Source organism: Emydura macquarii, unplaced genomic scaffold, assembly GCF_026122565.2.
Source record: "Emydura macquarii macquarii isolate MOO-44397 ecotype Brisbane River unplaced genomic scaffold, CSIRO-AGI_Emac_v2 contig_1483, whole genome shotgun sequence".
NCBI classification, from domain to species: domain Eukaryota; kingdom Metazoa; phylum Chordata; order Testudines; family Chelidae; genus Emydura; species Emydura macquarii.
In genome coordinates, this window is record NW_027131620.1 from 25,546,851 (window position 1) to 25,618,939 (window position 72,089).

Sequence of the window (72,089 nt, forward strand, 5' to 3'; positions counted from 1 at the left end):
TTCCAACCATTTATACACCCACCTTATAGTAGCTCTATCTAAGTTGTATTTCCCTAGTTTGTTTATGAGAAGGTCATACAAAACAGTATCAAAAGCCTTACTAAAGTCAAAATATACTACATCTACCGCTTCCTTCCATCCACAAGGCTTCTTACCCTGTCAAAAACAGCTATTAGGTTGGTTTGACATGATTTGTTCTTGGCAAATTCTTGTTGACTGTTACTTATCAACTTATTATCCTCTAAGTGTTTGAAAATTGATTGCTTGATTTTGCTCCATTATCTTTCCAGGTACTGAAGTTCAGATGTCTGGTCTGTAATTCCTCAGAGTGGCTTTATTCCCCTTTTTATAGATTGGCACTATATTTGCATCTTCCAGTCCTCTGAAATCTCTCCTCTCTTCCATGAGTTTTTGAAGATAATCCCTAATGACTCAGATATCTCCTCAATCAGCTCCTTGCATATTCTAGCATGCATTTCACAGGCCCTGGCAACTTGAAGACATCTAACTTGTCTAAGTAATTTTTAACTTGTTCTTTTCCTGTTTTAGTCTCAGATCCTACTTCATTTACATTGGCATTCACTATGTTATACGTCCAATCACTGTTAATCTTTCTGGTGAAAACTGAAAGAAAAAAAATCATTTAGCACTTTTGACACTTCCATATTTTCTGTTATTGTCTTTCCTCTTTCATTGAGTAATGGGCCTACCCTGTCCATGGTCTTCCACTATCTTCTAATGTATTTGTAGAATGTTTTCTTGTTACCTTTTATGTCTCTGGTTAGTTTAATCTTGTTTTGTGCCTTGGCCTTTCTCGTTTTGTCCCTACATGCTTGTGTTGTTTGTTTATATTCATCCTTTGTAATTTGATCTAGTCTCCACTTTTTGGAGGACTCTTTTTTGAGTTTCAGATCATTGAAGATCTCTCGATTAAGCCAGGGTGGTCTATTGCCATATTTCCTATCTTTCCTACACAGTGGGATAGTTTGCTCTTGTGCCCTTAATAATATCTCTCTGAAAAACTGCCAACTCTCTTGTTTTTCCCCTTAGACTTGTTTCCCATGGGATCTTACCTACCAGTTCCCTGAAACTGCTGAACTCTTCCTTCTTGAAATCCATTTTCTTTATTCTTCTGCCTTCCCTTCTATCATTCCTTAGAATCATAAACTCTATCATTTCCTGATCACTTTCACCCAAGCCGCCTTCCACTTTCAAATTTTCAACCAGTTCTTCCCTGTTTGTCAAAATCAAATCTAGAACAGCCTCTCCCCTAGTTGCTTTTTCCACCTTTTGAAATAAAAAAATTGTCTCCAGTGCATTCCAAGAATTTGCTGGATAATCTGTGCCTTGCTGTGTTATTTTCCCAACAGGAGTCTGAGTATGCATTGCATGCATTTTTAGGTTTCATTGTGACTATATGTGACCAGCTCTGCCCTAGGCTTCCCTCCTTTGCTTCTCTAGGGCCATAAACGAATGAGGATTCATGGGATTAATGGATTCATGAATTCATGGGATAGGTGTTTATCCACCTAGTCTCCAGAGATATTCATCTCCTGGGAGAGATTTGAAACACATTCTTTCATTCAACAGGTAAGTTACAATGGTAGGCGCAGTTCCAAACTGGGGAGTTGTCAATGGGCTCCCCTCTGGCCGACCAGCAGCACTGCTGTGAGGGATTGAGGGTAGGGGCTAGTGTGGGCTGGACCCTTCAATGGGCTTGGGGGACTTCTCCTCTTTACGAGGTGACCCATTGGGCAGGGAGGGGGATGTGGGCAGAGCCGTGGGCAGAGAGGGGAGCCCAGCAGCACAGGAGGCCCCAATAGGAGTCACTGCAAGTGACGGTTCCCAGCTCAGTGCAGCGAAATGTCATGTGCCATCCCGCTGCGTGGCATCCCTGAGATGGGTGGAGGGCGCTGGGCGGAACACGTGCCTGGAGCAAGCGCTGCGGGCGTTCCAAGCACAAGGCTTTACAGGCTCTAGCCCTCGGCGGGTTCCCGTACGCACTGCCAGAGTCTGAGGAAGTAACACAGATGCTGTAGCAGGGCTGCCAGGAATACACAGTGCGCTTCCCCTTGGCACAATGGCTTTCAACAAAGATCTGTGGGTCCCAGCTTGGCTTCTAGGGGTAATATGCACAGGATGTCAGACACTTCCACACAGCCCCCTGGTCTGCAGGCTGCTCCATCGCTCCGTCCCAAATCCCAGGCTGCCCGGGCTTCTCTCCATTGCCAGATCCCAGGCTGTAGTCTATAGCTCCTGCTTCCACACAGCCTCTGCTCCTGCCCAAGCCTGCCCCTCTGGCAGCACTTCCCTTTCCTGGGCTGGAGGTGTTGTGGAGCTGTCTCCCGGCTGGATGTTGCGCTGGGGGTAGCATAGCGGCAGTGCCCAGCAATGAGCTAGCTGGGTGGTCATTTCAGTTCTGTCCAGCTTCCCCAGTGAATGTCTCAGGGCCTGGCTATTACCTGCCCCCTCCCTTCCGTTCAGAGTGCAGCACTTCCTGCACTGGCTCCGTCCGGGACCTTAGGCTCCAGGCGTCACATCTGGGTGGGGAAGCAGCAGGAGGGAGGGGCACTGATGGCTTTATAAGGAATACACCAGAACACACTCTGTTTCCATCTCTGCATGGCGAAAGGAATTGTCCCTGCAGTAGCAGCACAAACACTGGCAACATGGGCAGTTTAGTGATTCTCAGCCGGTCGCTTGGTCTTGGTGGTGGTACTACAGGCGGTGGCATTTTATGTTGGTGCTATGCAGCGTGGTAGAGTTTGGGAACCGCTGGTCTAGATAATACTTGGTCCAGCCTCAGTGCAGGGGGCTGGCCTAAATGACCTCTTGAGGTCCCTTCCAGTCCTGCATTTCTGTTATGATTAAAAGCCCATTGTTTTATCCTTTCTGTCGCTCTCACCCTTTCGCTGCACCCCTCTGTCAGTCTGTCTGTCAGACAGGAGGGTCTTTGCGGTGGACACTGTGCCTTCTCTTGTGTCTGAAAGATGCATTTTGGGCACTGTCAGAGACATGTAATCATATTAAAAAGAAAGCAATCCTGCTGGCCATCCCTGCTGCTCCTCCCAAGCCCCCCAGGGAGTGAGAATCCGCTGCCTGCAGCAACACACTCTGCTGCCATGGCAAGAAGCATGTTGGGAATTGAGTATGATGGGCTGGGCTGTGCAGGGGGTTAAGACACAGTCTCTGATAATCTGTCAAAGCAGCAAGGAGATTAGGAGTCAGGGCCAGATCCTCAGCTGGTGGGAACTGGCAGAGCTTCCTTGATTCCTAAAGTGATTTACACCTTAGGAGGATCTGCCCAAGGTGTAAGTAAGTTCCAGGCTGGTCGGAATTTCGCCAGCATGTGAAGTCTGAGGGTGAAGGCGTGGGGAGTCTGGCTGTGCAACAGGGACATTCTGGTTGCTGCTATGAAGTTATTTTGAAACTGCAGCATCATGAGTAATACCACCCTCTAAATGTGGACTCCGGCATTGCTGGCACAGGCTAAGTCAGGGGTTCCCAACCTTTGTGGCTCGAGGGTCACAGATATCATTTTTACAAGCCTGAAGGGCCACCAGTCTCCACCAGCAGTCCCCTCTGCCCCCCACTGCAGCCAGACGGAAGGAGTTCAGCGAGGACCTCCTTGCTGATCTCCTGTCCCCCTGGCTGCAGCAGGGAAACTGCACACGTCCTGTAGTCTCCCTGTGCTCCATCTGGGTCCCTAGGCAGTGGCTCCCTTCTGCAACCAGGGGGACGGGAGATCAGTGCTCTCCTCTCTCTGGCTCCAACAGGGACACAGGCAGAGTGCTTTGCTCTCTGCTGGAGCCAGGAGAGGGGAGCGCTGATCTCCCTTCCCTCTGGCTCCAGCAGGGACCCCACCACTTATGGACCCAGGCGCAGCGCTTTGCTGTGCTCCCTGCTACGGCCGGGGGAGGGGAGCGCTGATCTCCTGTCCCCTTGGCTGCAGCAAAGAGCCTGCACCAGTCTTGTAGCCATATGGCAACGCGCTCTGCCTGGGTCCTTAGGCAGCGGCTCCCATCTGCAGCCAGCCAGAGGGGAGTGGCGGGCCACTTTGAAAGCCCTCGTGGGCAACGGGTTGGGAACCACTGGGCTAAGTCATATTCTCCTAGACCAGGGACAATGGAGGGCCGTTAGAACTCAACAACCAGCCACTAAAATAAAAATAGTTGGGAGCAATGAGTCCTAGAAAACAATGGTTTTCCCCTATGTTCTTGGGGGAGGGGGATGTGGAGAGTAGAAATTTACCAGGAGCAGAACAAAGGAAGCTGGGTGACCAGTTCAGGATTTAAAGAAGGATTCACAGGGGGAAAGGGAAGTTTTCAGCACTAGGAAAGGCCTGGACCAGCCCAGGTGGGAGTAACTGAGTGGGGGAAGAACACTATCAGTTTTAAGACAGGCTATGCACTGAAGCAGGACACAGGACAACCGCAGGGACTCTGACCCCAGCCCAAATACTGCTTGGGAGTGGGGAGGAAACGGAGGCAGGGTTTATTACTTTTGTGTAGAGCTGTGTATTTCTTGTGTGATTAAGTAAACATCATCAGTGTGGGAGAACACTGTGCAAAGTGTCTGTGTGTGTTATGTGCTACCACTGCCGCAAGCCACCCTGAGAGAGCTAAACTGAGTCAGGAAGCTCACACCTTTGGTGGGAATCTGGGAGAGGGTGTGTTTAGGCTACAAATGGACTCTGAGAGGTCAGCACTGGCTCTAGGGACTAAGCCGCTATGGGGTCACAGCTAGTCCTCAAGAGGGGTGCTAGATAGAAGGTCATCAGCTCCAAGTGTGTTTAGGGACCCCCAAGAGTGGGGCCGTGCCTGGAGGCTGTTCAGACTCACTGTTTAAAACACCTGGGGATCCAGAGACCAGATCCCCTCACAACAGTCTGGTGGGCTGCTGGCAGGGGGAAGCCAAGCAGGTCCCATCCGTGAATGGTGATAACGCACATGAAAATGGCTCAGAACAGGTGAAGATGAGCCAAACCGGAGATTGCTCAGACATGGGTGAAGGCGATGGGGAAATCCTGGGAGTTCCCAGGTAATGGGGGAGAATCCAGATCTCAGTAATACTCTGGGGGTGCCCAGAGAAGGGGCAAAGATGGGGACAGCTCTGTGAGACAGGCCAAGAGGAAGTGACTAGGGAGAAAGCCCAGAGAGGGGATGTACCAGAGAATGAGAGAAAATAGGTGGCTCCTTCATTAGCAGCATTGGGCAAGAGATCTACAGTGGGAAGAAATCCGACAGGAAGTAGAAACTCATGAGTTGGTAGGATAATTACTTTTTTAATCAAGTCTTTTTAAAACATCTAATTTTATTACTTTATTCTTCATTTCAGTAGCGGAACAATTAAGATGGAATCTTAAAAGAATTCTTCACAACCATAATAACGTCTCTTATCGCAAGAGGCAGTCTCTGTCTGCTCCGTTCTGCAAATTCCCAGCATTTAAATATTCACCATATAAAAAAGCTCCATTTCATGCCACAAGAATAAAAAAGCCACATCACACAAATGTCTCCTCCCCCACCACAAAAAAAGCCACCCAACTCTTTTCCCTTTGAAATCACTGCAAAACTATTTCCAGAACAAAACGCAGCGCGAGTGGCTAACTCCGCAACCTCTCTGTGACATTCTGGAGATTTCATCGCTATAAGAATCCATTGAGAATCATGGACCTGTAGGTAACACTGAGGAAAATCTCCCCCAGCTGGAAGGTTGAAGGTCAGTTTGGATCAAGACCAGAGATGAGACAAACCAGAGCATTTCTGGTTCTGCCCCAGCCTTTTCATAGACTCATAGATTTCAAGGCCAGAGGGACCACCATGATCATCTAGTCTGACCTGCTGTAGAACACAGGCCAGAGACCCTCCCCACAATGAGCCCTAGAACAGATCCTGATTGTGTTTGGGGAATGGAGCTGGATTTATGGCTCCTAGGAGTAGCCATGGGGGAATCCATCCCTGTCAGGATGCTGAAGCTAGCATAGGGCTTGTGCCCCCTTGATTCAGGGGCTGCTGGTAGGTGGTTTGGACCCCAGCTGCCATTATAACAGGGCATTTCCATGGCTGCTGCCACCCTGATGCACACCTCTCCTGGCCTGGAATGCCTCTGCCCTGGGGCCTCCTGCAGGATGGGATGGGGCTGTGTAGAACTGGCTCTGTGGTCAAAGGCCTTTTGCTCCAAGAGCATTCCTGACAGGCCCCATGGAGCAGAGCTGGCACAAAGAGGCCAGGGGCAGCCATGAATCCAGCCCAAGCACTTTTCCTTCATGGGTTTGTTACATTCATGCTAAAATCATCCCTGGCCTCCCCCTAGACTAGAGCCAAACAGGGCATGTTAGGAAATGCAGGATTTGTGATTGCCCATGCAGCCTTAATCCTGCTCCTTTGCGAATCCATCTTGCGCACCAAATGAGGCAAGATCCTGTGGAAAGAATAGTATATGCCCACTTAATTAAAGTCTGTCCTATAATTCATAGGCACTAGGGGGCCAAACTGAAGTTGTATTTCCTACTTTTGATTGCTTGACTTCGCAACCAAAATAACATTCTTTTAGCCAAGTTTTTTGTATGTAATTTCCTAGGCTGTTTTTTCTAAAGGCAAAAGGTACAGATAAATTCTATAGATAATTGTAACCCCCACATCATGCATTGGTCTTCAACACTGACTTGTCAGCACGGTAGCACAGCTTGAGCTCCAGGGCTAATTATAATCACATTAGCTGGTAGATGGCCCACGTGCTGGGAGGCTGGTGAGCGGGGAAGCCCTGGCTGACCCAGCTTACCTCTTTCTCTCCCCATAGGAGGTGGCGCACTCCTACCCCATGTGGTATTCCCAGAAGGGGTCATGGGTTGTTGGAGCCATATTCAGTGTCTGGGGGATTTGCAGTGGGAGGATGGCAGCGCAGGCCGTACAGGCTTGACCAAGACCATGGGCATATGCACGAGTGGCTAGCCCGTGCTTCTGCGGCTTCCCTGCTAGCGTGAGTTGAGCTGGCTAGATCAGAGCTAGCTCGGTGCTTCTGCACGTGCTGCAGTCTCATCTCTGGTTGTGAGGCAGATGTACCCTGGAAGGGCTGAGCCTCTTTCCCATGTAGGGCTCTGAAAGGGACCATTTCCTAGTCAACAGGACACTTAGGGGACATCTCCCCTTGGAGCTTTGGGTGAGTTCCAGCTCCCACAGACATACTTGCCCTAGCTCTCCTCAGAGCTAGCATGGTAAAAATAGAAGGGTAGCCAGGGTAAGGTGGGCAGTGGCAGCACGGGCTAGCTGAGCTGAGTACGAAGCTGCCAGGGTACTTAATCGGAGCGAGCAGCCTTGCCGCCACTGCCTGTGCTACCGTGGCTGCACTCCTATATTTAGCATGCTAGCTCAGAGAAGGGTGAGTGCGTGTACATCTTTGAGAGCTGGGACTCACCCCCTAGCTCAGAGTGTAGACGTAGCTTTACAAAGGTGGCGACTGCAGCGTAACTCAGCTGGGAACGGCACAGTAAAGCCAAGCTAACTCCTGTTAGCGATGCTGAATACTCTCTTGGTACTTGTGCCTGAACTCCCTTCATCAGAGAGGTCCGGCAAGCGGTAGAATATAAAGGGAGACCCGGCATGCCCACGGAGGAGACACGCACCCATCACCAGCTTTGGGTACCTGATTCTAGGGGAGACTTTGAGACTCATGGGGTAGTTCGGCACCAACTCCCAATGACTGCCAATGAGAACTGGGACCTCACTGCACCGTGTGCCTTAGAAAATCTCTTCCTCCATTTCTAGACTTTACTGAATTATCCATTGCCCCTGGAAACTGCAGACGCAGCCGTAGTGGCCTCGGTGTAGGGGACACAAGGCCAAACAAACACCGTTAGCCACCCACCAACAGCTCAACATGGCCCCTCTACTCACAATGAACAAAGATGGCCTAGTGTTTAGCTCCCTAGCCTTGGTGACTGGCTTCCTGGGTTTAATTCCCTCCTCTGCCCTTTAATTCTCTCCTCTGTGTGACCTTAGGTAAATCACTTAGCCTCTTTGTTCCTTGTCTGTAGCACATCCCCACCTCACAGGCGTGTTATAAAGCTAAATTCCATCAAAGGTTACAAGGTGCTCAGATGCTATGGCAACAGGTGCCAGAGAAGTATGTAAGATAGATGTGTCTGTGCATCAGTCTTCTCTGGTCCCCTCTCCTAGGGTCTCCAGTGCCTGGATTGTTTGTGGGCCATCAAAGCATCCTATAACCATAACCAGCAATCATACTACAACCTGGTAAATTTCCCCACTCATCCTGAAGGCAGTAATTTGACAGTGATCTCCTAAAAAACTCACTGCACACAATGATGCAAACGTTCTAGCACATAATTCTCCCATAAAGACTAAACCCCTTTCAGCAGTTAGTGGAATGAGGTGTATACAACATCATTTATTTTTTTTAAGGTGAGCCCTGAATTTGGATCAGTTATCTAATGATCTAATTCTCTATTCTGTAATGGCTTCCCCTGCATCGCTACACTCTCTTAAAATGAGTAATTTTAAATTGTTGTCTATCTCTAACAGACTTTCCTTGGACTCCCCATCCTCTCACTACTTGTAGGGGCTGGCTAGAGATTAAAATCTACTGGAGCTTGCCCAGCATTAGTCCATCACTGACAGTTCTTTCATTAGTTGATGAAAACCTGCTTAAAATAAATTCTAATTAAACTGGAACCTGAAATAATACATTTTGGAATATAGATTGTTCACATTTCAGTAGCACTCTATTCCCTGCACTGTGCTGCCAGCCTGGTTATTATTTAGTCTCACAGCTTGACATTGTGGATGTATTACCAGACGACGCTAAATAAATAGCACTTTCATTAAAGCCTTTGGAAATCCGGCAGTAGATTGAATTATTTGTTTCTCAAGGTAGATAGTTCATTCTGTGTGTATGTGAGAAAGAGAGAAACATCCTTCACAGGCCTTCTCATTCCAACGGGCTGATCTGTTTCTCAGCTTGTTCGCAGCCCTGGCACTGTCATCATTATGATGTCACGGATGGTGATGTGACTCTTCTCTGCAGTCACTTGGTCTGGAAGAGGCATGAGGAGCTGTCACAATGCACTACAGAGAGGCTGGGGCTTGCATAGGCAGTGATGTCTGTTAGGAGTGTGCTCGATAAAGCAATGAGGAGGTTAGGATGAAGAGTAAACCCAATGCATTAGTGGAAGAGGAACTAGGCAAATGGAATTTGCTTCCATTTTTGGTCCACGCCTAAGCCTGTTGACTTTCAGGGCACATTGAAAGGCCCATTGCTCTTTTGGGGTTCTGCCTGACTGGTTGTGATTTGGAGGAGCTCTGTGGTTTCAAAGCAGTAACAGACTTTACTGCTGATCTCACTGTTTCAGTGTATATTGGACAGCGCGCAGGGACTCTGCCGACAGGCACTGGGATGCATAGAAAATAAAAATCAACCCTTACCACAAATGCCCTTTCTAATTTATTCTCTTGGATTTTATAATTTAGGTAGCATACAAAATAAACCAGTCACGGACTGCACAACATATCCAAAGATATGGAGACACACACAGACGCACACACAGTGTCCATGCCCCCAAGAGCAAGCCACACTGTGCAACAGATGATCTAATACCCAGGCCGGTTTTCCGGGGAGAGGAAAGTCCTGCTACCCACCAGCCCTGACTCTTCTCTGACACTGGATTTAAACAGTGCAGCTCCCCTTGCAAGTTCTGGGGTCCCCTTGAGTGGATCTGGCCTATGTGTAGTGTTGCCAGCAATCCCTTCCAAGAGTGCTTAGGTCAGGCAGACTGGCAGCTAGAGAGCCAAAGAGAACAGTTGGGTCTCTCTTCATCCAGCTGCCTCAATAAAGCCTCCCTTTTATATTGATTCCAGCCAAATCCTGCCTCTTCTCTCCCATTCCAACACTAGCCCATGAACATCAGGCAGGCCCTTGCATGTGCATTGTGGATCTGGTGTGGCACACGTGAGTTCCGAGGCAGTTTTGCCACTCCCTTTAGTGAAACTGGACTGGGCCCCCAGATATTTTCCAACCACTGAAAAATATGGTTCCCATTTTGCAGATGGCGTGCTGGAGAGAAGGAAGCTCTGACCATATCCAAAACCAGTTTGATGCCCCAGTTATAGTGGAACTTATTTGCTCGCTCTCAGAAACACAATTCTATTTAAAGCACAGGATCATGTTGTAGCTGCTTCCTATTTATCCGTCTGGAAAGTTACATTAAGAAGTTATCACTTATCTTGCCGAAGAACAGATTAAGAGTGAAGGACCATTCCACAGTGTGCATGCAGCTGCACTTCCTAGTTTACTAAAAAGACAATTGATGTAGCAGTTCAGGAAGAAATATGATTTTCATTATGATATGCAGGCACCAGGGATTGTGTTCTAATGGTCCCCTGTCACCAGCGAAGAGCAAAATGGCCTGTGACCACTGCAATGGAAAAATGATTTCCTTGCTATTTTGCATAGCATGTCAATTTTCTTATTTTCTTGTCACATTTTGACTGAAGCATTAAAGGGAACTGCACCTAGTTTGCCCAGTATGTATCTTAACCAGCTTGGGAATCTTGGGCTCCACAACGAGCAACTTTTCTCACCACGTGTAGATGAGGAATCATGTTTGCCAACAAATTCTTTAATTAGCATTGTTATAATAAAACGGTGGGCCAGATTTTCAAAGATTTCAGTGTGTGCTTGTGGATTTCTTTGGCAGGCACAATTACCATGAGCCTGGGGCAAATAGGGTGAATGTGTGTATAGACTTGATTTGCACGGCATGAATGTGGAGACCTAAACTTTTTCTGTATGTGGCACTATGCAACCCTGGCCTGTGTGTTACGGACAGGGCTAGATTCGGTCCCCCGTCTCACACTGAGAAGTGGCTGTGTGAGCCATCCCCAGAAGCTGTGCACACAAATCAGATGTAGACTCCTTGTTTTATTGTATAAGTGAGATAGAGGGAGAGGGAGATTTTTCCTTTACTGTTATGTTAATGATATAGTAGTGTTTAGTGTGGCATAAGTGACTCCATCTTGTTAGTTTCTTGAAGTAAGCTCTTTCCTGAAACTTATATTATTGAACCTAAAAATATCTTGATAAATTCTCTTTGTGTGAGTGAGGAATGTATGTGCAGGGCATAAAAAGACACCAACCTAAACTGCTCTAACAACAGAAAGGGGAGTAAAGACCCCAACTGCCACCCTAACCCTGAAGGCTGAAGAATACCTAGCAAGGACCCTAAAGTGCAAATAAACGACCCTAAAGTACACAAGGATCCACCCTGGGAACAAATAAAGTACAGAAATAAGAGAATAGTCATGCTTTCAATTAGCTGGTGATTAACAACTATACTGAACCTAGAGGCAGCATGACACAGCAAGGCCCAGAGACTTACATGAGAGCCAGCAAGTATAAAAGATGGGGTAAAAACATGGAAACTTTGGGTCTCATTCTGCAATTGTCATCTTGGAGCATCGGATTCGCGACTGACAGAGGCCTAGCTCCCTCCTTGTGCCCAGCCTAGTTGGCCACTAGGCTGGCTTGAGCAACGCAAAAAAGGACTGTTAATTATATCACACCAGCTTGCAGAACTTCTTGGGTATGAGTGTGTCTGTGAATGTAACTGCTTTTTAATATTCTTACATTTACAATAAATGTAGCGTGTTGCCTTGTCCCCCTGAATAAGATCCTGTTAGTTTTTTCTTTTACAAGCATAACAGCTGCGTATAGTCCTATTGGGACTTTCCTCCACCAATGGCCCCATCGACTTCATCAGGGCTCCTCGCAGAGTAAGGTGCTACTCGTTGAGAGTAGGATGGCAACATTTGGCCCTTAGAGCTTTCCACAACTGAACGAACAGGAGAAAATGTGCTACAGAGCTGAACAGCCAAGCCCTTCCTGGACTTCACTGGGGCCCCCTGCAGAAGCACTCAGGATGTCACTGGGCTACCATGTGAGGAAGTGCTCACTGCGCTGAGTAGGGGCTTCTCAGTCCAGCCATTATTTGCACTTCCTTCAGCTTGGTCAGGGCAGCTAGACTGGCCAGTCCTTCTTTCTGTTTAAAGTCTTGTTCATTTCCGCTCATCATGCACTAGCACCAAGCTGTTGGGTTTAGGTTTCTAAAAACGGTTGGGGGGATATTTATACCCAAACTTCCCTGCTGTCAACGGGTTTTTACACCATTCAGGAAGACAACTCCGTTCATGTTACTGAGTGTTTCATAAACTCCTTCCCCGCCCCATCCTCCTTTTTTGTATAGCAGAATCTATATTTAGGACTTTAACAGTTGGCAATGTCCCTTAAGAATTGGTGTTTCCCTGCTCTGTGCTGTTAGAGGTCACCATAGCTCATTCACAGGGATTATTTCTAAAGATGAGAGAATAGTGGAAAGGATTCTTCACAAATATTCACTCAAATGTGTAAGTAAATTTTGATTTGACTGTATAGCTGACCCAGTCCTCTTTGCTTTCTGCAAACGATCACTTGAGCTCTGGAGGGATGGATACTTATGAAAAGGGAATTTTAATACATAATATACCTGATAAATTTGGAGACCGGGTTTGCTGGAAACGGGTGATCTGAAGTGTGCACGCTAAGCTCCATGAGCAGGAGAATGAAGGATAAATTTGAAAATTTCACATTTAGTTTCTGAACCACAAAAGATGTGAAAATTTGACAGAGAAATTATGTGTTGCAAATGTTTTGCTAGTCTTTAATTACCTGATTGGTACAAGAACTACAATGAGTTTGAAATGTAACTCAAATTCCCCCATCACTACACTGTATGAGGCTCTTTCCATCTTGTGAACTTCCAGACAGGTGGGCTAAGCAGCTTTCCTTTAAGCCAACGTACGTTAAAGACAAACAAATTAGGGCCATTGATCTGTAGCTGTGGAGCCTCTTGTTTAAACTCAGAGAGAGGGAGGACGCATAAAGCGAATGCACAGGATTTTCCTTGCATTGCTTAGATTAAAGGACTTCAGGATGAGTGGTTTATGTGATGATCAAAAGATGTAGCATACTCTCCACCTGTCACGGGTACAAGTTCAATTCTGTGCAGATAAAACAGAGTGGAGTTGGCATAGCATGAGAGACTTACTCTAAAGTACGTGTGGGGAGTGTATTTAAATCAGGCTACATAAATATAGGAGTAAATGCTAATATTGTGTGATAAAATGCTAATTTTCCTCAATTAGGCCATTCCTAGCATGTAGTTCCTGTTGATCAGAGCATTCTCTGTTAGATAAAGAGGGCAATAAGAGATTGTTTTCACAAAAACATGACCAATATTTCATGGTTTGATCATTAAAATTCAGATGGGACTCACTCGCATTTTCACAAGGCTCCTTTGCACTGTCTCACCTAAATGAGAATCTGACTCAGCCTGTAAAGTCCTGACTCCTTCCATTTTATAGTTCTTACTGTAACTCTGCAATATAGGTGGGAATCTGGAGGTCACTGACTACCTGGGAATTGCCCTGCAACAAGGAAGAAAGACCCAGAGGGCCGGCATGATGGTTCTCAAGTTAGATGAGGTGGAGAAGTTCCAGGTGCTCTGCAGGACGGACATCTCAGGTATCCAGCCGGGATGGGTTCTGCTAGCTGAGCCCAGCCTAAAATTCGTTTAGGACTGCCAGATGCTTTTGTGTTTGTCACAGACTAAACTCAGACCAACCCCCTGCCCTGACTACGCACCTCGGCACTGCCACAGTACAAACAATAATGATTATAATTCATATTAACCAAGAGCAATGGGGTGAAACTGAGCCAAGGCAATTCTGAGACAGCCCCTCAGGAGGCCTGGGATAGTGTCCCCTGCAGGAATGAGAGGGAGGTGCTTGGTTTGTTTAGAATTAAACTAGGCAGCACCCTGGAGCAGGCAGGGTGGGGGCAATCCTGTATGAGCTGGGGTGGTGTGTGTGGCTGGGAGGTCAGGTGTGCTCTGCCTTTAACATCTCTCAGTCTGTGAGTATTGGATCGAGCTAGGCATTCTCCCAGGAATGTCACTGTCTGTGTGTCCCTCGGAAGCGCCTGTGGAGTCAGCGTGAAGCGATGCTACCAGCTACAAGCATGGCTGTGAGCGCTTTCTGTTTGGATTGTCACCAGGGTCAGTCAGCACTAGGAATCGGGGTCTGTTACCGTCTGGGTTCTCAGCCATTCTCAGCCATTTTTGCCTTTGTTAGACATGAGACTTTGTGAATTACAGCCATGCGAGTGCGCAGGCCCGCAGCTCCCCCTTTGGAAATAATTGAACTCTTTTGTGTTCCGTTTACCATCACAGGCCTCCAGTAGGTCAGGAGCTACCCAGCCAGGGCTGCTCTGCCTAACAGCTCCCTATAGTCTCTGTATGGCAGCTCCCCGTATCTCTCCGCCCAGGCGGTCTCACAGGAAAAACACAACATTCCCACTTAAGGGGGCAGACAATGATGTTCTGCAGTTGTTAACAAGCATGATGGGTATCTTTAGGGAAAGAGGGGTCCTGGAACCCAGATGTCTGCCCCCCAACACCAGGTCTGCAAGGATGTGGAGCCAGTAGGAGAGCTACATACACACTGTGAATCACACTTATTCCAGCCACCCCCAACTTGACTCTTCCATTTCAGCAGAAACTTAAGGCTAGACCTGAAAAAAATCCTCCCTAACAAGAACAGAGACAATCTCTTCCAGCACCCCACAGCCTTCTCTGTGGAGGAGCTATGAACTTCTCCCACATTTAATAGATTTAGCAAGTACAAAGAAAACCCATTTTCCTCCACAAAAGAGTTTGGATCACACAGAAAAAACCCAACCCAACACTCTGCACTCATCTGTCTTGGATGGTTTAGACACAACAAATTCTGCATCTTCGCAGGTGGTTAGACTAGACGACCCTTGTGGTCCTTTCTGACCCTATGATTCTATAATCAACGCCTTCTATTGTGGAAGCTTCCTCTATTACCTTCCTCCACACCCCCCCTCCAAAAGAACTAAGACTACATGATGTGGCTACACTAGATCCAGATCTGCCTGAGATTTTGGTCTGAGGCTGCTGTGTAAAGTTGTTTCCAGGGTCCTTTATTCCAACATCAGTGTCCTCCACTGCTGTGTTGTGGCACATGTCCAGGACTTTGCAAGGCAGCTTCATGAGGAGAAATCAGCAACGTGGAGACTGAGTATATTCAAAGTGCAACTTGTTTTATTTACACAGAGACACCAGGCCTGGAGCAGACATGGTCAGACCGGATGCAGGGCAGTCCCTTTGTCAAGCAATTCAGCCCACTACCAGAGCTGAGCTCCCAAAGAACAATTGGGCTTCAAGAACTGACGCTGATCCGAGCAAGGCAGAGAGCAAATTCTCCTCTCCAGGGATCAGCACCTCCACACACAAGCTTGCATAACTGAAACGAACAACAGCATGTCTTTCCATAACTGAAAAATAACAGGAAAGATCAACAGCACCAGGCGGTGATGCCTGCCATGGCTGTTCATTGCCATCTTCTTTCTTCCCAAATGGCGCATTTCCTGCTCTGTGTGTTCAATGTTGTTTTTAAAATGAATCTAGAGCGGGTGACAGGTGCTGAACTTGCACCCCTGGAGCCTTACTCCAGAGGTATAAAGGAGCAGGAAGAATCGGAGAAAGAGGAAGACCTGGGAGTCAGGAGACTGGAGGAGGTCTCTGGGGAAAGCTGCAGAGAGCAGAAAGCTGTGCAGGTCATCCCTAGACAGAGGGAGGAATTATCGGGCTGGCCTTTGGGAAAATGGCACCCTGGCAAACCTGTATTTTGGTGTCCCAGGTCCCTGCTGCCTCCTCGGGCTCCCTCCTCATCCATCCCACTATTGCCCCTGGCCCCCGCTGCCTCCCCATCCATCCCCCCATTGCCCCTGGCCTCTGCTGCCTCCCTGGGCGTCCCATGCCCCCATCATCCCTAGGCCCTGCTGCCTCCCCTGTCATTGCCCCGAGCTCCCTTCCTCAGCCTCACATCCCAGACCCGCCGCACTCCTTGCTTCTTGACCACGGCGCCCCCCCTCAGCTATCTCCCACCCATAAGGCCGGCCCTGTCAGGAAGCCAGTGGAGGGGCTAGCTGGCTGACCTACCTGAGGCAGCCGGAGAAGGCAGGAGAGAACTGAAGGCTGCAAGCAGCAGAGGTAGGTGCCTGCTGGCTCTCAGAACTGAAGAGCTGAAGCGAGAGGGTCAGAGAGGGCTGAAGACGGGGACTGGACATGGCAGGGGATGCAGGGGCTGTGCTGGTGAGACGGGAGGGGAAGGGGATGCTGGAGCTGTTCTGGAGAGTTGGTGAGGATGATCTCCCAGAAGAGAAGCTGTCAGGGTTCCTGCTGGGAAGAGTGGTGTTGCATTCCAGCTGGAAAGGCTAGGGCCAGAAGACGACTGATGAGGAGACTGGGTGGAGGCGAAGATGCCAATGTACGGTATGCGAAACACCATGCCAGGGGATTTTAAGGCCTATATAGACTGAGATTATAGAGGGACTGTGTTGGGGACTTTTGTTATGGACTGATTGCACTATGGGTTTTGATAATGAACGGGCCCCAGGGACAGGTACTGCTGAAGCAAAAGAGCCTGAAGTAGAGTCCTTAGGTTATCCTGAGTGGGGAAACTGAGACAGGCACACGTGTCATGCTGCAGCCTGCCACATGAAGGCGCTCCAGGCAGAGCGGTGCTTTGACAAGCCCCACGTAAGATTGGCCCCATTGTGCTAAAAGCTGTTTAAATGCACAGTGAGAGACAATACCTGCCCCAAAGAGCTTAGCGTCCGAATGACAAGACGTTCCCCCTACTATGTGACAAGTGTGCATCACCCCACGTTCTAGAGGGATGACCAAAGGACACCCTCTCCGCATAAAATCACGCTCTTTCCTTCTCAGAGACAGCCAAGTAGGGTGCCGATTACCACCAAACCCCGGTTTTCATGATGTGGACCTGGTTTTCATGATGTGGACACCTTTTTGATAGAGGTCTGACCCAAAGCCCATTGAAGCCAATGAGTGTCTTTCCATGGATTGCAGTGGATGCTGGCTCAGACCCTAGGACATGAACTGAGACCAGCGCTTCCTTCCACCCATGCCCCTGAACAGCTGTCAGACCATGGCACTGACCCGTGGTCACTGGGAATCTGATTTGAAACAGGTTCTCTATCCAATTACAATCCCATGAGTCATCCGGCCCCTCCTTCATGAAAGCTTCAGTGCACAGCAGGTTCATTACAGAAACACTCAGCGCAGCAAGCTAAAGAGATGCTGCCACTGTCAAAATGGCCAAGACAGGTTTTTCTTTATATCACTTACCAATGGCCAGTTACCCATATCCCAGCATTCACGGAAAACTTAGCAATAACCACCATCCAAACCATCCTTTATGAGCAGCTTTCCAGTGTGCCAGAGAGCACAGCAGCGTGCAAACCTCACCAACACCCCTATCCTAACTAACTAGTGAGCATGTGTGCTTGGAAAATAGATAGAAAGTAAAGACATCTCTGTGGTGAGCTTGGAAGGGGTTATTCTAAACAGTGGGAAAAAGAATATTTAAAATTGTGAAACTTCTTCTGACAGGGTCGTCCTTTAATTACCCTGTGGAGCGATAAAATCCCAACGCTAAAAATGTGTCTTTACAAATCTCTAGCTGAAGTAATTAGCCCCGTGCCTTGCTCTCCTGAGGGATTATTGCTGCCTTCTTTTCAGATTACTTATCCAAACAGAAGTGGAATCACTGCTACATTTGACAGTGAGAAATAAAATATCAGATAAAGATGTTAAAATACTGTTGCACATGCCGAGTTTCTGCAGCGCGTGTGTCTGCTCTGTCGATACAGGGCACTAGAGCTGAGTAAATAATTCACCACAAAGGGCTGGTGTGACAAATGTCACCTCTTTTTCTGCTCCTGGCCATTCCAGGAAAATCAATAGAATCAGGACTTTAGTAATTATTCAAATGATTCAATTACATTGCCCACAACTGGTGTCCAGTCTGTGGCTTGCACTTTGAGCTGGGTGACATAGCCATGATTGGCTATATGGTATTATTTCTCTTCCCTCCCTGGTGGAGAGTATTATTGTTATGTATTATTTGTATTACTGCAGCACCTAAGAATCCTAGTCTAGACCAATACCCCAATGTGCTAGGGGAGGAAGACAGCACTAACAGCATAACACAACTGTATATAAGTGTGAAACCCAAAAGTTAGTCAAAGGCAAAATTTGAACCCATTGGGCAAAACCAGTTCTCAAAGAGCTGGCTTCCGCAGCAGACAGTTCTTTGTTTGTCTTTCTTTGTTTCTGTACAGCTGTAAATACTTTCTTACAAAGGATGTAAAGTCTAGGTATTCTTCCTCCTACATCCATAATGTGAGGAGCTCAGGGGGAGGTTTCTCTTTAGCTAAGACACAGGATGGGTGTGGAGACGTTCCTTAAAAACCTTTTTTTTAATTATTTCTGGGAAGGAGGGCACTTGGAATGGGCACTCAAGCCCGCCCAACTTCGTATCAGTCTAAGTGCTTATTATGCTTACAGTGCTAGAGAAAAGTTCCTTCTCATTGGTTGCCGTACAATGATACATGTTCTAACCGATATAGTTCATCCTTTTGTTACCCTCCCCCAATGATACATACTTTGCCTGCAATTTATTCACTAGCCCCCACTACTGATTTTGTATCTCACCGGTTTGTAATGTAATGAGGGGCATAGCTCATCCATGGGTCACTGCGGGGGAGGAAAGTGTTGAGCAATGCCATTGTTCCCAGTCACCAGTACAAGTATTTCAGATTCCCCTTAAAGAAAATGTTCACATCCTATTTCCAGTGGAAGTTAACACCACATTAGCACTTTCCAAATGAGTACAGGGTTTAAACATGGTTCTCTAGAAAAGTGCTAGCTCTGCTTCAAATCTCAGTGGAGGAAGAGTTTCTGTGCTGGTCGTGAGGGCACTGTCCATCTCCCATTGATTAATGTGCACTCTGACCCACAGATGATCTAATAAAACGTGGAGCAACCTAAACTCCATAGTGGGCTAGAGTGTGATCGTAAGAATTGGAGGCCTATATCAGCAACAGTGGCAGGCCCACAAGAGTGTCCCTCATTAGAAACAATCTTTGCAGTAAACCCTGAATAATTGATTCTGTCAGCAGTCATGCATGATGTGATGCTGGCTGGATTAGGGGGGCCCTTGAGATGTAGTCAGGAGCTCTGATTACTCACTTCTACACCAATCTCGCGTTGGGGGTGTGACGCTGGCTGGATTGGGGGGGACATTTATTATGTTATTTAACATCAATATGTCAAAATCATAATAATTCACATGAGATATACCATGTCAGGTACTGTTAGAAAGGCTATAATGTGCTAAGTAAAATGATAATGTTTATGTTCATGCGTTATATGTGCAATGGAAGTTATGAATATGTTTGATGTATCTGTATTTCAACATGTGCTGCGTCTGGGCAACACCCCAGACAGGATGGCTGCAGCACTAGCTGCTTAATGGCCCATTAAGGAAACTCACAGGAACACTGGGTCCAGGGGGAGAAGCCAGGGATATTCCTGATGAGTCACCAGGACTTAGTCATGTGACACTGGACTCAAACTTATTCCTGTAAATTTCCACAAGCAACATGGCAAAGGCCAAAGGACATAAAAGGCAGCTGCACCACATCCACTGTGTCTTCAGTCATCAGTCTTCAGTCATCAATCTTCAGTCTTCACCTACCTCTGGATCAACTCATCTACAACTGAAGCTGTGAAACAAAGGACTGAGACCCATCCAGGTACTGGATGTACACCAGAGGGACTATACAAGCCTGCAAACTCCACAATTCTACTGGAAACCTGATACATATGGACTTTCCAATCATTTGTATGTATGTGATTGCTTTAATCATTTAACGTTTCTCTTACGGTTTGTTTCTTTCCTTTTATAATAAACCTTTAGTTTTAGTTACTAAAGGATTGGCTGGCAGCGTGGTATTTTGGGTAAGATCCAAACTTATACTGATCTGGTACTGTGGCTGACCCTTTGGGGTCAGGAGAAACCTTTTTGGTAAAGAGCATAGAGTTTTAAATAACTGGTCTCTTTACTGGACCTAGTGGTTGATTGGGAGCCAGAGACTGAAATGCAGTAAAGGGGACTGTGTATATTTTTATTTTAGCTTCTTGATCACCAGTGTGGGGAATCAGAAGCACTGTTTATGGATGGTTGGGAAGTCTGACTTCAGTGTCACCCACCTGTGTTGGGAGAATCTGCTCTCCTTTTACAGCCTGCCCTGACCTTGGCATTTTCAGGTAGCTACCCTAGGCACGGACGGGTCACACATGGTTGTTGCACTTTTGCTTGTATGGGGGAGGGATCTAGCTTGTGCAGCCAAGATCTGAGTCCTGGAAAATTGGGACAAGAGTTGCAGGGGAGAAGGGGGAAGCCATCATTGTAATGGATTCATTCTTGAAGCCATTCTTGGTAGCTCCAATTGTAAGGATTGTCATCTCATTCCTCAACGAAAAGTCACCGCCTTTTCACACCAGCAAACCCCATTCAGTCATGACTTTTCCCACAGGCTGAAAGGGGAAAGCACAGTAGATCATTGTATGCTTTGCTTCAAGTCCTGCTATTCTGATGTTCCACCTATCAACTCCAGTAAAGTCAATGCAGTTACTCCAGATTTTCTCTTGGTTACACCAGCGTCAGAATTTGGCCCAGAGTCCAATCATCCCAAGTACTTTTCTCCGTGAATTGTTTCTTGAGTATAATTCCAAGAGCCTCTCCCCAAAAACATGAGCTCCTGTTGCAATCTCCATTATTGCTATGGGGAGCAAGGTCATGGAGACAACGAAGACCAGGTCCCTTTAAGTTGCCACAAAGCATCACAGACTAATAGTCGGGTGGCGGGGTTTCACAGGAGCTAATTCCCCAGCGAGTGGAGGCAAACACACAAGCTGCTTCCCCCTTTATTTTAGTTTGATTACATTTTTTTGTTTTTGCCTGATTACCTACAGTAAGTAGATCATAATTAACAGAGGATGAATAATATTTATGCCAGCCTGTATATTAAGTTTTCTCACAACAGATGAAAACATAATTACCACTGCCTAGCACTCTTACCTGAGGAAATGCACCACTGTTAGGACGATGGAGATTTACTGACAGGCGCGAGCTTGTTTAGCTACTTAGGGATGAGAACAAAACATCTGTGACTGATGGGACGCAGCCACTCTATATCCTGAGCTGACGCCTTGCAAGGCAAAGTACAGTAAGTCTCCTCTATTAGCTTAGGACCAGGGAGCCAGGGAGCTCAGTTGTCTGGGTGGTGTAATAGCTCTTGTGGGAGAGAAGAGCCAGGACTTGTTTGTAATCATTATAAAAAGGATGCTTTATTGAGGCTGCTCGGTGTGGAACAGGCTGGCTAAGTGTGCTATGTCCCCCTCCAGTGGTGGCTTCACTTGGCGGAGAAGAGCAGAGACTTCTTGTGCAAAATAATCATTTATTCAAAAACCCAATTTTCTGTAAAAAGGCAGTTTCAAAAGGAAATGTTCAACCAGCCCTACCTATAGGGCATCTCTTCACATTTTGCTATGTGTGAAGAAATTGATGCTGACAAAGGGCCCCAGTTTGCCAGCTTGGTATTCTAAGCTTTTGGGGTGCCATATGCAGTTAAGCTTATTATTTTCAGCTCCCACTGGCCAGAAGGGAATGGCAGAGAGAAAGCAGTACAGATCACTAAGAAAATTCAGCAACAAAAGACCCTGACTAGTTCTGCTGAGCTATAGGGCAGCATCACCTACAACGTCCAGCTCAGCTCCCTTATGGCCTAACAGATCAGAACCATGGCGCCAGCCTGAGAGATCAGTCTTCATCCTAAGTGGCACTGCTTAAAGTTGTGAGGCTGAGAGATGCTAGAGCTAAAGAGTCTCAAGGAGTCTTCTTTAACCTTCAGAATGCAGCCCAAAACTTCTACCAGGAGATCCACTCCTGCTAGAAGTGTGAAAAAAATATCGGATGACACCAGCTGTTGTTTCTGGTAGCCGCACCCTGAGATCCTGCATGGCTAAGACCGGTCAAGGTACAGCAAGAACAGATGTGTACTGTTCCTTTAAGACTGTAGCAGGAGGAGAAATGAGTTTGGTTCTAGGCAGAAGCTCTGCAGGGAAGCAGAGGCAGAGAGTAGCTTTGGGGATAATGCTCTCTTCCTTAATCTAACAAAGTTCCTTGTTCAGAGGTAGAAGAAAGGGACTCTCGAGGATTCTTGGCTACTGTCATGTGACATCACCCCTCTGGATAGCTGTTCAGACCAACTTCTGCAGATTATTTGCCTTTTCTTTTGTCTCCCCCCTGTTCCAAAGTCTCCTCGGAAATGCTGGGGTCCTTAATGGGGGTCAATTTTTTCCCCTCAGTAGATTCTGGTGTACAGTGCAGGTGTCCTCAATCTCAACACTGCCCTGCCTGGAATTTTTTCCCAGGTAAGAATATCCATAAATAAGTGTGAAACCTTTTTGCCCCAGGGAGCACAACTGGTAGTACGTCTGTGTCCTGTCCTTCTCTTCTTCGTCAGTAACTGACTTTGTGCTTCCTCGTCCATTGTTGGTGCTGCCTGCACTGCAGAACAGACAGTGTCCCTGCAGGATATAACTGCTAGAAGTTTGTGCACTGCCTCTTGACACCTTACATGAATGCTTGCAAAGTGAAGTCTGCTCCTGAGTAACAGAGATAGTGAGTTTTAGAGACCAGCTCTTGGTCTGGTTCTGCTTTCAGAGCAACAGGAGGGGGCACTGAACACGACAGCAGCAGAAAAGGCAGAAGGGCAGAGGTGTCTTCTGATGGGTTCAAGAGGAAAGGGGCTTGATCTTCCACTTGCTGGGTATAATTATTATTTATACTACAGTAGATGCAGCCTACCTAGTGGCTGCCAGCCACATGTCAAAGAAGCTGCAAGGTCCATTTGAGAAAAAGTGTGGAGGAGTTTGAAAGAAAGTTGCTCAGAGGATACTAAGCAGCTGACAAGCCATGCTACTGCCTTCTGCTCCACACTCCTTCCCACTCACTGCCTTTGGATGTACATGTGCCCAGTCACAGTCAGGTGGAGCGCAGGTGCAACCACAGACCACACCGACATTTTTAAAGATTATATTTCAGACCACACCATCACAATCAGTTAGGGCTGACCCTTCTCTCAGAACTGCTGGGATCGGGACTGACTATGAAACAGGCTTGGCTTTGGGAGACAGTCCTGCACATTCATTTTGCTTCCTCTTTCTCCTTTAGTGAATGTCTCACTGGCGAAAGGAGACTGCTCGACAGGACTGTAGGCTGAGATCTTCTCTCCATCCCTGGGCAGCAGCAGCACCAACTGCCCTCCCTCTACTTTGGCTGCCGAGCATCAGCGTCACTGCTTTGTTGATGGTCAACTCCACTTCCTGTCTTATGCACCAGCATGGTGATATCATTCTCAACATGCTCTGCTCCAGGCCCGGCTCTGGGTGTGCCCCATATGAGGTCCTGCGAGAAGGCAGCTGAGCCAGCAACAAAGCAGCGGGGCTGCTTCTGTTTTTGAGTTTAAGGCCAGGACTCTGACACAGAGCCAAGCAGTAACACTTGTCCAGCTGTAAAACTGAATGTGACCATGCTTGCAGGTCACCTGTCATTGCATGTGCCTTTCAGACTGCCTCCTGCCTATAGGCATGCAGGGATTACGATCCTGAGCAGGGGTGAGCACCTGCACTTGTGCTCCCTTGCAGATCCACCTCTGGAGGCCATGCTACTTCTATAACTTCCCGGGATATCGATGGGGAATGGATTATCACTTATCATAAATTTCAACAGCTTTGGTAAAATCCTCAGTTCTATTTCCCATACAAACAGGGCTCTGTACTTCAAGGGTTTTTCTACACACTGTTTTTATATTGGATGAACTATATTGGTTTAGAAATAAACATAAATTTACCGAAATGAGCTACACCACTGCAAGCACCTTTATACTCGTTGTAAGGCTTGAGGTTGTTTTCAGCTAACAAGTTGTAGGTTGAAACTCATTTAAATGGCTAACGAGCATACCTGATCCTCAAGGACAATGGCTAGTGTAAGCATCCAATGGCTCAGGAAGCCAGATGTCCTCTTAGTGATTCTAATTCCAATGAGAACAGCGCATTTGCTTTTAGAATTTCTGTCTCATCTGCCACCTATCTGTAAGGACCCCCCTCTTCTTTCTCTACCCTATCCCTACCCCGAGTGTAGCCCTAGCATCCTTGATGTAAGTAGAGTGATTAAAGTGTCTCTGCATGTATGTAATGACCATTATCACTGTTGTTCTCTCTGATGGACAATGTCTGTATTTGTAAATGAATAGATCAAGAATTTAAACGCACTATGTAATCGATAAGAAAGCGTATATAACTGACCACTGTAACACCATGAAGTTGAAGCTGATTTATCAGACTTCCCGGTATCGTGAATAAACCTCTTCAGTATTGTCTGTGCTGCCTGATTCTTGGAGAAAGAATCCTTCGTGCTTTACACCGTGTAACAGCAGCTACACAAGGTGACTGTACCGTTTTTATTATATTGGTTTAGAAACAGCATCTAGACCAACCCGCAGAGTGATAATATAATATATTACATATTGGCACCTGCTCTTTACAAGAAGCAACTTATTTATTATTTGTTAAACATGAATGATGCGTTGAGGCCTGAACAAAACACACATAGAGACCATCCATCCCCCAAGGAACTTAACAGGCTAAAAGACATTTAAGACTTTCTGAAACATTCCCAGGGCTTTCAGCTGGATAATTTTCCACCCAAATAAATGGGTAAGATTAACAAGCTGTTTTCAGTGCGGTCATAGAACAGTCAAGAGACTATCAGATCTTTGATGATAACCTTTCATCAGCTTTCAAGTGCTTGCACAGGGTACACACTGTGCTGGCTATGGACCATTTTGTGTTTGGATGTCACCGGAGGGCAGCCATTGGCCATGGCTGATAACATAATAAACTCCGGGCATCAGAATATAAATTATCCATTCTAAATTAAAAAGAGTGCTCTCTGGTATTGGAATATCATAAATGTACCCAAAAAGGCAGAAGCAAACAAAGCTCCAGCCAAGATTGTTCTAAAATGGAGAATTCTCCTGATAAATAAATCTCTTAATGAAATACAAGCAATTAAACTAAAAGCCCTATCAAATGCAGCTTGTCACTCAGCACTTTGACATTTAATTGAATTTTTTTTCCATTCTGTGGTCCCTTTTCCCTGATAAACAAATTCATTCACAACAGATCAGGTTTCACTAACCCAGAAACCAGATGATAGTCAATCAACTAATTGACACAACAAAGACTTTTATATAAAGAAAAAAAGCTGTCTAATTAAAGCTCAAATGAAATTTAATAATGCACAGTCTTCTTATATTAATTACTCTTTATTAACCCTTACCTTCCTTCCAGTCACTGAGAAAGAACATGAAGGCAAAGTTAGCAAACCAAACAATACTACACGTGTGTGCTTTATATAGACTGTTAGCTGATTACATGCACCAGGGAGCCCCAATCTATGCCCCAGGTGACCCCTGTTTGGTTTCCAAAGGCAACTCTGTTAAGATGAAAATGTGTACTGGATTATGATGAAACATGCTGCCTTAGCCGCACCCTGTGATTGTTAAACTGGGGGTTGGGGGGAGAATGAATCGCTGCAGGCAGCAGTTTTCCACTGCTTCCCCATCAGCCCCAGAGCAGCTCCGGTAGGAGCAGAGCAGCAGCGGTCCCTTCTCTGCTTCCCTGCTGGCCGCCCACTGCACTGCAAGGCAGAGAAGAGCAAAGCTCTAGCTGTGCATGACCTGCTGCTCTGTCCAAGCCCCTGGCGGAGCAGGGCAGCACGCAGCACAGGATGGCTCCCCTCCCCCGCACACAGCCACCCAGGACAGAGGACATGGAAGAGAAGGTGAGCGCCAACAGCCAGTCACAGCTCCCTGGAGTCCCTGCACTGGGGCTGCTCTCACTTGCTCCAGCTGGCTCTGGTCCCCAAAGGACATTCTGCTAGCTGGGGGTAGCTAATATAAAGTCACTCCTGATCCTGATCCCAAACACCCTGCCTGAGGCAGGGGCTGCAGGGTGCTACCCCAGCCGGCTGGGATTCCAGGGAATACCCACCAGGGGACCCACGCGAGGCTTTGCCCCCTTGGCACTGAGCAGAACCAAGCAAAGACTCTGCCCCAGGGCCCAGAGAAGAAGGGTTGCAGGTGTCTTGTCAGGTGCAGATGCAAAGAAAGTGCTCTTGGTCTTGTCTGCTCCCTGGGCATCCAGGAATAGCCCAGGATCTAACAGCACCCGCAGCTGTGCACCTGTGTTACAAATGCGGGGGAGCTGGCATTGATTTCAGTGGGAGGCAGGAGCAGGCCCTGGACAGTTCAGTGCTGATTAAGCAAAGCACTCTGTGCAGGTACTTAAGTCCCATGGGTGCTTTGCTGAAAAGGGATAAAAGCTTAAGCACATGACCCAAATTAAGTAAACAGTAAGTGCTTTGCTGAATCGGGGCCTAAGTGCACAACAACCTTGAACCCATAGGCGTGCGTACAGGGTGTGCTGGGTGTGCCCAGGCACACCCTAATGCAGGGCTCGACAAAACCATAATGCAACACGAGCTGCCGCCGAAATGAAGGACCCCGGCAGTTTTTTTGGCAGCAAGCAAGACATCGTGAGCTGCCGCCGAAACAGATAACGCAGCGAGATTTTTCGGCGGAGAGTAGGACACCAAGGGTAAGTCCATTTTAATCCAGTGTGGCCTGAAAATTCCCTGGGTCCAGACCCTAATGAAATGTGCTGCACACACCTATGCTCAAACCCATCTTGACTAGAAGGAGAAAACACAACCTGATCAGTCCAACATCACCAGCCAAGTTGAGCAAAGAGCAAAGAGGTAACAAACAGCATCAAGGGTGACCAGAACAGAATTGGAAAGTCCTAGAAGTGGTATTAATCCAAGGCTTCCCTGCTAACGTGGGGAAAGGGTTTTAGTTTTAGTGCATGGTTGATATGGACAGGGAGGTGTTCAGAGGCACAAGGGACAGTTCGCACTGAATGCAGTGGCACAGTTAATGGGACGGGGAGGGAGTGGGAAGCGACTGCCCCCTCCCCCCAGTGGCCTTTAGGTGTGCAGGTGGTGGGTTTTCAAGCATATTATGCAATTGACAGAAGGTGTACGACATGAATTGTCACACAGGGCTGGAGAGTGACCCTGTCCTACATTCATCTGGCAGCAGCAGCTCCTGTCCTGTGAGTTTGGGCCCCACTCCCTGCTCCCAGCTTTGGGACATGCCACACAGGGTTGCATGGTGCTGCAATCCCGTGCACAACACTGCTCTGTCAAATGTGGCCCAGCCGCCCTCTGTCATGACAGACGGGGCAGCTGGGCCAAACCTGAATGGTGCTGTGACCCCAGGCACCAGGTCACAATGTCCAGAGTAGGGAGCTGGACACAGCCCTGCAGGAGACAGGTGCTACTCTCCAGCATACCACCAATGAGCCATCGTGCCCCCCCCCAGCTGCAAAATGTGGCTCTGCCACTGACCGAAAGCCAATGGGATTTGGTTTCCTGACTTCTATTTGTGTCTACCCCAAAGTTCCCTTTAACAGAAGAAGTAAGGAAATCTTTGCTCTATGTTTGTACAAAGCCTTGCACAACAGGGCCCTGGCTTCCACGTGCTATCACAATGCAAATAATAAAATAACAAAGCAAAGAAGTTACCAAAACAATGAGAAGCCATCAATGGCACAGACACAGTCAGGAACAACAAGACAGGGAAACTGACCGACTGAAATTGGTGCTGAAATTTTAAAAATGTTTAATTGCTTATGCAAGCCAAACCTAAAGTAATTGTCCTGCATCTTTTCCATTACTGCTCCATCCCCACCTCCCCTGAGCTTTCCATCCTGCTTGCTATGACATAGTTATTATTTTCCTGAGCGTGTTCTAGTGTGCTTCGAACCATCATTTGGGCTCACAGTTGTGAATGATCATCTTGTTGCCCAGCAAGCTTGGGCAGAGGAGTGCAACAAGCATCACGTTCCCTTGACAGCGGAGAATACGCTGGGTTTCTATAGAATCATAGGGCTGGAAGGGCTCTCGAGAGGTCATCTAGTCCAGTCCCCTGCACTCATGGCAGGACTAAATAATATCTAGACCATTCCTGACAGGTGTTTGTCTATAAGCATCCAAGGGCTACAGATACAAGCAGAGGTTACAAACTGCCCGTGGCTATCCTGCAACACCCTGCTCTCTTGGGGAGTCCATTCCTAGAGGGCTCAATTATTCTAAACAAAAGATAACAGGGCACCAGATGGAGGTGTGGGGGGGGAGGAATTAGCATCACTCCAAGTCCTGTAGAATTCCCGCAAGGTAATTATGGTCTTTCTATCTAAAAATGACAAGCTGCTCTTGAAATACAATCTTATCATGTTGGTGCATTTGGTACAAGTGATTTGGCCAGAGAAGAGCTTATTATGAGATGAAATCCCTTATTTTCTGACATGTTTGTAAAATGTAAAAAAACTGCAGAATGAAAGCCACACACACACACACACACACACACACACACACACACACAGAAAATGGTTACTAGTCAGTCAAACCCAGGAGCAGAGGTTTAAGGCTGCTATTGCATAAAGTCCACTGACCCAACCCTGGCCCCACTCCATCATCACAGAGGATATGAGGCATTATCTTCATCACTAGCTGAGGTCAAAGCCACTGGGGACGTGTAACGAGACATCGGACAAAGCACAAGACAATATACTGCACTGGCAGGGTTTGCAGTGGACCCCTGACATGGATTCTCCAGTCTTTCCTTTCTGCAAAGCTCTTGGTACTAGAGAGGTTCCCTCCAGGATTCACCGCCCTCCCAGCATCCAGACCCCCCACTCCAGGTGTGCAAAATATTCATTGTGTGGGCAAACAGGAAGGGTTCCACAGGTCCCATTTTAGGAGCCACAGACCTAACAGGTCTTTTCCAACTGTAGGCCCAAATTCTGGCATGGCTCCCAATAAAAAAGCCCCCCCAGCGGGAACTTCAATCTTGGCTTCCCCCAAAACCCAGAGAGGCAGCTCTACAGGCTGCAGCTGCAGAGAGGTATTCTTTGGCGGAGACTAGGTGTCCAGGGACCCTCTCCCCACAAGCCAGGCAATGGCCCATAGCCCCAGGCAGATTATTCATGTTCACAGCATATTGGCATTCAGCTTGGAAGAGTTGGAGAGACACGTCATCACTGCATGATGCCTTCATGTTGTGTTGCAATGTATGCATCCTGCCCCTTCATCACCATGACAGTGTCCTCCTGCAGTGATCTGACACCACAATGCAAAAGTCTCTGTCTCCCTCCTGCATTCCCCCTTCCCCCTCCCTTCTGGGTGCTGGAAAGAATGATTAGGAACGTAGAATAGACTGATCACACCCCTGGTTCATCCTGCCACCAGCAGTGGCTAGGACAACATGCTTGCTAAGTTCTTGGCCTCAGCAACATCCAGTGATCACGAATTTCACAGACTACTTTATTTCATTATGTGGAATAGTGTTTCCTTTGATCAATTTTGAATTTCCCATCTTTTAATTTCAGTGGGCATCCCCTTGTTCTGGTATTGGGAGTCAGGGATTTACGTTTTTTAGACCATTTAATATTTTACTTACTTTCCTCAGGTCTCCTCTTATTTGTCGGCTTTCTAAGACAGCAATCCCAATCTTTTCAATCTCTTTTCACGGGAGAGGTCTTCCAGCCCCACGAGCATTCTTATCACCATTCTCAGAACATCTTTTATTCTGCAATATCCGTTTGTGAGCTAGGCTGGCTAGTGTTGCACGCAGTATCCTAATGAGGCTGCATCGCTGATTTATATAATGGCATTCTAACTGCAACTGTATTATTCTCCATCCCATTATTTATGCGTCCCAACATCTTGTTTGCTTTTTTGACCATGGCTGCACAATACGCAGATATCACCATTGAGCTATCTACAGTGATGCCTAGATGCCTTTGTTGTTGGATGACCAGTTAACTTAGAACCCTCTAAGGCGTATGAATAATTTCAGGGTTTCCCTCCAACATGCATTATTTTGCATTTGTTGATACACTAAACTTCATTTGCCCTTGCGTTGCCCGATCACCTACCTTGGTCAATTCTCTGAGGCTCCTGGAACTCCTCCCTGGTCTTGACTAACTTAAATAACTTGCATCCGACAAAGATGGTTCCTGCCCATGAAACCTTATGCCCACATAAATTTGTTAGTCTTTTAGGTGTCACAGGACTCTCTCTGTTTTGCTAAAAACAGACTAACATAGCTACCGCTCTGGAACTTAAATAACTTTGTGTCACCTTCTCTTTGTGCTACCTCAGTGCTCACCCCCTCTCCAGCTCATTAAAGCAAGAGATGTTACAGAATCCTGCCTCATGTAATTTATTATTAGTTATTTCTAGATCTGATATAGTGAGTCCATTTATCCCTCCCTCAAATCTTCCTGGCTGCTAGGAGCAAGGGGAAGGGCATTTTTCCTCTCTCTGTGACTCCTGTCCTCCGTCCCAGCTGTTTGGCTAGCCAAGAAGGGATTCTGGAAACTTATGAGAGTCTTCATCACTATCCACACAGCATCGCCTGTGTCGGGGGGTGCGGCTGTGATCTCCACTCCATTTGCATGGCCTGAGAAAGGGCCGGGTATGAGGTGCTCCATCAGATCTGCAGAGGACAGCGATCACGTCCCAGTAAGGGGCACTGAAGAGCTATAGGAGGCTCTAGTCTAGAGTCAGAAGCAGCCTCAATGTGCTAGCAGGAAGAATGTGGAGTTACTCTGTGGAGTGGAGGGGGATTGCAGCCAGAACACAACAGACTGGCATTAGCAGCACTGTGGGGACCTCTTTGGGGAGCACTTACCTAATGGGCAAGAGTTTGGCCTCTAATCAATAAGGGTTGGATTATGCCTGGAGACACAGGCCTGGTGGTGAGTAAGCAGCATTGCACCAGGAATAGCTCCAGGGGTGCTGTGCCTCACAGGCACCCTTCAGAGGTACAATTCCCTCTGTTCTAGAGGGAAGGACAAGTTACTGCAATCATTGGAAGGTGTTACCCTATCGATGAATTTGGTCTCCTGTATGCTCACATAGCCTCCTTAGCAGGCGTGTGGACAGCAGTCTGACAAATGCTAGTATTCTAAGGGTTAAGCTCTTTTAAATGTCTTGGGAGTTATTTGTAAAGCTATTACTTCAGAGTTTATTAATAAATCAGGATTTAATACACCTGAGTTACATTAGCTCTCCTTTCTAATGTATAAATCCTGTCAATAAACCTTCAGAACCAAGTGCTGTGTACTTTTAGTCTTAGGTTTAGCTACCTGGTTTCTAAAATATTGGATTGTTTCACAAGTCAAGAGATGGATTTTTAAATCCTTCAAATCTTGCAGCAAATATACAAATCTGCGTCTGGAGTTACAAATCCGCTCAGAAGGTTTATAAACCCGACAAAAGATTTGTGTGAAAAAGTTTTCATTTACAAGTCCATGCTTTGCCTTTGGGATGTGTAAGTGACTTATTTACAAAGGAGGATTCCGAAGCCCTGCTGCCATTTGGGTGAGATGGATAAATCTTTCTCTTCAATTGTCACGCACAGTAGAGTATAAATCCTGATCCAGTTATTCTGTGTCTGCTTCTGAAATGAAATTCAGAGTTAGTAATGAACTCCATAAAAGGTGATAGGATGTTCATGCTGCAGTGTCCTGACAGGGGGTCGGGATATTCACATACCAGGCCATTTTCTGCTTTGAAGAGTAGAAATCATGTCTAAGCGACTTTCCCATCCCAAATATGAGGCAACGAGCACATTTTGATCTATCTGGAGCAAAATAACAGTGCATTGGTAATCCAGTGGTATGTTTCAGGGCCAAAATCTAGGGCAGTGATAGACAGAGCCCTGCAAATCTGCAGATATCTGCTTTATATCTGTGGATGTCTGCATCCCCAGATGCAAATGTGGATATCCATGGACCATTTTTTGCAGATCGCGGATCAGAGGTCACAGAGGTCATGGACTGACTTTCTGGGACCTCCATGACTTCTGGGGTGTGGCTGGAGCAGCTGATCAGCTGATAGGTGGCAGCTGGGGCTGAACAGCTGATCAGATGTTTGTGGCGGCAGGGGGCTCAAGAGCTGATGGGGGGTGGCTGGCTGGAAACAGGTGATTGGTAGTGGGGATGCAGATACGTCTAAAAGAGGGAGGGCAGATTGCAGGTCAGATAGAAGATTATTCTCGCGGATCCGGATCAGATGTGGATCCACATATTTGTATCCGTGCAAGGCTCTATTGGTAGGACACTGCTTCCAGGCTATTGCAGTGGGATCAGCACTGCCTGCCTGAGTGCACTAGTTTTGGCCATTGGCTTGGAGCAGGGTGGCCTGTGCTGTAAGCTCGGTGTCAGGTTCTACACGGTTAAATAAAAATAAACTCCGAAATGTATCTGTGTCTTTAAATAAACAAGCAAAACCACAAAGGTGAATGCTTAGATGCAGCACTTGAAGGCAAAGCCCTGATTGGACCCTGGATTCTGCTATACCACTGAGGAGCTCCTCCTCTGTCCAGTCTCACCCACTACTGCCTCTGAGAAGAAGCAGGTAAGCCTGCTTCACTGGCCTGCTGGCTCCCAATTGGCTAGGGTCTCCTCCTGATCCTTCTAGGCCTTTGGAGGTCTAAATCTTGTTGGTAGCCCAGCCCGTGCAGCGGGCATTAGGGCTCTGATGCCTCCAGCAGGGAGCAGAGAAGGTCTAATGGACCCCGTCACAGTGTCAACATGGTTAAAGAGTCAGAGCCTGGTTCTCCTCTCATTTACACTGTTGTAAATCAGGAATAACTCCAGTGAAGTTAATGGAGTTACCTGCTAGTGTAAAACTGATGTGAGAGGATAATAAGGCCCTCATTAGTCCCCACAACTGAAAATAATCTGTAACCATTTACTCTGTAAACCATTTACTATTAATTCTTTCTAGATTTGAAACAGGGTATCCATTTGGAGTCCTGTAGGAGTCCCAGGATAAAGTTAAGATGGGGCTGGGGAAGTTTGAAGATTACATTCACATTGCACCACAGAAGCTCACTGGATGCATCTCAAAGACTTTTTGAAGTCATATGCCATGGCTGTTTGTCAGAAGCAGAGAGATGTTTAAAAACCATTTCTTTGCCTCCACCATAGAATGTGCAGTTTCAGCCAATAGATCTGTTCTTGGTGGTGGACAGCCCAAGTAACCCCAGTGGTCTCCATGCAGTTGCTGATGTGGGTTTCTCCTGTTGTGAGGATACTCCTGGTTAAATAGCAGAAAAACAGCCAGATCCTCAGCTGGTGTAAATTAGACTCATAACTGACTAGATTGGGACTGAGCTTTTGGCATCTGTGGAGGCAGGACAATGGAATGGGACAAAAACTAGGGCTTCTCTGCTCGGAATCTAGCCAGTGTCACATATGCAGGATGGGTTGGAAGATGCAGGATGGGTTGGGAGAACTTCATGTCACAAGCTGTATTTGGAGCTCTCTCTTTCCAGGACAGTGGAGGCCTGTGGGAAAGTACTGGGCAGACCTGGCTGAAACTGGTTCTTTTTCTGGAAAAAGAAATTAGAAAATGACAAAATGATATTGTTTTGGTTGAAAGCTTTATGGGATATGTTTGGGGGGGTGGATGAAAGCTTTTGAAATGAAGGAGCTGGGATCTGTGCAAGGGGGAACAGGAGGGGCACTGGGTGTAATGGAATGCTAAATTCCAATGTACTGTTCAGCCAGTGTGGTGCTGTGTGTAACACACTTTACTTAAGCTCTCAACAGCCATTCCTAGCAATTCATTAAAAGATGTCTTAAAGAGAATACATCTTCTATCTCTCTGGGTGCAAGTTCTGTCTATATCTGGTACATGACATGGTTTTAGAAGTAAACTAGGACCTGAGGAGAACAGAAACAGAAGGACAAAAGCAATAAAGGTTGCAGATGGAAGCAGAATCAAAAAAAGAGCAACAAAAATTGCATGAGCTCATAGCATCACAGAATATTAGGGAGGGAAGGGACCTCAGAAAGTCATCTAGTCCAACCCCCTGCTCAAAGCAGGGCCAACACCAACTAAATTATCCCAGCCAGGGCTTTATCAAGCCACACCTTAAAAATTCCTAAAGATGGAGATTCCACCACCTCCCTAGGTAACCCATTCCAGTGCTTCACCACCCTCCTAGTGAAACTTTTTCCCTAATATCCAACCTAGTCCTCTGCCACTGCAACTTGAGACCGTTGCTCCTTGTTCTGTCATCTGCCAATGCCGAGAACAGCCTACCTCCATCCTCCCTGGAACCCCTCTTCAGGTAGTTAAAGGCTGCTATCAAATACCCCCTCATTCTTCTCTTCTGCAGACTAAACAAGCCCAATTCCTTCAGCCTCGCCTCATAAGTCATGTGCTCCAGCCCCTTAATCATTTTTTGTTCTCTGCTGGACTCTCTCCAATTTGTCCACATCCTTTCTGTTGTGAACGGCCCAAAACTGGACACAATACTCCAAGTGTGGCCTCACCAGTGTCGAATAGAGGGGAATAATCACATTCCTCGATCTGCTGGCAATGCTCCTACTAATGCAGACCAATATGCCATTAACCTTCTTGGCAATAAGGCCACACTGTTGACTCATATCCAGCTTCTTGTCCATTGTAACCCGCAGGTCCTTTTCTCGCCAGTCAGTCCCCAGTCTGTAGCTGTGCATGGGATTCTTCCGTCCTACGTGCAGGACTCTGCACTTGTCCTTGTTGAAACTCATCAGATTTTTTTTTGGCCCAATCCTCCAATTTGTCTAGATCACTCTGTATCCTATCCCTACTCTCCAGCGTATCTACCACTCCCCTCAACTTAGTATCATCTGCAAACTTGCTCATCAACATGCCACTCTTCAATACCCCAGAGAACTTCATTTTTGACAAATCTTCAGAGTGGATGGACTGGAAGCAACGTTTTACAGGCTTTTGCATTGCTATAAAACTCCATAGGGAAACTGGAGATATTCAGGTATCATCTTTAATTTATGCATCCTCACCTGTCTTGTTGGGAGTGAGTCACAAATGCCAGAGAATTCTGCCTTCTATTAGCTGTTCGGTTAAGTGTCAAAATAGGAGCTGCAGGGTGATGAGCACTTGAAAATCTGGCCCTGAGCTCTTCTGAAAAAACAAAACAACTCCAAGATGTTCAGTAGTCTAGTTTGAGCACTGGGGATAAATGTGGGATGGGTCTCATTCATTCATTCATTCATTATAGTCATAGAAGCAGGCTTCCTTCAGGTGGGATACAGGTAACAATGTTACAGTCTACAAGATTCTATACATATCCATTAGTGATTGGTACCACTGCCTGGGCAAGCATGGGCACTCCACAGCAGTGACATATGGTGTGGGACTGGAGGGTCTAGCCCGTGAGCCACAGTGAATGCAGTACCAGCAACTCTGCTCCCAGCCCAGGGGAGGCTGTGTTTGCCAACCTGGTGTTTGTTGGCAGCAGGAGTCCTGGCCAGAAAGAGCCAAAGGGCGTTCCATGCTGAGCCTAGGATCTCCGCTGAGGAGGCCCTCCCGCCTATTCTGAGGAATGGGCAAAGCAGTCCAGATAAACTAAGAAGCAAATCTTTGCACCAAAAGGTACAGTGAGGAGTATTACAGAAATAGATGGATGGAGAAATCAGCTAGATTTGGTTCGGGTACCTGATGCACTACAGTTTCAAGTAGATTTGTTATCTTTTTCTTTTTATCAATTTTATTTTATTTTTTCTGCAACTCTCTACTCCCTTGGACACAAGCCAACTATTGAAGTATCACGAGAAAGGCTGGTCTTGCTGTATCTCTGACCTGTCCATCACCAAGGAATACTGAAAACGTCCCCAAAAAAGCCAGCTTTGAGATTCCCAGCCCTTTTTCTTGAGCAAAGATTTTGGAATAAGCATAAAAATCTCCAAATATTTTTAATTTTGCCCATCACTAGTACACCTTTTTTCTTTGCTGATAAACAATAGCTTTTCTTAGTGCATCAAGAAAGCTATCAGTCCTTGTGAATGGAACAGAGCAGTACATAGGTTGTGAACCAAGACTCCTTAATGGAGATTAACCACAAATAGCATCTCCACAGGAGTCGCCAGGGCCTGGCCTGCACAAAAGGAATTAAGCATCTACATCCTGTTTTAGGAGCCTAAGTCCCAGTTTTGGGACCAGTGCAACACAAAAAACTGCTGCTGAAACCTGAGGCACCTAAACATACTTGATATCAGTGCTTAATTTGTGCCAGGGCTGGCCAGGGTTGACCTCGGGACCTCTGGGCTTGGCAGTTCATAGCCCCGGCACATCTGGGCTTGCTGCATCATTATGAATGTAAAAAAATTGCTTGAGTCCCAGCACCTCTTTCATTACAAATTAAGCACTGCTTGACACCTAAGTTTTTGCAGTACACGTTCCCTAGGTGTCTATGTTTTTTGCCCCTGTGCATGTGCTCTGCAGACTTCCTTTAGATGATCAGATGCCCATCTCACACCTAGGCCCCCAGAGCGATTCACAAACCAGGAGAAGACAGATGTTCTGCCACCTATGTTGTGTGGGACCCAATCCGGTAGCTGTTCTAACTCTAAACACTATATACATTGATGTAAGTCCAACACCTATCTTAACAATACCAACATACAGGCGAGACAGACTGCTTTCCAGGCACGCATTTGTCAGTGTCCAGTAAGGCCTAAGGGCCTTGGCATGAGCTGTCACCTCTTCTGGGCAGCATCACAGGGGAGATCCTCCAGTTCAAGTCCCCCTTTCACATGAGGGAGAGAAAGGACTTGAAGAGGGATCTGCCAGCTGGCAGGCAAGTGCTCTAACCACTGAGCTATGGGATATTCTGATGTTGGGCTCTCTCAATCTCAGTTGCTGTACTTTAGATTAAATAATGACTCATTGGAGTAGGGGGTCTCCTGCCTCCCAGGTGAGGGCTCTAAACACCAGACTACAGAGTCATTCTTGTGTGGTGCTCTCTTGCTCTGGCCCAAATAACTCTGTGTGAAAGAGCATCAATGTCACAAGGCCTAGCCCCTTTTGTGCATTCAGGTCCAAGAAAACTCAGTAATTGCTAAACACAGCTCCATGGTCCAGCCAAGTGCAACGACTGAATGCCCATGTGAGCAAAGGGAGCAGACTAGATCTATTGCAACAAATCTCTGACAAAATGTGGAGTACAGTGCACTGGCTAAATTCAGGCTGCTATATCACCCTCTAGTGCCCAGGCCAGGAAGGATAAAAGACTTACTTCTACTGACAGCTTCTTTATATCAAGGAATAGTCAACTATGATTTTGGAGCTCGTGGGTTCTATCCTTACTGGTAATCATGTCTGTTGCCTGCGCGCTACAGATTTGGTGCACTGTTTGAACACAGCCCAAACTAACATAAGGTCAGCTCCCTTCCATTCTTTGGCTCCGTAGCAATAAAGGTGGCCTATTATGAAATGGCACTTTTTAATTATTGAAGCACAAACATCAAATAAAAAAGCATATTAAACCTTCCAAGAACAGATGCAGCTTTAAAAAGAAAAGAAATAAATAAGTCTCTCCTGCTTTTCTGTGTGTCTGTAAATCAGAAATGTTTTTGCCATCTCATTCTGCTTCTGTTTGGCCATTCTTCCTGCCTCTGTTTTCATGTTTTCATTTTTCTATGGCTGTGTGGAACACATTTCTCAGTTAAGTACTTGCTTTTGAGAGTTGTTGCCATAACAACCGTTTCATTGCACGATGTGCACACTATCTCTGAAATACAGAATTTCTCTAAAGGAGCATGTGCCATGCACATCAAAGGGGAATATGGACTCATTATTTTTACATTATTTTGTGTGCAAATAGATGTTTTCCAATACAGTTTTTCTAACTTGATTTTCTTGTTCAGTGGAACTACGCTTTTTTTTAAAGCACTCCCATCTTACAGTAAAATTTTTGTCTGAAACCCAAAACATTAGGAGATATACATCTTTATTGTAGTTTCCTTTCTTCAAAAGGTCTGAGGTAACTATGCAGCAGTTAATGCATTAAAAGTCCTTCTTAACAGACAGTAAAATTATGTAAATAAAATCTATTAAAAATAATGGGTCATTTTTAGAGACAAACCTCCATCTTAATGTACTGTAGATGCCATTCTGTGGGTGTGGGGCTAGACAGAAGGTGTTCGCTTCTTTATTATTCATTTCCTTGCTTGAGGGGGGAGGGGGGTTGTAATAGCTGCATTAGGAATGCAGCAGCTTTAACTCTTTCTCAGAAAATTTTTCCCGTATAAATTTCTTAGGGTTTTTTTTTTTTTTTTGGCCCTATTTAAGCATTTGACGTCACATCTATGTGCTGTCGCAAACTGTGTGGAGTGGGAGTGGAGTGGGGTTCTGGTGCTGTTTGCAGGGCAGATGCCAAGAGATGGAGTGAGTCGTAGGAGGAAACTGAGCTGGAGTTTTTTTGGGAGGTGGAGGGAATGCTGTACCAATGGATGGTCCCCAGAACTATACTGGCCCAGCCCCAGAGCTGTCACACACAGCCCAACACTCCAGCCCTGTTCAGTGAAGAAAGCTGAGTGGGAGTGTCAACTTTTCAACACACAGCTCTTATTGTTTCACCCCAGCCCTAGCCCTGTCCCCTGGCCAGCACCATTCTCAGTCCCTTTACTGTCCCTTGCTTTAAACTGCAGGCTGACATCTACTCTCCTTCAGCCTCTGCCCAGTCTCCACTGTCCTGCCCAGTTTGCTTCTTGCACAGTAAATCCTAGCCTAACATCTAAAGCACAGGCTACTTTTAGATTTTACTCACATGTTACTCCATAAACGCCATTGCTCCTAACTGTTTCCATCTCCGCTGCAATATTTTGGTCACTGAATACTAGGGACAGCCAGTATGTCTGACAATGAATGGATGCTCCAGAATTTCAGGTATTCTATCATGACTATGAAGGCACCTTGAAGATGTGACCCAAGTAAGCCATGTGGCTAATGGGTTGGTGGCATATGGCTCCAGAGGAAGCATGGGGCTAAGCAGCAGAGACTGGACTCAGCGAGCACTTGACAGGCTTTGAGCTGCTGCTCTCTCTGAACGAGTGGACTGAGGAGAAAGCAGCACAGCACCTAGCAGTGTTTCTAGGCGGTGATGCCAAAGTCTTTTACCAGCAGCTTCCCACTGCAGAGCATGGGTCTTTCAGGTAGATATGCATCCTGGACAATATTCAGATCCCCCCTGCTGAGTGTAGGTAGGAGGAAACATGGACTCTGGGGAGCATCTTGAGGCCTTACAGGTGCTTCTACCATGGCTACAGGATGACGGAGAGGAACTACTCCCTGGAGAGGCTCAGAATGAAGTGGTGGCGAAGCCAGGTCAGCATGCAATAATACCCCTAAGAATAAAGGACAGCTGCAGCGACCCTGTGTGAGTTTGATGCTACCAAGATCCAGTTAGGATTGCTCTGTCCCGAGCTGGGCCCAAGGGGGCATTCTGGGTCAGAGCAATGCATGTGACTGAGCAGGCTGTGCAGACCCTGGGGCCAGTGTAGCCTGTGACTCAAAGCCTCTCACCAGGGCAGAGATCGAGAGCTGTGAAGCAGCCCAGACAGTGAAAGAGCTAGGAGTGACTTGTCAGAACAACATGTGGTTGTGGATGCTTTCAGTCATGTGAGGGCAGTGAGAATAGACTCAGCCTGATCTTGTGTTGAGATCTGGCATGAACAGTGTATGGCCCCGGCTGGTACAACAACAGATCTTCCAAAGGAGACCCAGTCTGGGGAGGTTCAACACAGTGCAGGACAAGGTGAAGGCAAGTGTTGCCCACCCAATGAGTAATGGGGGAGTGAAGAGACAGAACCACACTGTTGGCTCTTTGCTTATAGTCAGCTTCTGCTCAGGCCTCACCACGCTGCTTAGCACCTTGGGCGGTGGCTTCTAATAAAGGGTGTTCAGCCCAGCCATCAGCTTTAGCCAGGTCTGTGATTTATAGCAGCCACTAGCCCAGTCCAGCATGACAATACCAATGTAGGTATCTTACGTTAGGCTCCCCGGGTGAAATCCTGGTTCCACTGACGTCAATGGCAAAAAAAACATTGACTTCAGAGGGAACCAGGATTTGACCCCCAGCTTTAACAATCTTGGCCTGAGTAGTCAATGGCAACAAAGCTTTCTGAAAATGAGCTGAGTGTTGTTATTAGTATGGTGCAATATGAAAACGATGACATTTCACAGCTCATTACCCATTTTGGCCCAACTTTAAGTGAAGAGGAATAAAAGTCATGCTTAAAGCAAGCGGCTTCCTCTGAAATGAACACTAAGTGAGAGGGAGTGGAATATTTGCAATCAGTCTGTTCTTCGAGCAGCCAGGACCTGCTTGGAAACCTGTCAAAACATATTCAGGATCCAGTGGTCACTGAGAAGGACATTCTCCAGGCACATCCATCTCATTCAGTGTTAGTTCAATGAGCAGTTTCAGAAGCTCCCCCTCATATTTGCCCTGCTGCTGTCACAATGAAGCGCCCCAGGAGACTAAGCGTATATGGACCCAACACCACCAGACTCCAGATGCAGCAGGAGAACATAGGATGCTAGAAACTCTTAGGAGAAGACTACATGCTACAAAACTCGCACCTCAGTGTGACCATTATTAGAAGTTGCAACAGAGCTCAGAATTTCTAGGGAAAAACTCTATTTTTCTCTAGTTTCTGCTGGGCATGTATCTAATGTAGGATCTGAAATCCATGGAAAGACTCCCATGGATTTTGTGGGCTTTGAATCAGGCCTATAAATTACCCCCAAATGTCCACACCAAATACTTAAAAAAAAGAACTTTGGGGATCAGATGCTCAGCTGATTTAAATGTACTGAAGCCAATAGAACTGTGCTGAGTTACACCAGCTGGGGATCTAGCCCCATTGACTTCAATGGAATTTAGTTGATTTACCCCAGCTGCTGACCTGGTCCCATTGATTTCAATGGCACTTGGATGATGTACACCACCTGGGGATCTGGCCCTTTAAGAAATACTGGGTTTTGATAAATAGTTAATACTGTCTAATTCATTATTCTTTTACTGAATCCTATTGATCTTTCAGAGCATGGGGCTGTCAGAGCACCCCTCAGTCACATGGTACCTGAGGGACCCAACCCATCACACACAGAACTGCTCTGCCCCCGTTAGCTGGGCAGACAAAGAAGGATATTTACATAATGGACCCAGAGCATTCAAAGCCATGCCAAGGAGCCTCTACTGCTGTGGCGCATCTTAGTGGTCTCAGAGTAACTAGGCTGAATTACAAAGGGTGAGTGCAAACTGGCCACAGTATCATGGTTGTGATGGGATGGAGGTCATCTCCATTTCTTAGTACAGGCTGTCCAATCTGTCCCTTTGAAGATTGTCGGGATCCCTGAGTAAAGAAATATAACTGGCCTGGCCTGGAATGATGTCAACGTTGGTGAGATGCTGATACATGTTCTGCATGGGGAGAGAAGTAGAGGGGTCCAAAAGCTGGAGAAACTGACTATGTCTCATTTTTTTAAAACAGTCAAAGTCAAATGTTCAGCCTGGTTTCCACTAGTGCTAGTGCAGATAATCTTCGGTGCAAACTACAGGTCCATTGGGGTTAGTGCCAGTGTTGCATGGACTAAGATCAGGCCCCACAGTGACTATGATTTACTCTGACTGCCGTGTCACAGCAAAGAAGCCATGATGCGTTGTGACTGTGAAGTGACCATGGGGTGTGATTGCTGCAGTTGTTGTGCAGTGAGGGAATTTATTGTGCCCTAATGGTGGTGTCACTGCAAAATTACTGTGATGCCATGTGACTGGAAGTCATTGCAGAGAGATGCCCATTAGTTGTGACAGCATTGTCACTCTGGAGTGATTGCACTGCGTGGTGAATGGAGAGCTCTGCAATGTGACATTGATGTGATATGACCAGGATGTAACTGCAGTGTCAAGATTTGTCTGTCATTTATGGGGTATGTGGAGATAGACACGTTAGATGCAGGATCTATTACTGTGAAGACTAATCTAGTATGTCAATGTCTGTAAAGCTTGCTGTACTACAAAGAGACACACAGAAAAAATTGGCACACACAAGGGCCATAAGTTTGCTGTTGCCTGACTAGACTCATCTCCAGCAAAGTGTACTTGGCACTGTATGCTGTGGAGGTGCTGGTCAAAACTCCTGAGTTAAGGTTGCACTAAGGGTTTTACTTTAGACAAGGATTCAGCTTCTATGTTTTGTATGAAGAATAGAGTGTATCCTCCCCAAATATACATTATGTAATTTCTGGGTAAAGATTGTCTTCTCGAGGACTTTCAGGTGCATCTACGGATTAGTTTATGAATTAAAATTAATTTAAAATGGGCCCTTTAAGAAATTAGTGGTGGAGAGTTTCATCTTTTTTTTTTTTACCTTACTAACTAAAACATGACAGCCTGCACAAACGCTCAGCCTCACCACAGCCAGCGGGTGAGGACGTCTCAAATGCAGGCCCCTTTTCAAACATTAAAACTGCGGTGACACTTGCTCACAGGCATCATGTGGTTTTATTGGAACACTGCAAGTAACAACTCCAGCACCACAGGCAGGACTCAACTCCCAACACCCCCTTTCCCTTGGCGTAGCTACATCTCTCAGTGGTGTGAAAAATCCACACTCCTGAAAGATGCAGCTATGCTGACCTAACCCCCAGTGTAGACAGCGCCAGGTTGATGGACAAATTCTTCCGTAGACCTAGCTACTGCCTCTCAGGAAGGTGGATTACCCGCACCAATGGAAGAACCCCTCCTGATGGCATAGCAAGTGTCTACACTGAAGCACTACAGCAGCACAGTTGCAGTGCTGCAGCTGTTCCACTGTAGCAGTTTAAGTATAGACATAGCCTTAGTGAGTACCAACAAGCCCGGAATACAAAGACACATTTCGTTGTCTTTGTGTATAACACCATCCAGCATTCAACTATCCATTACTCCCCTCTGAGATTATTTTTGTACTCTGCAACCCCAGGCTCCCCTGTGACTTGATGTCCAGGCAGCAAGACCTGCCAAGACCCCCTGCATCTACCCAGGTGGGTGACATGGCAGACTGTTATATCAATGACCTGAGGACAGCAGTCCAGAAGGTGGAGGAGGGGATGAGCCAGAAGAGAGCCTGCCAGACACAAGATGTCAGGAAAAAGGAGAATTTTGTGTCCATCCAGGAAGTGGAGGTGTGGCTACGCAACTGAAAAAAGCAGCCTGGGAAAAATTCCAAATTTACTCCTTTTCGGAGGGGACCTTGCCCAATAATTAAGAAAACAAACAACTTATCTTTCCTGATACACAAAACAAGAACTCGCCCCTTGGCAGTGCAGGGAGAAATGGTGTGTAGTTTCATTGGAAGAAAAGGGAGGGCAAACATTGATGATGGGATGTAGAAGATGATTTGATACCTCAGCAGGCTCCTCTGGATAGTGGTGAGAGTCTAGTTGTGGAAGAAGAATTGTTGGAATGTCCTTGGGACCTCACCACACTGAAGTCTTCAATACATAGTCTGTCCACAAATGGTTAGGCCTTATCTGGAGGACATGAACCCTGCATTTGCTAATAATCTAGATCCAAGTGATGTCTCCATGACTGCATATAGGAGTTATTGTTTTAAATACTTGTTCCACTAGAAGAAGGAGAATTGTAATGATCATTATTAAGGGTCTATCAAATTTGCAGCCATGAAAATCACATCACAGACCATGAAATCTGGTCTCTAGCCACCCAGCAGAGAAGTAAAGGTGGCATGGTATGGTATTTCCACCCTTACTTCTTCATAACTGCTGGTGGTGGTGGTGCTGCCTTCAGAACTGGGCACCCAGCCAGCAGCTGCTACTTTCCTGCTGCCCAGCTTCAGGCAGAGCCGCCATCAGCAGCAGCACAGAAGTAAGGGTGGCAATCCTGCATCCCCTCTACAATAGGTTTGTGACCCCCTTTTGGGTCAGGGCCCCCAGTTTGAGAATGCTATGAAGAAATCACACATTTTTCATGGGTTGATCATGACATAAATAGCAAATTTAATTTTCTATTTACGTCGTGACCAACCCATGAAAAATGTGTGATTTCTCCACAATTTAAGTAGACCTCCACCCAATACCTCCACCCATAGATGGCGCTGTATCTTTATCTTACTATTAAGTTGTTGTGTTGGGCTGCGGAGGCAGGCAGGCTTGGAAACTGTGAGCAAGGAAACTGCTTGCTGTTGTTTGTTCCTGCTGTGTTCATGGAAATAGGACTTTCATGCACATTCTGTGTAAATAAACAGGATTAAACCAAAGAACACACCTGACTCATTTCACCAATTTCTCCTCCTAATGGAAAAAAAACCCATCAAGGCACCAAATATTGGCCAGCTGCTCCAGCCAAGGGGCAACAGTAGTGAGACTCATTAAATAAGTAGCCTCTTTTCAAGATGCTGGGCACCCATTGGAATCTGTTTAGCTCGATTGGAGCTTCTGAATGCTCTAGACTTTTAAAAATTATGGCACTGAGTTAGGTGCCTAAATATAGCTATCTTCCTCACCATCCTTCCCAGATAGCTTTATACCTTTAAGCCTTTCTTACTCTGTAGTTATTGCTAGAGGTGTGCATGTACCAGAAACCTGAATCCAAATACCTCCACACTCAGTGGCCGGGACCTATTGAAAGCTGCTGCAAGCCTTCAGGGGGAGACCAAGTTGCTGATGATGACCATCCTAGCACACACACGCCTCTTGTGATGCACAGCCACACTCTATTTTACAGCACTAAGTGCTCCTCTGACACCCCACCAATTGTTATACCAAATCACTAATGAAGAGTTTTCAAAAATGCATGCTTTTGAGCTCTTTGAAATAGCCCTGAGCTTCTGCTGATTATTCACATTTTACACCAGAGCAATATTTTCTAGATGCATTTCAATCAATACAATAGTTTTTTAGAGCACACATTACAGCTTACCTTTGTCTAACTAACCATTACATTTCTTTTAAAGTGCCCATTTGTAGGAGATGAACCTCAAAGGCTTGGCATATCTTCTTTATCCGCCACCCAAATTTTGGCACATACCTTCTGATATATCTTTCACAATGCCGGTGTCCGGACTTTCAAGCTTGCTAGGTTGATGGAGATGTGGACTATCTTGTGTCATTCACAACACAAGGCTTTCCCCCCACACTATGCTTGCAGCCGCAGTGTGCATATTCAACCCTACTCTTTTCTCAAGATTAAATCTATTAAATCTTCTGTCTATCTAGGTTTCTTTATTTAAAGCCCATCACCATGGTATCTGAATCAAGAGATTTGACAGTAGCTTCACAGACATCTTTTGCATCTGCACTTTCCACATCCACTAATCCTAGAAGCTTTGGCAAAGACTTACCATAATGCTCTATGTATGTCAAATAGGTCGTCTTCCATCACATTATAGTCATTGCCCCATTTACCGTCATCCATATAAATCAAGCAACTTCCAGATCGCCCTGCTACTGATTCTATCTTTAACGCTCCAGCTGCACCTTTGTTGCTGAGGTTATTCTGTCCAAACACACAATTCATTTCTCACTGGAAGGGCACATGGCATTTTGCAAGCTGTAAAGGGCCCATTCTTCTTTGCTAATAAAATACACAGTTAGATAACACAGCTGGTGTCTTCATTTGTTCTGTAGTAAAATTAAAGCAAATGTTAATGAAATGGAGCGGGTTTGCTGGATATCCTGCTGACTGTGCTCCCATACATACATTATGGGCCAGCTTTCCAAGTATGTTCAGCATGCCATTATTTATTGATTTAAATGTCGATCTAAAGAAACTCCACCCCAAAAGGTGCAGCCCTGCCACAGCTTTCAGCACTTTTGACACACACTTCAAAATGCACCAGCACGGGATTTACAAAACATCAGTCAACCCACCTACCACTCCTCATTTCATCACCCAGTATGTAGCCATGGCCTCCTAAAACACACTGAACATTCCCACTGTACAAAAACCCTATCCTCAGCCATCTGCCAGTGCTCACTCAAATGGATGGGATTTCTGCACGTCCAGAAGGACAACACACGTTGGCTATTTTGGGCCTTGCGGGGCAGAGTGCTCTAAAAGAAAGGGACTCTTAGGGAGAGCATTTTGCCAGCAGCCCTCTTGCTTTGATTATAAGAGGATCAGTCTCAAATAGCAGCTGTGGCAGTATGTCACATGAAGAGAGCAGTGTCTCAAGCAGGCAGGCTCCAAGCCAGGCCTGTGTAAACTGGGTAACTGAGCATGCAAAATTGACCTTGCACTCATGGTTACCTGAGCTGTGTGTGCAATTGGGTAATTCTGGGTGCAAACTAGATGTCCAATTTCATGCCTAACTTGGCTGGAAATCTAGCCTGTATATGATGGCGTGTTTTGTTACACTTCCACAAATGTCTCAGTTATTGCATCCCCCTGCACTACATTCATCAAGCAGGAAGAACTGGAAGTCCTGGCACAGTCAAACTACGACATGATTGGAATAACTGAGACTTGGTGGAATAACTCTCATGATTGGAGCGCAGTCATGGATGGGTATAAACTGTTCAGGAAGGACAGGCAGGGGCGAAAGGGGGAGGAGTTGCACTGTATGTAAGAGAGCACTATGACTGCTCTGTGCTCCAGTATGAAGCTGGAGATAAGTCAGTTGAGTGTCTCTGGGTTAAGCTTAGAAGCAAGAACAATAAGAGTGATGTCCTGGTTGGTGTCTGTTACAGACCACCAGACCAGGAGGACGAGGTAGATGAGGCTTTCTTTACTCAACTAGGGAAAGTTTCCAGTTCACAGGACCTGATTCTCATGGGAGACTTCAATCACCCTGACATCTGCTGGAAGAGCAATACAGCAGAGCACAAACAATCCAGGAAGTTTTTGGAGAGTGTTGCAGACAATTTCCTGGTGCAAGTGCTGGAGCAACCAACGAGGGGCCGTGCTTTTCTTGACCTGCTGCTCACAAACAGGGAAGATTTGGTAGGGGAAGTAGAAGTGGGTGGCAACCTAGGCAGCAGTGACCATGAGATGGTCGAGTTCAGGATCCTGACAAAAGGAAGAAAGGAGAGCAGCAGGATACGGACCATGGACTTCAGAAAAGCGGACTTTGACTCCCTCAGGGAACTGATGGGCAGGATTCCCTGGGAGGCTAATATGAGGGGGAAAGGAACCCAAGAGAGCTGGCTGTATTTTAAAGAGACCTTATTGAGGGCACAAGAGCAAACCATCCCGATGTGCAGAAAGAATAGCAAATATGGTAGGCGTCCAGCTTGGCTTAACAAAGATGTCCTTGGCGAACTTAAACGCAAAAAAGAAGCTTACAAGAAGTGGAAGCTTGGTCAGATGACTAGGGAGGATTATATAAACACTGCTTGAACGTGCAGGAATGAAATCAGGAAGGCCAAAGCGCAATTGGAGTTGCAACTAGCAAGGGACGTGAAGGGGAACAAGAAGGGTTTCTACAGGCATGTTGCCAACAAGAGGAAGATTAGAGAAAGTGTGGGCCCCCTAGAGAATGAGGGAGGCGACCTAGTGACGGAGGATGTGGAGAAAGCTGAGGTACTCAATGTCTTTTTTACCTCTGTCTTCACAGACAAGATCAGCTCTCAGACTGCTGCACTGGGTGGCACAGAATGGGAAGGAGGCGAACATCCCACAGTGCTGAAGGAACGGGTCCAAGACTATTTAGAAGGATTGGACATTCACAAGTCCATGGGGCCGGATGCAATGCACCCAAGGGTGCTGAGGGAGTTGGCTGAGGTGATTTCAGAGCCGTTGGCTATTATCTTTGAAAGCTCGTGGCAACAGGGGGAGGTCCCTGACGACTGGAAAAAAGCAACTATAGTGCCCATCTTCAAAAAAGGGAGGAAAGAGGATCCAGGGAACTACAGACCTGTCAGCCTCACCTCAATCCCTGGAAAAATCATGGAGCAGGTCCTTAAGGAATCCATTTTAAGGCACTTGGAGGAGAGGAAGGTGATCAGGAACAGTCAACATGGATTCACTAAGGGAAAGTCATGCCTGACCAACCTGATTGCTTTCTATGATGAGGTGACTGGCTCTGTGGATGTAGGGAAGGCGGTGGATGTGATATACCTTGACTTTAGCAAAGCTTTTGATACTGTCTCACACAGTATTCTTATCAACAAGTTAAAGAAGTATGGGTTGGATGAATGGACTATAAAATGGATAGAGAACTGGCTAGAGCATAGGGCTCAACGAGTAGTGATCAATGGCTCCATGTCTAGCTGGCAACCGGTCACAAGCGGAGTTCCCCAGGGGTCGGTCCTGGGGCCGGTTTTGTTCAACATCTTTATTAATGATCTGGAGGATGGGGTAGATTGCACCCTCAGCAAGTTTGCGGACGACACTAAGCTGGGGGGAGTGGTAGATACCCTGGAGGGTAGGGATAGGATACAGAGTGACCTAAACAAACTGGAGGATTGGGCCAAAAGAAATCTAATGAGGTTCAACAAGGACAAGTGCAGAGTCCTCCACTTAGGAAGGAAGAATCCCATGCACAGCTATAGACTGGGGACCGACGAGCTGGGCAGCAGCTCTGCAGAAAAGGACCTGGGGGTAACGGTGGATAAAAAGCTGGATATGAGTCAGCAGTGTGCCCTGGTTGTCAAGAAGGCTAATGGCATATTGGGCTGCATTAGGAGGGGCATTGCCAGCAGGTCACGGGAAGTGATTATTCCCCTCTATTCGGCATTGGTGAGGCCGCATTTAGAATATTGTGTCCAGTTTTGGGCCCCCCACTACAAAAAGGATGTGGACAAGTTGGAGAGAGTGCAGCGGAGGGCAACCAAAATGATTAGGGGGCTGGAGCATAGGACTTATGAGGAGAGGCTGAGGGAACTGGGCTTGTTTAGTCTGCAAAAGAGAAGAGTGAGGGGGGATTTGATAGCGGCCTTTAACTAGCTGAAAGGGGGTTCCAGGGAGGATGGGGCTAGGCTGTTCTCGGTGGTGGCAGATGACCGAACAAGGAGCAACGGTCTCAAGTTGCAGGGCGGGAGGTCTAAGTTGGACATTAGGAAAAAGTTTTTTACTAGGAGGGTGGTGAAGCACTGGAATGGGTTACCTAGGGAGGTGGTGGAATCTCCATCCTTAGAAGTTTTTAAGGTGAGGCTTGACAAAGCCCTGGTTGGGATGATATAGCTGAGGTTAGTCCTGCTTTGAGCAGGGGGTTGGACTAGATGACCTCCTGAGGTCCCTTCCAACTCTAATATTCTATGATTCTACATTCTCCAAGGAGCAGGGCCTTGTGTGATGAAGACCCGTCCAAGCTTCACTGCAGTCCTGTCACAGGAACTCTTGCTGATTTGACCAAGGAAATATCAACATGTGCACTTTTTCCTGTGATCAGCCTTATAGTTCTTTTTGGTGGCTATCAGACCATAGACTTAGACATCCAATCCGTACACGGTGAAACCATGCATGTTTGATCAAAGATTTTATATTGGCGATCTTTAAAAATATCAGAATGTCTGATGCTGAAATCTCTCAAAAGCCTGACTGTCACCCCCATCCCTGTAAATTTAGACTGAGGGCAAAGCATTGTGCCATCCAGGTAAGCTGGATCAACCATCCTGAAGGAACCAGAATGGAGTTTGTTCCTCTCCACAGCCTTGTGCTAGATTCTCAGCATGGCTGGCTTCAGAAACCAGGTTAATGAAGCTTAAGCAGCTTTGCATGTCTTGGGGAAATCACCTACAACAAACTGTGTCTAAGACATAAATTGTTCTATTTCTGTACATGCCCAACTGAAATGTTTACATGGAGATGGCGAACAGTACAACCTTCTGAAGATTGAATAAAGATACCAACAGAAACCATATAGAGATGACTCGACTAGATTTGTTCATGCTGTTGGAAAGCTGGGCTGCAGAGAAGGATAACAATAAGACTTTATAAAACTTCTGGGCACTCATTTTCCTGAATCATGGCCTGCTTCTACTTCAGGCACCCCCAGACCTGCTCATTCAGCATGAGGGACACTATTTTGTTTCCTAGTTCTCAGTCAATGGGTATGTCTATAGTGTAGACCCGCTCAATCGATCAAGAAGTCGACACTGGTAAACCACCCCCTCAAGTGGTGCAGTGCAGTGAAGACACCACGCAGAAGGGAAGCACAGCAGTCAACTGCCGCCAAATCTCCAGGTAAGTCTTATTTATCACCCCATTCCTCAGCTCCACCCCATTCCTCTTCCTCTTTCAAGAGGATGTAGAGAAAGCATGCCTTCACCTACATCTAGCTACTTGGAATGAGTCATTGGAAGTACTTCCTCTTTTTGCATATACTTCACAAGTATATATATGACCATAAACAGCTAACTTCAGACTGTATTTGGTACAAAACTCCCCACCTTCTTGCCACAGACTCTAAAGTCCAAGCTCGTGAACGGATCTAATCGTCAGGGGATTCTTTTCCCTTTTCTGAGCAATTTTGCATTCGATGTCCCAAAACAGATTTAGCCTCCTTATGCCACTTGAGCTAAGGACCCCTGCTTAATGTTACTCATGTGAGTGCATCATTATTTGCTGGATCAGCATCTTAGCAGGTGTTGTATGAAGTCAATGTCAACATTCACCAGCTGAGGACCTGACTGTATGAGGGATGGATGTTACCCAGCAGTAGCTGTCCCAAAGACAAGATTAGGGATCTAAAAGTACTAGCAGCTCCCACTGACTCCGGTGGGCATTTTACCACTGACCTCAGTCAAAGAATTCAGCCAATTCTGTGGGCTTTTGAAAATCCCACCCTAGGAGTCTATCAGCAGGGTGACAGAGGAATTGTTTAGGGTCCAGGGATTAGAGCTGAGAATAATGAGATGAAATTAAGAAAAGGAAAATATAGGTTGAATATTCACAAACATTTCCCAGCAGTGAGGTCTGTTAGACAGTGGCATAGCCTCTTTGGGGAAATGGCAGCAGGTCCATGACTTCAAAAATTTAAACTGAGCCAAGCACTAGACAATATGAAAGAAAAACCTTACACTGGCCATCAGAGGGTCTAAAGTACTTAAAAGTTCCTATCTCCCTATCTGCCTTATCAGTCTATTAAATCAACACCATTAACTACCTTGTCTCAAAATGCCATAGTCTTTGGACATAGACATAATGTGGGTAGTAAGCAAGCAGGACTTTTCAGCCTTTACTGGCCTCCAGTACAGACTGTAATTTGCTTGAAGCCCAGTAAACCCTTAATAATCTTTTTGGCTAACTAGGTCATATGCAAATCTAAAAATAATGCAGATGTTATAAAGCTTAGAAGATAGACATTTCTGCTCCACGGCTGAAAGAGTCTTCTTCGGGATTTAAATTGGCAACCCGCCCTAACAACTTTGGCGTAGTCCCTTGAGAATCCCAGCCATCACATGTAACTTCCTGCTGTGCTTCCCCATAGCAATCCTAGATCTTCATAACAAGATAAAGGTCTCTGCAATACTAAAGGGCATAGATATGGGCGATGTGGCTCCTCCCACTGATTGGCTTTTAAGTGTCTTCTTCAGCATGGTGAAAGGAGTAAGGAGGGTTGCTCCTTATAATGATTTTTAGACACATGATGAAGAAAATCTACTGCATGATTTTGTTCTGAAGTCGAACAGGAACACAACGGACAGATTTAGAGTTTATGGTCTGTGAGGCAGGGCATGTCCTTTGTTAGGTGTTTGTGCATTGTCCCGCCCAACAGGGCCCTGATCCTAAATGGCAATTGTGGGAGCTACGGTAATAAAGTAAGAGGAATAATAATAAAATAGCTGTATGTGACCAACTAGCTCTTCAGGGAACTGAGAAGACAGATAGGAATTTCAACAGTTAAAACACTGGTCACTGAACCAGTCCAATGACTTAAGTCATTTGCATTATTGGTAGATGCACTTTCCAAAGGACTAGGTGTGTGCCTCATGCAGGGCAGCAGCCATTTTTATTTTCACTGAGATCCCTGACAAGGCAGGAAGAAACTACACCTCGACTGAAAAGGAGACGTTGACAGTTGTGCTTGGTTGTCCTGTGCTCTCCAAAGGCAAGGTCTGGGCCAGTGAATGTGGAAATGGCAGAGAGGTGTGCTGCAATAACAGTACTAGGCTGTCCATAAGGGTTCTGGACAGGCAAAGGCCATGCATCCCAAAGGGTCTTGTACAGCTTGTATTAGCTTTAGGGCACAAGGAAACAGGGTTGCTAGAGTTACTTGTTGTAGATACCCAGCATGGCAATAGAAGGGCTATTCCCTGGATTGTCACTACCCTCTTGGGGATAGTAATTGGCCTTTCATTACCTTGAAAAAGCCAGGGGAACAGTCACCACATCAGGCAGCCTCCCAGTTCAATGGGAATCCTGAGGAGAGACTCAAGGAGGGCTGAGCAGTTAGTCTCTGCGGGGATTTGAATACCACCAGGGCAGTGACGTTCCCTCCTCCCCCGGGCAATCTGGACTGGTGTGTAGCTGGGTCACCCCGATCCCTCACTCCTGGACCCCAACTTACTCTGCTTTGCTGTGTGAACCACCCATTCCTGGGTCGGCCCACACCCAGCCTCCTGCAAGAAATTGGTCCCTGACCCAGTGAAGGAGCGCTTTTGCCTAGCCGCTCATGGCATTGACCCCCAGCAAACACCCCTAGTCCCAGATGCAATCCTGGACACTGCCATCTTACAGGGTTCAGTGCTGTATACTGCATCCTGCAAGTTCATTACATTTGTCCGTCAATCTATCAAAGAAATTGATATGCGCCAGCTCTGTCACTTTAAGTCAAGTTTTTACACACACTCAATCCACATGCACGATTTTAGATAATAAATGTATTGATTATTTTGACTACAGCAAGATTTTAAGTGATAAGTCAGATTAATATGAATCAAGGATTTAACCACAGTTACCTAAAAGAATAAATCACATCCTAACCTAAACTCAACACTTCAGTAGCCTTTCAGTCTGTGATGTTAGCTTACCCACAGGTTGGCTGAGATGACTCCTGCAGCCAGCCCCCCCTACCTTGTGGGCAGTCTCAGTATCCTTGATGTTGCATTGCAGATGGATTCCAAGGGAGAGCTCCAGAGACAAAGACACCTCTGCCTTTAACAAGTTTCCTTGACACCCCATGGGGTAAGGCGATCAGCCATCTCCAGCAATGGGCATGATTTCTTCCACTTGAGCCAAATGAGCATCACCTTATCAGGTGCTCAGGCCATTCCGTTGTTCCTGTATGCATGCCTCTGCAAGGCATGAACCCTCACTTGGCTTGGGGTTTGCCTGGATCTATTCAAGCCATATGGGACACACATTTGGGAATAGTACATAGCAGAGTTCCATATCTGTACACGGGTATGACATTGCAGGAAATATACTGCCATAACAATAATGTTCAGTACGTAATGAGCATTCAAAAGACACCTTACATGGCACACTTTGCAATAAGTAATACACAGTTACACTATAAGGGTGAACATGAACGATATACAAATCACACCATAAGGATGTACGTGGGATACAGCATGTCACAACTTTGAAAAAGCCAGGGGAACAGTCACCACACCAGGCAGCCTCCCAGTTCAGAGGGAATCCTGAGGAGATGCTCAAGGAGAGCAGAGCAGTTAGTCTCTGGGGGGATTTGAATACCACCGGGGCATTTTCCCACCAGGCACTGGGGCCAGATAGCACAAAGGAAGGAATTCACTTTGACATCAAGAAAGGTATTTCAACAGCACAACGTAAAAGAAAAATAAACTAAAGTTGGGAAAAGGCTGGAGAATCACCAGACTGCAAGTAAAGAAGCCTGCCGGACCTCTAGCCATGGGATCGCACCCCCGGAGTGAAGGCACCAAGGAGTGAGGGCCCCCTAAATCTGCGCTGGGCCCTGTGGTTTTCACCTGATGTGTTGGTGATAGAGAACAAAATGAAAGTGAATTGAATTCAGAAGATAACTAACAGGGAGGGCTAATAAACACAGATGACAGAGGGAAATGGCACGGGGGAGATATAAGCGAGATGAGATTTAATATAGATCAGCATAGTGATGATGGAGCTGAAGAGTCTCAGCCTAGCTCTCCCAGTAATATGGGACATGGCAATTCACAGCACTGGGATGCAGAAAAGGACCCAGGGATCATGATGAAGGATAAATGGGCTGTAAAACTCCCACAGAAACTCACCCACAGCAAATGTGGGAAGGCTTGCAGGACAGATGAGGGGATAATGCCACTAGCTCAGCCTCAGCAAGGGCATCCATGGAATGCTGAGGGCAATTTTGGGTTCCTCACTTTAAAAAGAGACTTTGGAAATATAGAGAGCAACTAAGGGTCTCAGGCACAGCTGGAAGTGGGGGCCCAGCATATTTGGGGATGAATTGTCAGCCAGCGAGTGACGCCTATACCGGGGTGCATTGCCATCAAGTACACAGGACCTCTGTTGTAGAGGACTCTGTTCAGCTCCTGGTAGAGAAGGTGTCCACTTCTGCAAGCCACCACCGGTACTAACTGGCCCACTTTGGGTGATCTCGGTGATCCCGGCAGGGCCACTGAGACTGAACTCCTCTCTCATCCATGGACGGACAGGGTCTCTGCAGAATAGGATGAGGGTGCGTGGGGAGTGTGCCTTGGAAGGTACGGTGTTGGGGGAAGCTGACTGATGCTGCCCGTGCTGTGCCTGTTTTGTGGATTAATAGAGAGGTTCAGACCACGGAGATGTCCATGCTGCAACTTTCGCCAGCAATAATCCCACTCAGCAATGGGATGAGTCCAGCTCTGTGCCAGCTACACTGAGTGCAGTATAACCTGCTATGTACCCGCTGGGGAGGTCCCCTACTGTGGGACAGCCTTCAAGGTGCCACCCCAAGGCTGAAAAGGCAGTCCTGTTGGCAGCAAGCTTCTGAATCCTAGTTCAGCATCCTGCTAAGGCATGTCCGAATGCTTCCCCACCCCTTGCAGGAGATGCTTGCGAATTCTTCATACAGGAGAAAATCAAGCTGGTCGATGAAGTTCCTGGGCAGGGTAAACTTTCCACAACCACCCCTGTAGCCTACCAGCCTCTCCAGTCATTGATTTGCTAGTCAGTCAACAGGAGGCAAAATATCTCCTTCACACAACTACGCGGTCTTCTGCTACAAGCCTGGAAAAATTGATCCATCTTCTAATCAGAGATTTCTAGGAGATTAACATCTTCCAAAGCTACCCCTGCCTGAAACAGCATTAAAACTAATACTGGTAACGGGCTGCTGGTCAGAATGCCCAAATGCCTCCACCCCCAAACTAGGCCCCAAACTGTTTTCGTATTTCTTCTTAATGAATTAAATCATTACATCTGAAATACTTACCATGGCTTCTTTGGGCTGGTAACCTGACTTGCAGCAGCTGTTGGACAGGTTAACGGGTAGAGAAGAAATAAAAGACATCCCAAGTAAATACAGGCCTCAATTTATGAGGTTCAGGGATGACCCGCTGAAAGAAATGCACAGTGACGTCATATGCAGGCGAGATGAGCACCAGGAATATCACAAGGAAAAAGAGGAATGGTGGGAAGTAGGATAAAGTGGGGCAGTAGCACCTGGACCATGTCAGAGCAGGATTAACAGCAACACAGGAAGCTGTTTGTGCAGCTGTTTACTGTGGTGGCCAGCAAATTGCCAACCTCAGGCCTGGTACCAGCCCCAAAGACCATCACCATCATTCACAGACTCTCCTTCATGCTATCACGTCCGGCAGCCACTGGACCATTCAGGGATTGGGTGGGCTATTGGGTTCACCACTGGAATGTTAGCGTGCATGGGCAGATACACCGCGTTCACTGTACCCCCATGCCACTGTGGGGTAAGAATCATAGAAGATTAGAGTTGGAAGGGACCTCAGGAGGTATCTAGTACAATCCCCTGCTCAAAGCAGGACTCACCTCAGCTAAAATCATTCCAGCCAAGGGTTTGTCAAGCCGTACCTTAAAAACCTCTAAAGACGGAGATTCCACCACCTCTCTAGGTAACCCATTCCAGTGCTTCACCACCCTCCTAATGAAAAACTTCTTCCTAATATCCAACCTCGACCTCCCCTACTGCAACTTGAGACCATTGCTCCTTGTTCTGCCATTTACTACCATTGAGAACAGCCTAGCTCCATCCACCCTGGAACCCCTTTCAGGTAGTTAAAGGCTGCTATCAAATCCCCCCTCACTCTTCTCTTTTGCAGACTAAACAAACCTAGTTCCCTCAGCCTCTCCTCAGAAGTCTTGTGCTCCAGAAGAACCGGGCCTCTGCAGATCTCCACTTCCTCTCCCAGTGAGGTTGCACTGCTTGGTGACCCCATCCAGGTAATGAGGCAGGCAGCCCTTAGCAGTTCTGTTGTTGTTTACACCCTGGGATATGCCCCAAAACTCCTAGCACCTAACCCTGGTTAGTGCCTGGCCAGTGGGATCCATGATTATGAATCAAGTGTGTCTCTGCAAGTTGGGCTTGGCTTACCCCAATGCCCATACCTGGATGTCTGGACTCAGCTAAGCTCTGCAGTAAAGGCATACACTCAGTCTGAAAACATCAAAACCAGGGGCACTCATGTGACAGATTGGCACATGGCTGTACACATCTGTATCGAATCCTGACCATCCCAGGACATTGTAACCACCATTTTGAAGAATGTGACTTGCATTTTGAGCATGTAGCTGTAGCTACCAAGTACAGAACAAGGCAGCCCGTGGCCATGCCCAATACCTCCCTGCAGCAGCTAACACAAGAATCATCAATTGTGCTTGTCAGAAGAATGGGTTTGCTAAAAAGCATGGCCAGGGCAAAGGAAACTGATTCTCCCAGCTTTTGGGGGGTGAACAGGGGGCTGGGACTCTAACCACTGGACTGGGGTTCTGAAGCTGAGCGGTTGGTCACATGCCACAAGGGACTGAAATCTTATTTAAATGCAAGATCTGCTCTTGGCTCCCTCTTTCTTACTGGCTAAATACCACCAAGACAATAGATGGACTGCATGGGCTGGGGGCAGGAAGGGCCTACCTCCCCTCCCCCCAACACAAACTGGGTCTAAAGGCTCACACAAAGGGGTTGAGTTCAGACTCAGGGAGACCATACAGGCTATTTTTGTTTTCTCTCCAGAACCAGCAACTCTTGTTTGCTTTGAGTAAACATTACTGTGGCTTGTGATGAGGTGGGCCTGTTTGGCCCCTTGGGTCTGTGCTCCCTATGGCTATGCCAGTGGGGTGGCTGGGTGGGAGCAAGGGGGGGCCCAGTCACACCCTCTATCCCAGGCCCCAACCCAGGGACCCTGCAAGGAGTAGCCTCAAACAGCTTAGTCCAGGGGCTACTACCTTCCCTGGCTCACTCATCTGTAGCCCCCCTGGCTTGTGGCCCTCCTTCAGGCTCTTTGGGGCCATAGTCCTCTGGTCTTGTCTGGACAGGCTCCTTCTTAACTCCCATGGCTGGGTGCTCTTACCACACCCACAGTAGCTCCTCCACCTGCTCCACACCTTGTAGCACCTCTGCTGCACTCAACTCCCTCTCAGCTGCCCCCATCTGCCTGGCAGGGAGGCTTTTAACTGCTGGGGCAAGCTCCTTGATTGGCCTCAGCTGGCCTAATTGGCCTAATTGCCCTGGAGTAGCCCCAGCTGGATCACCCAGGGAACAGGGATTTGCTAAGCCTAGGGCTGATATACATGCCTTCCAGCACCCTCCTATACCTTCTGGGAGCAGTGGGCGCTGTCCAGGGTTCTCTGCTCGGTGTCCCCTTCTGGTTCCCTTCTTTTATACCTTTGACCTTCACGCCCTTTCCTGTTTTTGCATTTGTTGTCCCCCGAAATTAGTTGCTCTCTAGGTCTGGTGGCTCCTCCCCTTGGGCTGGGGGAAGGGCCTTGAGCGGTGGGCGGGCTGACACCCGCCCACCTTCCTGGCTTGCAAATAGGCCCTCCTATACCTTCTGGGAGCAGTGGGCCCTGTCTGGGGCTCTCTGCTCGGTATCCCCTTCTGGTTCCCTCCGTTTGACCCTTTGACCATCACACCCCTTCCTGTTTTTTCATTTGTTGTCCCCCGTATTCAGTTGCGTTCTGGATCCGGTGGCTCCTCCCCTTAGGCTGGGGGAGGGGCCTTAGGCAGTGGATGGGCTAGCGCCCGCCCACTTCCCAGTTTGCAAATAGTAGCACCCTCCTATAGCTGTCAGGGCTGGCCACATCACAGGCTATAGAAAGCCTGTGCTCCCTACTTTACCTGTCACGAGGTCTCCAAAGAGTTAAACTGTCACACAGCACCTGTGGAAGTGATTTCAGGACCTAGGTCATCTAGACTGCAGAGTCCCACATCCCAGGAAGAGCTGGACAGGGGCTCTGCTGGGACAGTGACTGAACTCTGCCTGGACCCAGCTGGCTTGGGAGCATATGGGAGCTAAGGTTAGGTCCTGTACAGCAGACTGGTAACTATCCACAAACGGGGCTCAGCCAGGGCTCTAACAACTTTTACAGCAGAAGGGAAGTTTAAATAGTATCAGCTGAGACTCCCTTATGGTAGATTCCTTTACACTCACCTCTGAGTTTGGTCTCGTCCGTCCTGGAAGCAAAGTGGGAGAGTGGGGAGTCCGCAGAGCATCACTGACATTTGCTTTTCACTTGTCTTACAAAAGGGAAAATAAAAAGCCATCTTGCCTGGAAACCAAGGTGACTGTTGCTAAATTCCCACCCCTGCTGTGGAATTAAACCAAAGGATTTTACCTCCTGTACATGCGGCCTGCAGCTAAGTTTCCAGCTATGGTGAAGGATTTACTTTGGCATCGTTTTCTTGTTGAAAATAAAACTGAGCTCAGGGCAGGATGTTGTCTTTAACTGGGCTGAGATGACTAATTATTAAACTCATTTTCTAAAGGTTACCGTATACAGAAAAGCAATTATACGGAGATTAAAACAAGTTCAGAAACCTGATTCATTCTGAAACTATGGTAAACCTAAGTCTTGTACTATTTCTGATTTTTAATGACCCCAGGAACATTTTATTTAACTTAGATGTCAAATGCAATTTTGAAATGGGAGATTAAATATATTTCATGCCTTTTCTACATAGTGCAGTGTACAAATTTCCAATGCTGATTCTGTTAGTGAATTTCAGCAGGCTGGAAGGAATGCCATACTCTGGGAGAGACATCAATGTCGATTTAACCCCTTTGTGACAGGGCTCCTCTGAGGCACTGAGATGTCATTGGAATCTGGTGCATCAGACAACTAGTCATGTGTTCTTCCCATGGAACCAGATCGACTCAGCTTTGTGGAAGTGGCTACCGTGGCCATTTGTGTGTGTTGTTTTAAAAATGCTTCAAGTGAAAGGGCATTGCTTTTGATGTGTCTGCCCCTCAGCTGTTTGGGCACTCCCCCAAGCACCCCAGAGAAATGGGCTAGCACCTCACCATGCTTGGCTGGGTGCCGCACAGCTAGCCACGCCATCCCTTAAAAGAGCAGTGCTCATTGCGGGTTCACTGCTGACTGACTGATCCAGCTACAAAGTGGTGTCTCAGTGGGGCCCTGCTCTATGGCTTCCTTGTGTCTAAGGTCCCTTGTACCGAGCACCACATTAGACCATAGGCACGCCTTCCATGCAGCACAGCAATACGTGGTCATTCTCCTTTGATCTCCACCAGTGCCAAGGGTTGAGTCAGAGCTGCTCCCAACCAGCAGATGAAGACAGAACGCTGATGCATTGGATGTCATCAAAGCCTACACAGGACTGGCCATCCCTTGGCTGTGTGTCATCTCTGTCCCTAGTAGGCTGGCTGCTAGAAGAGAAAGGAAGAGACAGTCCTCGGAGGCCTAGGGGATTCTCTTTTGGCTGCTCTTTGGCGTGCAGCTGCCCATACAGTCCATAAGACACAAAGACGGCCCAAGGTTCCTTGGTCCCACATGCCTCAGACCTCCTCCCTCCGCCTCCGGCATATGGCATGACTGACCCTTACAAAGGGGTGACTCCCCAGTCCAGACCCAGAAAGCATCCCTCCAGGGATTTGGGGGAGACAGCATTCTCCATACACTACACTGGTTCCCCAGACCCAGACCATAGTAACTGGCTAAAAGACAGGAAACAAAGAGTCAGTTTTCATAGTAGAGAGAGGTAAGTAATGTGGTCCCCCAAGGGTCTGTACTGTGACTGATGTTGTTCAACATAGTCATAAATGATCTGGAAAAAAGGGTAAATAGCGAGGTGGCAAAGTTTGCAGACAATACAAAATTACTCAAAATAGTTAAGTCTAAAGCTTCCACTCTAAGCAAAGCATCCCACTCTCTGGCGATTCCTTGGGGTGAACATTTTCCAGAGTGATTTTTTCTTTTTTCTTAAGCCACGTCTTGTCTGACCTGTGGTGCCCTGGGGGAATAATTCTTACCCTCTTTTGTGTGTATGATTAATATTAAGTGAGAGCTTTAGAATAGCTCCTGTTCTGTGCATTAATAACAGAGACACTGAAATGATAAACAACATTAATTAAACCTCAAAATTATAAACAATAACACACTTTATTTCTGATTCACTCCCTCCCCAGGGACTCCATAAGGAAGCGCTCAGGGTACCATACAACAATGATTAGGAAACATCACAGAAGTGTTACAGGTTTTTTTAAAAAAAACTTTTAAAAATCTGATACTAATTTAAGAAATGAAGGGGTCCGTCATGGGAGTAAGACTGCAAATGATGTGGGAGAGGTGACAAATAGGGAGCCTGATATGTGATTGCAGTATATTATTCAACCACTAGATGTCTCCATGGGCTGTAGACAGCTCCAGAAATTAGTTGCTTCCTGTTAAACAACATGAACAAAGCTGAAACTCGAGCTGTGTGGAATCCTAGAATCATAGCACCATAGGGTTAGGAGGAACCCGCAAGGGTCATCTAGTCTAATCCCTGGCAAGACACAGAACTTGTTGTGTCTGAACCATCCAAGACAGATGGCTATCCAGCCTCCTTTTGAAAACCTCCAGTGAAGGAGCTTCCACACCCTCGCTAGGCAGTAGGCTACTGTTCTTACAGGTAGGAAGTTTTTACTGAGATTTAATCTAAATCTGCTATGCTGTCGTTTGAACCCATGGTCTCTTGTTCTGCCCTCTTTGGCAAGGGAGAACAACTTTTCTCCATCTTTTTTATGGCAGGCTTTCAAGTATTTGAAGATTGCTGTCATGTCCCCTCTTATTTAATCTCCTCTTTCCAAACTAAACATACCTAGTAATTTCAGACTTTGCTCATATGACTTGCATTCCAACCCTTTGATTATCTTTATTGTTCGCCTCTGAATTCTTTCCGTTTCTCTACATTCTTTCTATACATTAGTGACTAAAATTGGACATAGTACTCTAGCTGAGGCCTAACCAGCACTGAGTAGAGCAGTGCTATCACCTCCCTTGACTTGCATGCTATGTCTCTGTTAATGCAACCTAAAGTTTGCTTTTTTTGCAGCAGCATCGCATTGCTGAGTCATGTTGAGGATGTGATCCACCACAACTCCCAGATCCGTCTCAGTGGTGCTGCTGCCAAGCCAGTTTTCCTCCATTCTGTATTTGTGCATTTGTTTTTTTCCCTAAGTGTAGCACCTTACATTTGTCTTTGTGGAATTTCATTTTGTTGTCTGTAGCCCAATTCTCCAATTTATCAAGATCCCTCTGAATTTTAGCTCTATCCACCAAAATATTTGCCAACCCCCCCAGCTTTATGTCATCTGCAAATTTGATCAGTGTGCTCTCTATACCTACATCCAGGTCATTAATAACAATGTTAAAAAACACCGGACCCAGAACAGATCCCTGTGGAACCGCACTTGAGACCTCTGACATCATTCCATTAATAGTTACTCTTTGTTTGTGGTTGTTTAACCTATTAGGTAAACACTTAATGGTAGGTTCACCGAGCCCACATTTCTTCACTTTACTTATCGGAATGTCATGTGGGACTGTGCTAAAAAACTTGCTGAAGTCCAAGTATATTATGTCCACCTCATTCCTCCTATCCACCAAACCAGGTATCCTGTCAAAGAAGGAAATCAAGCTGGTTTCACATGATTTGTTCTTGGTAAATCCATGTTGGCTGCTAGCAATCACCCCTTCGTCTTCCAGGTATTCGCAAATTGAATGTTTTATACATTGCTCTAGTAGCTTCCCAAGAATCCCAGGTATCAAAGTCAGACTGACTGCTCTGTAGTTCCCCTGACTCCTCCTTTTTCCCCTTTTTAAACATGGGCACTACGTTAGCCTTTCTCCAGTCTTCCGGGAACTCTCCTGTCATCCATGAGTTAGCAAATATTATTGCTAGTGGCTCCGAGATTTTTTCAACTAATTCCTTCAGTATCCTCAGGTGAATAGCATCAGGCCCCGCTGCTTTGAATTCATTCAAATTGGTCAGAAGATCTCTGACGTGTTCTTTATTTATCCCGATCTGCATCCCTCCCCCTTTGTTGTCTAAGCCAGTTGTCCAGTCACATGCATTTTTTGTGAGAAGACTGAAGCAAAGTAGAGGACCTTCCTTGTTATCCCATGACTGCTTACTTTGCTTAAGAGCCTTTGGTAAGGGACCTCGTCAAAGGGTCTCCAAAAGTCCAAGTACACTATAACCACTAGATCACCCTTGTCCATATGTTTGTTGACCCCCACAAAGAATTCTAGTAGATTGGTGAGTCATGATTTCCCTTTACAAAAGTCGTTTAGACTCTTCCCCCAACAAATCATGTTTATCTATGTGTCTGATAATTCTGTTCTTTACTATAGTTTCAACCAATTTGCCTGGTACTGAAGTTAGGTTTACCAGCCTATAATTGCCGGGATCGCCTCTGGAGCCTTTTTTAAAAATTGGCATCACATTAGCTATCCTCCAGTCAGCTGCTACAGAAGTTGATTTAGGTGATAGATTACATACCACAGTTAGTGGTTCGGCAATTTCATATTTGAGTTCCTTCAGAATTCGTGGCTGAATACCATCTGGTCCTCGTGACTTATTACTGTTTAATTTATCAATTTGTTCCAAAACTTCCTCTATTGACACTTCATCTGGGACAATTCCTCATATTTATCACCTAAAAAATGGTTCACATGTGGGATTTTCCCTCACATCTTCTGCAGTGAAGACCAATGCAAAGAATTCAGTTAGTTTCTCTGCAATAGCTTTTGTCTTCCCTGAATGCTCCTTTAGCGTCTCAAGCATCCAGTGGCCCCACTGGTTGTTTGTCAGGCTTCCTACTTCTGAACTACTTAAAAGATTTTTTTGCTGTTAGTTTTTGAGTCTTTGCTAGTTGTTCTTCTAATGCTTTTTTGGCTTATCTAATTATACTCTTACACTTGACTTGCCAGAGTTTATGCTCCTTTCTATTTTCCTCAGTTGGATTTGACTTCCAATTTCTAAAGGATGCCTTTTTGTCTCTAGCCACTTTTACTTTGTTGTTTAGCCATAGTGGCATGTTTTTGGCCCTCTTATTATTCTTTTTAATTTGGGGCATACATTTAATTTGAGCCTCTAATACAGTGTTTTTTAAAAGTTTTCATTCACCTTGCAGGCATTTCACTCCTGTGACTGTTCCTTTTAATTTTCATTTAACTAACTTCCTAATTTCTAAAGTTAAATACTACTGTGGTGGTCTTGTTTGGTATTCTCCTCCCCCCCCAACACACACACACACATACAAAGATGTTAAATTTAATTATATCATGGTCACTAGTACCAAGCGGTTCAACTATAATCATGTCTTGGACCAGATCCTGTGTTCATTTAGGACTAAATCAAGGATTGTGCCTATTCTCATTTACATGGTGAGATGTCCTCAGGAATGGGAGGTGTGGAGGAGCTAGCCCCGCCTAGCAATATCCCGAGCTCCTTTATTATTTTATTAACCTTGAAAATGCTCAGAGGAAATGCAAAAATGCCACTCTGAACTGAAAAACCCTGCTAGGGAAACTTCCCACACACCACTGTGTCCAGAATCCCAGTGCTGTCCCAGTTGGACCGGAAGGGATGGTTCTTCCTGTGAAAAATGTCAGTGAAAACAATTTTGTTGTTGTTTTTTAAGTTTTTCAGGTTCACTGAAAAACCAAACACCTCCCAACACAATGATTTTGATCTATTGTCAACATTTTCCAATTGTGGGTTTTCACGTCATTTCTTTTTTTGTTTTTTTGTGGGGTTTTTTAAAACAAAAACCTCAAAATTTTCAATGGAAAAATGAATTCCCCCGCCCCGCCCCCCCCCCCCCCCCCCCCGGCCAAAAAATTCCATTGGTTATAAAATCCTTTTCCCTAGATAAAACTTGGACAGAACATTTTCACACATCTCTAACTGCTCTTCAGATTCCTCTCAACTATCTTCAACACACCTGGCTTCAGCTCACCTGTGGCTCAGTCACAGAGACTCGGTCCTCAGTTTGTCACTGACCATCGGTGTCATCAGAAGCAACTGAATTTGTAACCAAGTTGGAAAGTTTAGACATGGCAAAAAAATTGATCCCAGACTGTATCAAGTTCCCTCCTCCACCAACTGCTGTCAGGCATTTTATCTTAGGGCTCGTCACATTTTTTCTTGAAGCTGCTGCCCTGCGTGCTGGAGTTGGCGAGCTGAGTTATGCTGGGCCTCTCTTATGGCACAGCTACTAACAATGTCAGATTATGGGTGTTTGGGAAACACTCCCTGTCCATTCACTCCACATTTTAGGCATTTCATGGAAATCCATTTCGTTTACCCCCTGGACACGTCTGAGCTGTGACATTACGTGGCCAGTGGACAATATTAACTCTCTACACTGTGCACGCAGCCAGGTGGATTCATATACAGGGAGGCTGGACTTCTACCAAAGAGATCACGGAGCAGCTGCCTCCATGAAAATGTCTCATGAGCTGAGAGTTGGAGGAGCCAAGATTCCTTTTAAACATTTCCTGGGGGGTGGGAAGAAATCTCCTCCTACTTTAATTTCCTTTCTGTATTCCACCCCCTTTTGAGACTCTGCTTTCAGCTGGGCTGGCCTGGAGGGTTAAGAACTCCTGAACCCACCAGCACAACTCCCGAGCCAGCCAGAGGAGAAAAGCTGTGTGGCTTAGGAGTAACATGCTGTTCTCCCTCCCTCACAGAGGCTAAGTAGGCTGAGCAGTGAATGTGGTTTCAAACGACAGCCGTTACAAATGAAAAACTCCCAGGATGCAGCTGTGTTATCAAAGCACAATCCATCTGCAGTAGCTCATTGCAGCATTTCCAGAGCCATGGCCACAACCATCACAAGAGATGATGGGGCTAATCCTGTTCTCACTTCCGCTCTGTCCCTTTCCCAATTCCCCTGAGGTCAGTGAAAGCAGAAGCAGGCCAGGCGGCTAGGTTCTCCACGGCCTTGGAACTTGTGCTGAGATTTATGCATTTCTAAAACAGCGGCAGAATGTGATCGTGACGTGATGGCGCTTCACACCAGCTTTGCACTTGTCAGTGCTCTAGAGAGCAAGGTGCTTGTGTGGCAGCAAATTAGGATTCAGGAGATCTGGGGTCAACACTTGGCTCTACCACAGACTCAGCCAAGTCACTTGGGACTCAACTCCATACTCAGATGTAGTGGGGAGGAAGGGCTGCTTGGAGCTGGTCGTGGCTTCCTGGTTCAGGGGTGCTTCGTCCCAGCACAATTATAGACCAGGATGGAACAATCTTCAACTTGGGCTGCTAGTGTGAGGTTCCTTGTGCCAGCTGAGGATGCGGTGCAGCAGAGCGCCGTCTTTCCCCCAGCCTTCCCTTACACTGGGGCAAGAAGACAGCTGGCAGAGCTGGTGCCTATGTAGGGGTAGAACCCCATACACATGGGGCGATTCTCTCCTGGGAATCAGCAGCTGGTTTAAGGCCACTTCACGTTGGTCAGCAGCGTAAAGTGGCGTAAAAGGAATGGAGAATCTGAGTCTTAATCTCTCTCTGCCTGAGTTCCCCAGCAGTGTGGGTCATAATCCTTCCTTTCTCCCCTGCTTTGTCCTGTCTACTTGGATTGTAAGTGCTTCTGTGCAGGGATTGTCTTTCACAAGATGTGTGCACAGCACCCAGTGCAGTGCGGCCCTGTTCTCGGTGTGGCCTCTTGGTGCTTCCCTAATAGAAAGAGTAGCACTAACTTTGCACTAACTTTGCAGAGAGAGACTTGACTACACAAAGAGCCAGGCAGAGGAGAAGAGGGCCACAATGTCGTCCTGGGAGAAGGGGAATCTGGAGGCACCCAGCATGGTGGAAAATGCGTTTCTGTAACATCCAAAAAGGTTTCTCTCCCCAGGGACCCGTGACAGGAGAGTCAGAACATGCAAAGCTCTGCAAGTTTCACGCTGCACATGGCAGCAGGCCAGACCCCTGCTATTGCCAAGGTGTCCTGAGTGTGTCATCCATGTTCTCCTGCTGTGCTCCCCTGACTGGGCCCTGGCATGGCACTCGCCAGGCAGTTCAGATGGCCGAGGGGAGCTCTGAGTCACAGACCCTGCCACAAATGATGTAGCTGGTATTCCAGTGAGCCAGCTTCCTAGCTAGGCTCACCCCATGGCGGGGCTAAGTTGCACAAAGTCGGTGACCTAAATGACAAACTGTAAAGCAATCCCCAAATGAGCTCAGGCCACTGGGCGATAGCCAGGACTGACGCAGCTCAATTTGCTAAGGCAGGTGCTTGATGAACTCCATGTCAGCTGGATGCAGGGACAGCTGAGAGAGAAGCGTTGTGCAGCTGAAGGTGTGTGAGATCTCTTGGACCCTCCTTGGGGTTAACATGAGCTCTTTAATGACAGGAAAAGGCGGTCATCCCACCCAGCTGGGGCTTTTACTGGAGTCTCTTCTTTGTATCCCATGGCTTTTTCTCCATGCTCTGCCCACTCCTCCATCTGTCTGGCTGCAGAGGGAATCTAGGTGCCTTCATGGCCTCCACCTTCCCCACCCGCTCATTCTGTGGGCTCAGGAAAGAGCAGGGGCTAGTTCACAACCCCTCTTCCAGCAAGACCCACTCAAGGCTCATAAGATAAGGGTCGCAATAAAGAAGCCCAAGGTGCAGCCAGCTGGGAGAGGGGAGCTGGTAGGACAGGTGGCTGGGCTGGGCAGGGCTTGGACTGATGGAGAGGAGGACTTCTCCAGGGCCCTCTGTGCCCACCAGCCCTGCAGCAGGGCATTTGGCAGGGACGGAACCACAGACAGAAGAGGCAATAGTGATCCCCTCCCTGCAGAGAGGGCCATGGGGAGCAAAGTGTTAGTTACAGCATTAACCCCACCTGCTGCTCTAACTACTGGCAGGGCGGGGCAGTGCCTAGGATACAGAGTGCAGACGTGGCTTAACCCCCTCCGCACACTGAGCGATGCAGTTATACCGACATAGGGTAGACCAGGACTCAGGCTCCCATCCCAGAGCCCAGCTTAGCACAGCCTTTCCAAAGCATCACAGAAGTTATCCAGCCCAGGTACTTGCTTGTTTGCTTTTCCCCGTGAGGATAATGAGAAAACAAATGATATTTTACTCACCTATCAACGAAAGGTGCTCGTTCCTGGTGAGTGAAATGTTGCAAGCAGTCTCTAGGCACATTCATGGCCCAGTTGTGGAGTACGTTACCTCTACCCTATCGATTAAATTTTAACGTGCACCTGAGATTACATTTGTCCAATATTAGCCTTGGCAGCCCAGGGACGAGGTTCTAGTTCTGCAAAGGACGTTTTTCCCCACATGAAGCCAGTTATTAATTAGCAAGCCGGCCTCTTTAGTTAAGGGGCGCAGCGGCCTCTAGTGGTGAATAGAAAAATCATTCACTGAGCACTAGGTTAGAATCCAAATGATAAGTCCTCAGTTTGTACCTAGGACCTGTTGTATTATGCATGTTGTATTCAATATAACATTCAGCTTTGTATGCAGTTTCTTATAGCTCCTTATATGAATTACATTCGTTTCCTTAATGGTATAGGAAGACAGATTAAAGAGCTCGTTTTAAATATGAATGACATTACGTTGAGCAAAAATTTGCAAAAAACAAAAACAAAAAACCTCAGCTGGTGATGTTTTTGGATTTTACTCTAGTTTTGTGAAGTTGGGGACCCAATTTGCACCCATGTTAATTGTTCTCCAGGGTTGACAACAGGTCTTCGTGTAAAATATGAAAAACAGATGTTCAAGGCAGGGCTCAGTGTTGGTTTGGAACGGCAAAACATCACAGGTGTGGTTGCAAACCCTGTTTCTTTGTGAAAATAGCATGGAGGGCAAAACCCTGGGTCTGCTAAAGTGGCCTGGCAGGCGACTCATTCAGTCCCATGAGAAATGTTTTCTACCCTCGATTGTGATACGAGGCGACAGATCAGACGGCAGACTCTCCCACCAAGTGAGCGAGACTCATGACTGCAGTGCACCTGTTCCAAAGGAAGGACAGGTAGGAGAACATTGAGCATGAATGAGTGAGAGAGCGGATCTCGTTGATTCCCAGAGCTGAGCAAAACCTGCAAAAACTTGCTTGTGACTGTTCCTTTAATTAAAATCCAGGGCGCTGCTTCTCAGTTCCCCATCCCTGGGCTTTAAACACCTTTGCACGCCCACCATTCTAGAGCATTTCAGAGGGGCAGGTCCTGCTCGAACTTACATTGCCCCCAATGTAAGTTAGAGCAGCATCCAGTCTGCTCTAACTTACAGCGCTGCTGCCCCAGCCCACAATGGGAACAGGTGTTATTGCACTGTGCACTTTAGCCAGGCTGTCCTATCTGCTTGTGGCCCCCGTTCCCCTGCCACATGCCTATAGTTGGGGCTGGGAGCAGGCCAGGATAGGGAGTCCTGTGCAGAAGCTATTCTCAAGGGGCCCCTGTGCAGTATCAGAGCAAAGAGGTCTCAGTGTAACCGCAAGTCAGGTTGCAGGAATTCACTCTGATGATAATCACGACACTCTTTATTCATTTCCCACAAACATCCCCAGGAGTGATTTGTTTATTTACAAGAATGGTCCCAGAAAGCAGCCACTTTGCACTGAAAGGTGGGCTAGGGTTAGGGCACAAGCCTTCAACATGGGTGAGCTATGTTCAAGTCTCTTCACTGGCACAGCTTTCCCAGGTGACCTTGGGCACGTTACTTAGCTTCTCTGTGCTGAAGGTCCCTATCTGCACACAGGAGATAATAGCTCTGTCATGGGAATGTATGAGGATAAATATGTTACTAGTGTGAGGTAGTCAGATACTACAGTAAGTGGTGTCTGGTACAGTAAGTATCCCAGACAGACTGCATGTTCATACCAGAAATACCCTTGCGACCTTTTTAAAAATCTGATTCCCTTCAGCTCCTCCTTTTAATATATATTTTAGTCAGCCTTTTGGGGACAGAAACAATGCCATGGGACTTTGGTATTAATAAACCCCTGACTGTGACAGGTTCACATCACTCACTGCCAGGCTCGCTGGTGGTCTGCACAATCACTCCACTGCCCAGTTCACCTGTGGCCCTCCCACAGCTGTCAGGACCCCCCAGCATCTTCTCCAGCCAAGCCACTGTCCGTGTTCCCTGCTTCCGGGGGAGGTTTGGCTCCTCACGAGTCCCAGCCATTTTCCCAGGGGGCACTGCAGTTTTTCAATCCAACCACTTCTTCAGTGGTGCCTGCAATCACTTATTCCACCATTTCCCCACTGGCTAGTGGGGGGAGGGATCTGGGGTCACCCACTACTTTGGGTCCCAGACCAGGGACCAGGGACCCTGTGGATTGCAGCCTTCTTTCTTTCCCTGCTTCTGCCTCCCTGGGCCAGTTCCCCCAGCCCTAGCACCTTCTCTGCCCATCCTCAGGTCCCACTACTACCCCATACCAGCAGTAACATTGTCTGAGGTACCACAGGCCTCTCAGCCTGCAAGAGACACAGCCTGCCCTCTCTGAGCTCCAGGCAGTGAGTACTCTGTCCTGCAGCTCCTTTTATACGGGCCTGCTGACCTTTGACTGGCTATTCCTCCCAGCCTCTTTCCTATTGGCTGCCTCCAGCACCACCTCCCTAGGGCTGCTTTTTACCCCGTAAGTGCCAGTGTGGGGCAGACGCCCATCACACTAGCAAACACCCAGAGAGAGAGGGTGGAATTTTCAGAAGCACCTCAGTGATTTAGGAACACAATTCTTTTGAAAACCTGTGGGTCTTCCATTCCTCAATCACGTAGGCTGTCTTGAAAATCCCAAGCATAAGCAAAATAAACCATTCACAAGCAATCCACAGGCTAAAATTGGACCCCATAGAGCGTTTTCACAGTCACCAACAAGAAACAAGTTTGTAAATAGCAAATGATTTGCAAACAGACAAACAATGAGATAATTTGAAAGCAGAGGGAGAAAAGAGCTAAATTCATGGAACAAATTATTTGCTGGAAATAGTTTGCCCAGCTCAGTGGGTGTCTAGGCAGATGTACTTCCAAGAATACAGTGTTCAGGATTCCCACATCTATCAGGCAAGATGAATAACCAACTAAGAAATGAGCTGTCCAGCATCCAACAGGCCCAGGCTCCAGCAACCCTGCACATCCATGACAATTCATATCAGTGACCATTACGGGTATTAGTTTTACAGCACTCGGATGTGCCAGGCACTTGACAAATGCAAACTTGTCTTGGCCTGAAGGCATTTATAGTCTAAGGGGCTGGCCCAATGTTAACTGATATCAAACTGTCTAAATCAAACTCACCTTTGCTCTCCTCCAGTCCTGCTGCTGCTCTGCGCAGGGCTGGTCCCACCTAAGCCATGTTAGAACACACCTCAGATTTCTCCAAAGTACAGCAGGCTCCAGGGTGCTAAAAATGCAGCCAAGGGGACATAGAGATATCCTGGCCACACCCCCTTTCCACCATCCACACCCCTTTTCACTAGCTACATGGGCAGCGGGGAGGGTGTGAGGCATAAGAGCCCTTACACTGGCTATGGAAGTGCAACCTCACATAAGGGTGGTCATCCTTTGGCCAGTTAAGATGGTAATAACGCCAGACTGCGCTCCACACTGGAGCAAGTAGCCATAGGATTTATCCCAGGGGAAGAGGAGCTGAAGAGCAGTGTTCCTTTGTGGGTTCATCTCTTACATGCCTCACACTAGTGCCCCTGTGCTCTGAGAGTGAAAGGCCAATTAGAGGACGTTTGTATCTGTCAAAAAAGCTCGGGGCAAATGTGTGACCTGCTTCTTGTTGCAACGAGTATTTGGGGCAATAACCATGGAAATTTCCCTTGTGCCAGTGAATGTAGGCATCTGTATGCTCTTTGCTCTCATGTCATCTGAATGGAATGGCTAGCTGCCTTTGTTAACTTTGTATTTTAAGTGGTGAATTCCCATGCATTATTCATGTCTGGAAAACAGGATCAAAATGGCTTTTCATAGTTTTTTATTCCCATCTTCAAATGAAATGGGAAACAGTGAAATTCAAAGGGCAGCTTGGTCTCCTGCTGGGGGGAACGGGCTCCACGTAAGATGTGTCAAGAGGAGTTGAAATGAAAGCTTCCAGAGAGAGGAGTGGATGTCAGGGCTGGAGGGCTGGGTGTCTCAGCATGGATTTAGGCCTACCCGCCCTGCCCCAGCGGCAGCCCCACACAAAGAGTAGAGCCTGATGGTCCCCACCACCTCCTCCCAACCTGTCTTCATTGGACAGGCTGCTCAGTGTGCGAGCTCTTTTCTGACAGAGTATTCGTGGCCCGTTGGATGGTGGGCGGCTACCCATGAAGAGACGATAAGCTCCTCATGAACCAAGAAATCAGAGCAGCTTTAGGAGCCTAATCAAGCATGACATCTTATCTGTTAAGCTCAAGCCATGAAGTGCAGCATTACAAGAAAGTATTTAGTGTCATCAGGACAGCAATGTCTCACTGAAGAGAGATTGCTGGTTTCACGCCCTTGGCCCTGTGGTTTGCAGGGCAAAGCCAATGCCAGACACTATGAATTCCTAGCGGCTCCTCTGAGCTACCCGGCTGGCTTCCAGACACTGGAGGTGAGAAAACTCAACATGTTACCCAGCTTCATCCAGAAAGGGGCTCTTCTGTCAGCAACAGCAAATATTTTGCCCAGCACAGACACGCCCAACCCCCTCATTGCTAAGAGCCCACATGACGGGCAACTGTAGAAGACCACTGGAAACCCTGAAACTGTAGCCCCATTATGTTTGGGAGATCAGTCATCAGG

General features: G+C 46.8%; 1 long non-coding RNA gene across 1 annotated transcript; it reads right to left on the bottom strand.

Annotated features, from left to right (window-relative positions):
• Positions 1-31,210: 31,210 nt before the first annotated feature.
• Positions 31,211-57,508, bottom strand: LOC137157407 (uncharacterized). The gene is made up of 3 exons (XR_010921116.1): positions 57,444-57,508; positions 31,752-31,835; positions 31,211-31,656 (listed from the first exon to the last, which is right to left on the bottom strand). It is a non-coding gene; the product is annotated as an uncharacterized lncRNA (long non-coding RNA).
• Between the last annotated feature and the right edge of the window lie 14,581 nt (positions 57,509-72,089).